Genomic DNA, 72,089 nt, shown 5'->3' with positions numbered 1-72,089 from the left:
GGCTACAATCCTTGTCAATCTAGAAAATGTTGGGTTATGATCCTCGAGTCTTTTTGCTCGAGATCTTCTCTATTTAATGATTTTAGAGTTCTTGAAGTCCATTTTGCGAGAAGTTGAAAAATTTTTAAATTAAAGTCAGGATATCACATACAACTCAAACGATTACATACATATTGTTTCTTTAGTTTTGGTGCTATCAATTATTTGATGTTCAGTCTGCTTACTCTCAGTGGTGGTTTCTTGATTCATTGACTTCCTTCTATATTAGCTCACATTGTTAGTAGCTTTATGCCTATCGTATTGTTACAGGTTCAGTCAGAATGGATGATGATCACCTATGTGATAATGTTGGCATAGGGGATATTAGACTACAATTTGGTGCTAGTGCTTTTTTTGTGCTACACAATGTATGTCATGTCCCAACTTTGATTAAAAGCCTTATATTAGCTAGATAGTTAGATGATAATAAGTATCATGTACCTTTTGGTAATTTTGTATTGAAGATTATATGTGGCAACCTTATTCTTACTAGAGGTACCAAGGTTGGCAATTTGTATCCCTTGCTTGTATCTAAATTTTTTGATCATGTTTTAGCTATGACCAATCTTCCACATGCATCTCTTTGGCATCACTAACTCGGACATATATCTCTTTAAGGAATGGAAGTCCTTACTCATTTGCAATACTTACCTCTTGAATACTCCTATTTTGATTCATTTGGTCATTGTTTGTATAGCATGCAAACTTATAACTCACATAAAAAGTTTGATTCTATGTGCATGGTGAGCCATTAGCTCTTGTGCATTCAAATGTTTGTGGTCCCATGTCTTGTGAGTTATTGGGTGGTGCAAAGTATTTCATTATATTCATTGATAATTATTTGCATAATGTTTGGGCCCATCCTATAAAGCAGAACTCCAAAGCCTTGCCTAAGTTTCAACACTTTATTTGCTATGTTGAGAACCAATGCTTATGATCTAATCATGGAATTGAATATGTATCTAAGATATTTGAGTAGTTTTGTGATGAGAGGGATATTAAGTGTCAATTGACCACCCTCTATACCCCATCCCAAAATGGTGTTGCAAAGGATATAAATAGGACTATTCAGAAAAAAGAGTCCACACTGTGCTTAATCAAGCAGACTTACCACGGCACTTTTAGGCTAAGGTAGTTACTACTGCAGTGGTAAGTCTACTTAGTCAAGCAGATTTACCACAGTGCTTTTGGGCTAAGGCAATTACTACTATAGTTCATCTGAATAAAAGATCCCCATGCACTCTGCTCTTGGTGATAGAGTTGTAGAGCTTGAGGTATGGTCTGGCAAACCTCTCTTATATGCACACTTGCGAGTCTTTGGATGTAAGGCTTTCTACGATATTTGTAAAGACAAATGCAATAAGTTGGACACATCAAATCTATCTTTCCTAGAGATGGTAATCCAAGTGAGATGAGCTATCACCTTTGGGATCCACATGCTTGGAAGATTAACTACAACCATGATATTTTATTTCATGAGAAAAAGATGCCTATGATACCAAAATAGGTGGTTGAGGTACATGTGGTGATCTTTCAAGAGGAGCCTCTTGTTATAGTATAAGTAGCCCTAGTTAAAATGAATGTAGCAACTACTAATGATGTAGTGGGCTAGGATCCACATGTTTTATAGGATCATGATGCTAGACAAACAAAATAGGTAGTATATGCCCCACAACCAATTTTGAGATACTCTACTAGAGCCTCACATCCTCCTTATCATATTGATCCCTCTATGCATTATGTCATGGTGACAAATTTTGGTTAGCACCTCACTTATGAGGAGTCTATGCACAAATATAATAGTTACTCTTGGAATAGGGCTATGTAGTCTAAGTTTAACTCATTGCAAAAAAATCATACATGGGATTTGGTTTTCTTAATAGATGATAAGCATGCATTACCATGCTGTGGGTATATAAGTTAAAGAGTATCCCTGGTTTTTCTAAGCTAGCGTACAATGAAGATTTGGTTGCTAAGTATTTCAAATAGGAAAAGGGAGGTGAGTTTGATGAAATATTATCCCCTATGGTCAATATGAAAACCCTTTGGTTGGTATTGGCCTTGGCTGCATACGTGGGTCTTGATTTGTACCAAATGGATATTAAGACGGCTTTCTTACATGGGGTTCTTCATGAGCATATCTATATGCAATAGTCTAAGGGCTTTCAAGAATAGGGCAAGTAACATCTAGTATGTAAGCTTAATAAGAGTATTTATGGACTTAAGTAGGTAGTTAGGGAATAGTACCATAAGTTTGATGCATTTACACATTCATAGGATTATTTCCACAATGATATGGATATGTCTCTTTATAGGAAGAAGACCCATGATGATAGCCTTATCATTTTGGTGCTATACATTGATGACATATTGGTTGTCAAAGTGCTCATGATGATTACACACAATCACTCTAAGGGACGACTCTACTTGTCATACAAGGAGTGCATTCATAAACTCCTTGAGTATTCCATATATAGGGTAGCAAGCCTATTGGCTAGCCATTACCTTCTCATATGAAGGTTGGTTGGGTAGATTAACCCCACTTAGATGATGAGAAAGTGAATATGGCCAAGATCCAATATGCATTCACAATGGGCAACTTGATGTACACCATGATAATCACTAGACCTAACATTGAATTTATAGTGGGAGTTATGGATCATTATATAGCAATGTCTAGTTGCCAATATTGAGATATCATGAGATATCTTAAGAGTACTATAGATATATGCATTTATTATGGTGGCCAAGATAGTAGAGTCATGGGCTACACTGACTCTAATATGCAAGACATGAAAATAGTAGGAAGTCCACCCCTAGCTATGTCTTCAGTTTTGCTGGAGAGGTGTTGTTTCTTGGCTGTTAAGGGTTTTGGAAATGCACAGTCTTGTCTATATTAAGGCTGATTACATTGCATCCATACTAAGTCTTGCAAGGAGGCCCTATGGTTAGGCCATCTTACCTCATTGATCTTGGTATGAATATGACTTCTACATTGCATTCGAACTCTATGAGTGCCATCTAGTTGGCACGTAATCTAGTCTTTCATACAAAGACCAAGCACATTGAGGTCTGCTAGGCTACACACACTCAACGTGATGGAACATTTGGACACATTCCTATTATTTCATGAGCTTTGAGTACTTAGTCTACAATTGCCTATCACATAGCCTCTTGCACATAAACAAAGATCCATTTATAGTGAATGTGCTAAGCATAACTCAATGATGAAGGATACTCGTTGCACACTTCACAACTAAGGTGTATCTCTCAGATTCTCAAACCCTCTATGGCCTTCATCACATTAGAAGAGAGCATGGTAAGGTATGAGAGAGTATGAAAAGAGATGGAGGCTTCACCATATTGGTCCCTCACCATGGCTCTCACTCTCTCGCTCCCAATTTACCTCTCTCTCTCTCTCTCTCTCTCTCTCTCTCTCTCTCTCTCTCTCTCTCTCTCTCTCTCTCTCTCTCTCTCTCTCTCTCTCTCTCTCTCTCAATGCAAAAGTAAGAAGGCAAGAACTAAAAGTTGGCACATTCATGAATAGACTTTTCTATTCTTTTCAACCATTTCATTTAAAAAAGTAGGGCTAGGGTTTTCCCAATGCACTTGGGCATCCTGCTCATCTTTTGGACCAAAGATAGTATTTTCCCCTTGCATCCACTTAAATTCATATTCATATGCTAAAGTGCTACCAATTTTGTATTGAGATATCGAGCTCCACTCGTGATACGCCAGGGTGACCGTTGTGTATTTATGTCACCGACTTGTCAGTTTGCAGATGCGGTTGGTACACCGCCCATGAATAATAGCTACATGATAGCTATCCTTATCTACTCTAGTTCGTGGCTCAGTTAGTATGCCACCTTAGTTAGTTGAGTTTGGTTTTGAGACCCATATATAGGGTTCTTCTATTTCTATGTATGAGAGTTCTTTTGGCTTAAACAACTAAGAGAAGAGGAAATTTGTTTTCAGCTTCCATCTCTGTGTGTATTCCCCCATTGTGCAAGCAAGAAAGCTACAAGTGAGACTCCTTCCTTCTCTCCCACAATCTTGACATGGTATCAGAGCCTTGTTCGTGGTAAGGACCTCAAGAAAGCAAGCCAAGCTCGCGGTGTTCTGGTAAGAGGAGCAGTGTTGCTTTCATTTTCTGTTTTGGGAGCAGATCTCTGCAGGTAGCACAGCCGGAAATTGCAAGAGTGCATTGTCTCAAGTTGAGACACCCTTCGCGGTAAAGCAAGAGGGCAGTATATGCTGCGGGAAAGGCCTTTAGCCCTTGGCGACCCTATTTTTTTGATTTAAGGCCATTTCGGGGCCTGTTTTGGAGGCGGAAGTTTTCTGCACGTACTCAGGAAAAAGCCATGTTTTATGCTGTGCGACCACTGTTCTACATGTCGGTGAAAAGTTACCACAGATATTGCATCGTATGCTCGTGTGCAAAGACATTGGGAGTTACAGAATCATCCTTGGTTCCTGTATATGCAAAATCATCACTAGGAAGTGACTGTGTGGTCAAATACCACTTTCGCCAGTTTTGCAGATTTGCCCTTGTGAGGCTGAAGCTGTATTCTTTGCAGTGACAGAATTTTTTGCAGTGTTCTGTAATGGCGTCTGATTCTCTTTCACAGATTGTCACTGAAAAGCTTGACAAGAACAACTTCCAAGCATGGAAGTTTAGAATGACGAATTTCCTTATGGGAAAAGGATATTGGAAATTTGTTGCAGGAAATGAAGAAGAACCAGTTCTTCCTGATGTTCCCAATCAACAGCAAATGCAGGCATTTAAAGCATGGTATGAGAGAGCCAGGAAAGTTATGTACTGGCTATCTATCAGCATTTCAGGCTCTATGATTGTGCATATTCAAGATGCAAGTACGCCAAAGGAGGCATGGGATACTTTATCAAAAATGTATAGCACAAATACACAAGCCAGGAAAATGCAGCTCAAGCAAGAGTTGCACAATGTGCAAAGAGAAAATATGAGCATCAATGACTACCACATGAAGGTGAAGAAGATTGCAGATGCACTTGCTTCCATTGGGTCACCAGTGGAAGATGATGATTTAGTTTCTGTGACCTTGAATGGTCTAGGAAAGGATTATGCACAGTTTCGAACATCCATTTCCGTCCGTGAAAGATTTCCTGATTTTGAGAAGTTGATTGCTCTTCTAATTTCTGAGGAGCAGAGAAATGGTGGTGCATCTTCTTCAAGAGGAACTTCAAAATAAGCTGTCTTCTACTCAAATGCTGGAAGAGGTAGAGGCAGAGGTAGAGGAGGCCGAGTTGCATGTCAACTGTCTTTTGATCCCATGCTTAGTCAAGTACCTATCAAACTCCTTTGACACATATTCACCACCACCATCAGAGCATAGGCATGAGACCTAACAGTTGAACTTTTTCTCTGCATGATGCTTAAAATACATAAAGCTTTCAAGAACTTCATCTTTGTGTTTCAGAATGTATACCCAAGTATACGTGCTATTGAAATCGTGCACAAAGGTCACATAGTACCTAGACAAGATACATTATGAGCGAGTCCCCATACATCCAAGTGAACAAGTTGTAAAGGTCTACTGTTGTTCCACATATGTCAAGCAAATGGAAATAGGGCTTTTTTCCTAAATTGACAAGCTAAACACACATGTCGCAAATTAGCATATTTGAATTTTGGCAATCCTGAAACAATAACCTTTTGCTACATATTTTTCAAACTTTGTACATTTATGTGTCCAATGTGTTTATGCCAGATATCTATGTCTCTAACACTTGCATCATCATGAGCAAATATACAACTTTTAGCTCATGAATATTTGCATCCAAAGTAAACATTTTTCCATATCTTTTGCCCTTTGCAATCAACTTGTAACCTCTTCCATATTCATCTATAAAATAGCCATCTTCGTTAAATCGTATCTACAGATTTTATTTAGCCATTTGACCAATAGATAATAAATTTTTTCATGATTGATAGAACATGCAAAACATCATACAATTTCTTCTTCTTCTTATCAAACATAACCAATGGCATAACTCCTGTATGAGCTATGTCATGATGAGTGTCATCTCCTATGCATACATAGCCATTTGTTACTACTTTCATTTCATCAAACCACTCCCCATGTGGTGTCATATGGTTTGATGCTCCTAAATTAATATACCATATGACATCTGACCTTTCCTTGTGAGTAGCCTTGTTCCATACATAAGTCATAGTAAATAGCCTATCACAAATCTCATGCTCTACATGATTAAATGAGACATAATGACTCTATTTCCTACCTCTTTGATTTGCTTGCTTCTGCCAATATTCTTTAGCAATATTTTTGTACTTCCCACAGTAGTGAGATAGTCCTTATCCTTGTTTGCATTGTCATGCATAGTCTACAACAACTGCCAAGATCTTCTACCTCTAGAATTGGATCTCCCCCTTGCTTAGGATTATCCACCACCTCTAGCATCATGACCTTACTAATTTTTCATATTCTAAGATACATTTTGTTGAGACCCTTCACCACAAAAGGACCCCCTACCATAGCTACCATGGCCTCTTTGATTTAAGGAAAATATTGCATCTTTGCCTTTCGAGCTACTTGAGCTAGAAGCTAAACCCAACTTAACTTCTTCATGTATAAGCAATGAGACTAGCTCATTGAAGTTGGGCATCTCAAATCTCACTAACATAGACATGTCAAATGACTTGTATTCAGGTCCAAGGCTCTTTAGCGTTGCTACAACCAAATCATCATCCTTAAATTCAATTCCAATAGTTGCCAACTAACCAACAATGGTTTTTATCTCTGTTACATACTCCTGAATGAAGCATCCTTTCCTTTCCATAGTACTAAACTTCTATTTCAAATGTATTTTCCTTGGACTAGTAGTAGTACCATAATATCTCATCAAGTCAGTCCATGCATATTGAGCTTTCTTGCAATTCATAATCTACTTACCATGGCATCTGAGAGACATAGTGAGAACCAATGCAGCACTCTATGAGCTCTTTCCATCCAAGCAAGATGTGCTCTCAGTTGTCTAGCAATTGGACTCTTTTCTAGAAGCTTGGGTTCCACTTCAACACCTATGACAAGGTCCCAATACCCTTTGCCAATTAGGAAATTCTCCATACAGAATTTCCACCTTGCATAGTTATTATTGTCCAACTTCTCACCCACTATCTATGTAATATTGTTAGATCTATCTACATTTGCCATAGTTACAACTCTATGTATGTGTTGTAGTACTTAAACAATCAATGCCTAACTCTCTGTAAACCAAGTTGATCTCTTAATGATCAAGATCCTTGTATAACATCCAAGTACCATATGTACATCTATTAGTACCCTGCAACTAGTTCAGCCCAGCTCATCTAAACACGTTGCAAACATTAGTTTTGAGTGTTGTACATAGTATAATTCATTATTCATCCTGTATCACCCTTACACACTACAATAGAGATCAAAACCACACTCCTAACCAAAGTTAGGTCCCGACTCATTTATTGAGCACACATATCATCTACCTAACCTACAGCTAGACAAGGAGGAGATGAGCTTGATTCTTCACACATATAGTTGGTGAATTTCTTCACAAAGTGTACAAAATAGGGATGAGGTCAGAGGGCTCAAATAGGTAGATCTTCTTCTTCTCAAGGGCCCTTATATTTAGAATCTTTGGGAAGTTGTATGTTCCATGATCTTTTTTGTCATAGTCACTATGATATTAGCAAGGATAAGGACATAAAAGGGGATTTTCTCATTCGAGCTGACTGGAATAAATCAAACTCATTGATCTTAAAATCAAAAATTATTGCTTTGCTCGATTCTTCCTATGCCTTGTACCTCTAAATTTTTTCCTTGGGCTTCTCTTCTGTATTTCCCTCCTCTTCATTCTCTAAAAGCTCAAGTCGAATGGGGTGATTTGACACCTTTTTGGGGTTGTGCCTTAAGCTCTTGTACCATAACATTGTAGGCCTCCTATTGTTTGGCAATCTACATTGCAGTGGGCCCTACTACTGTGAAGTTATAAAAAGGTGGTAGATCAAGAAGATTTATCAGAAGTGTCATTATAGTAGGTGGTTCCAAAGCAATAAGGAACCTAAGCAAGGAAGACTCATCTTCTAGAAGCCCCATTGCTTCTAACTCATGATCTTCATACCCGTTCCATTGTAGATGTCGTATGAGGTATTACTTGGTTGGCTTGGTTGGCTTAGTTATCATTAAATTAAATTCCTTAATTTATTACATGCTCTCTAAGATGCTACGCATGGTTCCAAGCTATGCCTTGATCTCATTAGGGTCTTCTTTCTAGGGTGTGCAAGCTCTCTGAGGGTTACTTCTTTGTAGATTTCCTATTGCTTAGTGAGGATGTACTTATAAGTATCCAATTGAATCTTATACTAGGATTTCCCATGCAAAGAAATGCTTAGATCATTGGATAGCTTCAAGAGTGTCTCCCTACACAATCGCTATGTTTTTGGCTCCACAGAGTTCACAACTTGGGCCAACTGGTTAGTTAATGTATGTTGTTGCTAGGTATCAAATGTGATCTTCCACTTTTCTCCCTCTTGCAGATGCTACTTGTATTCTCTCTTTATGCTTCACTTTAGCCTTCTCCTAAGAAATCTCAAGGTTGTTTTGTGTCAACAAGCACTTCAATCCAATTTTTTGCTTGTTGTATATCATCGTCCATTTTGTATTCCTTCATCATGTCTATCCTAGCTTCTTGAAGCTCAATGATGATTTCCCTTAGGACAATCTCCTTCCCTCTTTGAGTCCTTTCTATAGCTCTTTTATCATTGTTGCATCTTTTATACTACTGGTATCTTGGATTTCATACCATAAAGATTTCTCCTTTTTTTGAAGTTCCTCTCTTGAGACACTCTCTTTTCCCTAAAATGCCCTTTGAAATTCTCCTTGTAGAGAGTTCTTCTTGTCTTGTACTGTCTTCTAAATTCTTCTCTTGTCCTACTTTAGATGCTACATAGAGCTTTGGATTTATGTAGTCAAGCTTGAGATTACTTTTTCCGAGATCGTGGAGCATTACTTACTTTGTATATATGCTCTCTTGTATGTATTAGATGCAATTACCCTACTGTGGGCTGATTTGATCCCTTACTTTGGACCTGGCACTTATGTCTACCAGTGTGTTGTCATTTATATTTGTATTCTTTTGGGTTATGTATGGAGCCTTTCTCAATGGGTTATGCATTTGGTAGCTCTCCTCTCTTTATCTTGAGATCTCCTATGTGCATGATGTCTATGCCTACCACATGATGGTTACTGACACATTGTAGTTGTGATAGCCTTTAATGCTAATTGTTCCTCATCCTTCTTTCTTGGTTGCTCACACTTGCTTGTTAGCATATTACTTCAATGTATTACAATAGCTTATCATTTCAATTTTATGCATTCTATCGCAGAGCAATCGCTTGGATTTGATAGCTAGTTGATTACAATTTGGACAACTCATCCTTCTAGCAATTTCTCTTGACTTGGCTATGATTTTGGGGCTATTTTGTTGTCATGTATAGCAATCCATTTATCCTAAATTGTGCTTTCATCTCTTATATTATGGTGGTTGGTGGGTTGAATGACTGTGTTATCTTTAACATTAAGAAGTTGGATGGCAAAAATTACAACTATTGGAAGGCACAAATCTCTCAAGTTCTAGTACAAAAATTGTAGATTAAGCCATTGAGATATGACGGTGTAAAGCCCAAACACTTTGATGTAGAGGATTGGGTTGAACTAGATGAGTTATATAAATCTATAATCATTTTGTCACTCTCTTAGAGCAGGCCTACTATAATAATGTCTCTTGACGGGCAAATGGCATGGGAGTTATAGGACAAAATTTATAATGTCTATGACAAGGAGAGCCCTATCTCTCAGATGTATTGACTACTGAAGCAACTCATGGACCTTCGTATGAAAGAGGGGATCTCCATGTCTACCCACTTGAATGAGCTTCTGTCTATTTTCAACCACTTGGATTCATAGGAAATTGAATTTAAGGACAATCTTCCTCCCTTATTCTTATTGGTTATATTGTTGAGACATGAGACACATTCTATACTACTTTGTATACAAATATGCCTATTGATAGGTTGAAATTATAGGATATAGAGGATGCACTCTTGAATGGAGAGGTTAAAAAAAAGAGTGTCAATGTTTCTTGCATATCTCATGCTTTGATAGATAATGATAGGAGCAAGAATGACTGTTGTGGAAGAGACTCTCAGAAGTCTCATTCTCACTCACATGGATAGTCTCGCACTAAGCCTCCTAGTCGTAAGTCTGCATTGACTTATCACTATTGTGGAAAGAATGGTCATTTTTAGCCACAATTTCATAAAATGCGTAACAACAAGTGCAAAGAAAAGAGAAAGGATAAATTCAATATAGGATAAAAATGGCGATCGCAACATTATCCCTAGTAAGTCCAGTGTTAAGATTGAAGAGATTAATGTCATGTTGATTGATTCTAATTATGACTACATACTTGTAGCTTCTTCTCTTGATTCTTCACAATTGAATGATGCCCCATCTACCTATGATAAATGTTGGTTGCTTGATTCAAGGGCTTCATTTCATGTCACCCCTCATCGAAAGTGATTTCACTCCTATCACAACATGACAGGATCTATCAAATTGGGCAATGACTTGTCCTTCGATATCATTGGTATTGGAGATTTCCAACTATAGTTTTCTTTAAGAACCATGTCTACTTTGCATGATGTACACCATGTTTTGGCTTTGATATAAAAACCTGCTTTCAGTCGGACAATTGGATGATGCAAGTTATGCTATCTCTTTTGGTGATTCTTCATGAAAGCTTACCGATGGGAATCTTGTCTTGGCATGAGGCACCAAGTCTAGAACCCTTTTTGGTTGAAATATCAGAGTGAGAGTATGAGAGAATGCACAAGGGAGAGATAGAGCTCAAGAGTGAGAGCATGAATGTGTGTACAAGAGGGAGAGAGAGAGAGCTCAAGTACAAGAAGAATATCTTGATTAGTGAGTTGTTCACAAGTACAACTAATACACTCTCCTCTACATTGAGAGTTGCCTTTAGGTTGTTTATATAGCATCTAGATGGCTAGGGTTAGGGTTTCCCCTACCCTCGAGTTCATTCACACCCAGATACTCTTATCCACCCTTGCATACATAGGGTTCACATGCCTATCTCTTCAACACGTCCCCTCAATGCCAGAGTGGCATTGGACTACAAGACATGTTAATGGCTCCCCCCCCAACCCCCTCAAAAAAGTGGGATGCCTTTATAAATTAAGCTACAAGAGTGCTTATAGGTAGAGAACTTATAGATTTAGAAAAGTCAATCATCAGGTGGATTGGAGACAAAATCAGCCTCCAATGCTTTTGGTACTTCAGGAATTGTAGGACATCTACTAGTAATATGCCATGTCTTCTTACATTTGTTTCCTTCATTTTGTTAAGATATTTTTTCCAATAGTTACTGACAAGATGTCCCTTTTTGTGGGAGAATGAGCATTTAGTGGATACAATATGAACCAGGACTTGGTCACGGGCTGTCAAAGTGGATGCCTGACTAGTGCTCCATTCTTTTTTATTTATTTTCTCCTTATCTAAACAAGATTGGATGGTTCTTTCCAAAAATGGATTAGGGATATTGGTAAGCATAGTTACAAGGGATGAAAATACCTTCTTTACAGCCTCCAAGAGAACTGCAATGGCATCTTCATCATGAATTGGAGCTTGAACTCATGCTAGTTGTGCCATGAGTCCCTTCATGTGAGAAATGAACTTACCTAGGTCTTCTCCTTGTTTATGTGAAAACTCGAATCTAGGACATGGCTATGACAAAAGTTATGGAGGATGAAATATGAAGAATGAACTCGTGAAGACATTGACACTAACAAGTCAAATTGCCACACAAGTGAATTAGGTTCCAAGATTGAGGCTTGGACTCATAAACACAATCTTGTGTATTGACAGTGACAAGGACACTTTACTAGAAAGAAAAGAGTACTATCATTGCATTAGAAAAGAGGGCAAGTACAATGATTTATAGGAATTGAATGGTAGCACTTCTCCTACTGTGGATATGGGATTTTGGTCCTCCTGATCCCTCACTGCTCCTTACAAAGGGACTGAAGTAGGTATGATTGCAAATATCTCAACACCCCTCCTCAATAACAACCAGAAGTACCAAGTGTATAGAGACTTTAGTGAGAGTGCCTCCTACAAAGTGTGGGCACACCATAAACATGGCAAAACACTAGAGGCTATCACAGAAAAAGGCTAAGTGTGGATACCACAAAACATGATGGACATTTAGAGGCTGGCAGGGGCCTCACAAAGTGTACAGAGGCTGTAGGACAAGGCTATATGAGGAGTTTATAAGTTTATATCTGAAGTATTAGGGCTAGGAAATACACAGCTAAAAAATTCTATCTGAATAGAAGGACTGATGAGGTTTGTCCTTCTCCTAGTGGTCTTCTTCTTCCTTTGCTCCATTTTCTTCTTCTTCTTTGACTACAACTAGATAGGCCTTTTGGGACCTCTTTCTGGTGTCGCAAAACTTCTTAGTGTGTCTGGTCCTTTTGCAGAAGTCATAGAAGAGATGATCCCTCTTGCCTTTGTACTTGTTGCCAAAATATAATGCATGTTCATCTCTAGAGGTGCTTGGTTCTTCCTCAGTTTTTAGCTTCTTTTCCTCCTCTAACAATGATGCATGGATATCAACAAGTTTGGGGTTTGGCATGTTGATTCCTGCAAGTTGGGTTAAAATTCCTTCCATGTAATTTAGATGTGTGGCAAGTGATGTGTTGGACTTCATTTCAAGCCTGAAAAACTCAATCAAGAGACCATACTTTGATGATTTAGACTATGCGCCAAACAAAGTGTCAAGTCTCTTCCATGTATCCTATGAAGTATCACAGTTATCCACATGGTGGATATAGTTGTTGTCTAGCTCCAATTTGATAATGGCTTGAGCCTTATCATTGTCCTTTTTCCAAGTGACTGCAAGGTCTGCATCACAAGGTTTCTTTTCTTTTCCAGTGGTAATGGCCCCCCAGAGACCCTTCTTCATCAAGATGAGTTTGATGCGTGTTTGCCAGGTGTAAAACCTGACTCCTTTGAAGCGAGTAGTTGGAGAGTCTTTGCCCATGTTAGATGATTGAAGCAGCAACAAAAAACTTCAAATTCTCAAATTTTATCAGTGGAAGAGTTGAGCATAGGTGCCAAAAAGCACTAGGTGAGTATCAATGGACACTATGTCTATAGCTTTTTCCTTGAATCTTCAAACCTTCAAAATATTTCAAACCTAAGTCTTCGTAGTTTCCATTAAGAATAGATATTGAAACTCTAAAACTTTTCAGCAATAGAGTTGAAATTTAACGTGTCAAAAAACACAAACAATGATAGTGTGAAAACACACTCTGTAGGTACTATGTTTGAATTAGATGTTAAGCTCAAATGTCTTGTTGCTTGCTTCAAGTCTGCAAGATCTCTCCTCCTCACTAATTTATTGGTCTAGTTAGGCAGTAGACTTGAGTGGCAGGAGCTTTAATGAGCTTGAGAAAGTGTAAAGGATAAAATTTGGAGCTTTGTCTATGGAGCCTGAACTAGGGTTTCTGACCTAGGCCTAATTTTCTCTTCTATGTGCACTGTAGACTAAACTATTTCAAGAGCCTTTTATATGGTAAGGAAGCTAGGTGATAGGCTACCAAAACCCTATCATGGAGGCTAGCATCGTGTCATGTAGAGAGAGCAGGAAGTGCATAATCGAAATGCGCCATTTTTCTGACAGCAATCTCGTTTTTGTGCAATGCTGAGCTGAAATGATGCCAATGTTGGGACACGATGTGCCACGAAGATGCATCTGAAGTTAGGAAAGATTCTCCTAGAAGAAATCAAGATGAATAGTGGCTTGTAGTGTGAGATCCAAGGGCTCCAAAGTAACTAGGTGCTGCTAAGCTATAGAGGCCACAAGATAGAACCAGCGAAAATTGACAATGCTGAGTAGTAGATAGGGCAATGTCAAGTTCTGAGATGATACAGAGAAGAAACTTCAGTAGAAGAACAAACTCCTAGAAGAGAGCTCCTAATGATGCGGCCTGTAAAGAGAGATATGGAAGCTCCAAGTAGGCAAGGTCCTGCAAGGTATGGCTACCATGAAGGTCAAAGTGAGATGGAAGTGAAATTGGAGCTGGAGATAAAGTCATGAACTCAAGCTAAGCTAGGAAAAGACAAAGAGAAGCTGGAAGAGCAGAGAGAGACTAGGCCATGCCCAAACTGGGCTTTGATACCATGTGAAAACTCGAATCTAGGACATGGTTATGACAAAAGCTATGGAGGATGAAATATGAAGAATGAACTCATGAAGGCATTGACATTGACAAGTCAAATTGTCACCAATTGAATTAGGTTCCAAGATTGAGACTTGGACTCATAAGCACAATCTTGTGTATTGACAGTGACAAGGACACTTTACTGGAAAGAAAAGAGTACTATCATTGCATTAGAAAAGAGTGCAAGTGCAATGCTTTATAGGAATTGAATGGTAGCACTTCTCCTATTGTGCATATGGGATTTTGGTCCTGAGCCCTCACTGCTCCTTATAAAGGGACTAAAGTAGGTGTGATTGCAAATATCTCAACTCTTTATACTCCAAACTAAAAAATTCAATCTTAAGGAAGATTTTATAATTCTTTCCTATAGCACCATAAAGCTTTTTAAGCTCATCCCATTTCTCCTTGGCAGTGGAGAGTTTATTAGTATGATAGATTAGGGACTCATCTAGATGAAGCATGATGATGGCTTGGGCTCTTTCATCATCTTCTACATCAAGTGGGTTTCATGGATCAATAACCTTGATTCCTTTGACGAAGGGCCAATTGCCCCATTCCATCATTTTATACTTCTCTAGTAGCTATCATGGATTCCATCAAACCTATTGATTTGAGGTCTAACATCGACATAAGCCATGGCCATGATAGGAAGGTCGTACCGATTGCTCTAGGCAATGGTAGTGTCTAGTCCTTTACACAGTGGCAAATAAGTGCAAACCAAATAAAGGAAATGATCTATGTGTTCATAGATACCACATAGCCTTACAACTGTGTAGACTTAAAACTACAAGGGTGAGAAAGGTTGAAAGTCATACATGGGAGTACTTCAAAATAAGACTTTGGTGGTCCTTTCCTTTGGACAACCCTTTGTTTAGGTTAGATTTTCTTTCTATGCTTTAATGAAGTGAACTTGGATTGAAATTCCAACTCCTCCCAATCTTGTGGTCTAGTGGATGAGTATTTGGTTAACTTCAATACTTATAGAAGAGTCCGAGAGATTTCAATTAGATCCATATTTTTGTTTCATCATAAAACAACAATAACTAATGACAACTAAATGCATTTTAGTGCTAAGAAGCACTCATCCCAAAGTTGAGACCACTTGAGATGTTAAGTATCCATCTTGGCAAGCTTAGTAATGCTCACCAAATAAGGAATCATCATTGAAATGAAGACCATAGAACATTAATTAACTCTAGAGCTAGTGACTCGGTGATTAAAATTATTGTTGATGATAGTAAAAGATGAAAATTTTAAGAAAGTCAAGCTTTCAAGCTTGTGGCCATGTTTGCCATTGTGACCCACAGTTAGGGCTTTGCCTACAGCAGTAGCAGCCAGTAGGAAGGAAATTAACCCAATCCCTTTAGGATAGGATAGCTCACTTATAGAGCTACAAAAGCCCCATGAATCCCTCAAACATTGCACCTTTCATAATGCGTGGCAGACTATGAATCGTCACACTATCAAAAAATGGCTCCTTTTTTGCGTCTACTGCAATGCCGACCTCCTCGTGCCAACCAATGTCAGTGTCTAATGCACCATGCCAAAGTGCCCTGAGCTGGGGATGAAGTCTCCAAAAGAAATCACGAGCTAATATGGCCTCCTTTGCACACTCTAGCTCCTCCAAGGTCAGGGGATCAAGCTGGCTATGGTGGAGGAAGAAGGTAAAGTGAGAAAAATGAGATCTTCTTATGCACTTAGATCAGGATGTAGCTAGAGGAAGCTTGTTGGATTAGAGAGATGGCTCTGATACCATGTTGAAATATCATAATGAGAGCATGAGAGTGTGCAAAAGATGGAAAGAAATCTCTCAAGTATAAGAATAAGATCTTGCTTAGTGAGTTGTTCACAAGTACAACTAATACACTCTCCTCTACATTGAGAGTGACCTTTAGGTTGTTTATATAGCCTCTAGATGGCTAGGGTTAGGGATTTCCCTTGCCCTCCAGTTCATTCACACCCAGTTACCCTTATCCACCCTTGCATACATAAGGTTCACATGCCTATCTCTCAACATTTATCCCTTACTTATATTTGGGTCTATCGACCACATTTTGGCAGCGGCTGTAGTACTGCATGTATCATTATGGCATAGATGCCTTGGGTATATGTCATTAAAGGGGATGAAAATGCTTAGCCATTTGTAGTATTTTTCACCCCTTGATTATAAGTGTTTTGATTCTTACGATCATTATATTTATGTCAAGTATACTTGTAAATCACATACGAATTTTGGAATTATGTACATGGGTGAGCCTATGGCTCTTGTCAATTCTAATATTTGTGGACATATGCCCTATAAGCCTTTAGGTGGTGTGAAATATTTTGTTACTTTCATTTATGATTACTCGCATAAGGTTTAGACATACCCCATAAAGTAGAAATTAGAAGTCTTGGCAACATTTTAACATTGGGTTGGTTTTGTTGAGAACCAGTTTGGGTATATGATGAAATGTCTATGTTTTGACAACAAGGGAGAGTATGTCTCTAAAGCATTTGAGCAATTTTGTGATGAGAGGGATATTAAGCATTAGTTGATTGCCCCATATACGCCACCCTAGAATGGTATGGTGGAGCACATTAATAGAACAATCCAGCTATGAGTTTGTAAGCACGCTTAGCCACCAAGCATGCTTACTGCAACACTTTTGGGCTAAGACAATTACTACTACCATAAACTTGATTAATCAATCCCTATGCATTACTCTTGACTATTAGGTTGCAAAGGAGGTATGGCTTGAAAGATCTCCATCATATGCTCATTTATGTATCTTTGATTGTGAGGCTTTCTACCATGTTCCCAAGGACAAGCACAATAAGTTGGATAGGTCTGTAAAATGCATCTTGTTAGAGGTAAAGGCATATGTGTCTAGTTGCATGTGTATTACTACACTAATAGTTCCACATACTTGCACATTGCAGGTGGCGGGCATCCATCATTCTCACTTCATTCCTTATTCTTTCAATGACATTTGAATAAAGGAAAGTCCAATCACACATTGTGACTATTGGAGTTCTCCATCCTCTCTCTCTCTCTCTCTCTCTCTCTCTCTCTCTCTCTCTCTCTCTCTCTCTCTCTCTCTCTCTCTCTCTCTCTCTCTCTCTCTCTCTCTCTCTCTCATCGTAGCTCTTGTTTTTGTTCACATGCTTCCACTCCTAGCTCACTCCCTTCAACTAGTATCAAAGTCATCTTCTCCAAGAGCTTGAGCCTAACTACTTCCATTCAAATACCTACAACAAGGTTCCCCCATTGGCAACCATAGCTTTACCTCCTAAGGTTCATATTGGTCTTCCATTGCTTCAACATTCATCAAGACCTTTTGAGACTTGATCTAGGGCCTTATTAGAGACCATTCAGTATTGCCACAAGGCCTATTGAGGCTAGCATTTGAAGCAACCCCTCCATCAGTACTCCATGTGTTTGTGCCTATTTAGGAAATCCTCCCGATGTCAACTTTGACACCTCTCCCACCTTTCATGTAGCCTTGAGAATTTGGGTAATCATCTTGGGCACGCTTTGCATTGGCATTGTGTATTGGATTTGAGCTCATACACTTCAATTCCCTATTGAATACAGTAGTAGACCTTCTGCTTACACATATATAAGGCTTTATTTCATTGTTCAGAGCTTGTACATGCTTCCTGGGATGCCTATATACACATGTAATACTGTTGGAACACCATATTGGGGAATATGGGAATTTTCCATAAGTTTGGGACAAGTGGTAAAATCTTTGGATTTGTCATAACTTGAACACTGTAACTCCAAATCGAGCACTCTATAGCTCAATAGATTCCATTTTTCAAGTGCTTTCCAATTATAGGTCATATCATATACTTTTGAGAAACTTATGGGCATGTTATCTGTGTGCCACCTTTTTAGCATTCAAAAAATGGGAATTGGGAGATTCCCTAACTCACTAATATTGTGTTTTGGATACTTGTGGGATGATATGGCATTGATGTGAGATGCTATTTTGCTAAATTGAGCACACATTTGGCTCAATTTTCTCATAGATTTCATTTGTTATAATAACAAGGATGAATGTCATTTATCTAGAAAAAGCATATGCCTCTTGTCATTTGATGCTTTTGGGACTTGGTATTAATGCTCAAATGTTACCTTGACACTTGCGGATGCTTGATAAATGTCTTGGAATTCTTTTGGACTTTGATTGAGGTTGCGTTGGCTCACTTTTAAGAGAGATTTCACTACTGTAATATAGTGGACATCAAGCTTTTCTTAGGGAACACTAAATGTCTATTGCTATTGAATGTCATTCACGTATTGCATATATATGTATTGATTCTTAGCATTGCTCTATGCACTTGAATAAGCTATGGGATGCTCTTGAGCTTCAATTTTGACCTTGACAATATTCATCTTGCTATGGTTCAAGCCTTGGTTGCTTCAGTGGCTTATGTAGTTACATGCTTAAAGGATACATATTGAGTTTGTACTTTTTCGAATGTATGCTCTATGGAACTTGGATGTGTGGATGTCATCGCCATGATGTTCTAATCTTTCTTGTTCATTTGGCATTAGACTTTTGATTCAATGGAAGCTATTCAGCTTTATGTATTGAGCCACTTTGACACTTGGATGTACTACAGAGCATTTGGTTTATGTAATTGAGCTTGAGCTTATTACACTGAGACAATGGGACTCATTGTGATCTATACATGCTCTCTTGATCTTTATTAGATGTAGTTACCCTATCAAGGGTTAATTTGATCTCTTGGCTTAGACTTGGTACTTATGTCTATTAGGGTATTGTCAATTGTATTTTTTTGCTTATGGGTTATGTATTGAGCTTTTGCTCAGTGGGTTATGCATCCAACAGTTCTCTTCATTTACCATTGAGACCTACCCTATGCATGATGTATATACCTATTGTATATATGATTTGTAACACATTGCAATTGTGACAATCTTCAATGAATATTGTTCCTCGGTTCTCTCTTCTTGGTTGCTCACAGTTGATTGTTGTCATATTGTTGCAATTTATTACACCAACCTATCGTTTCAGTTTTATGCATTCTGTTTGAGGGGAACCACCTTGACTTGATAGTATTTTGCTTACAGGTTGTGGATAGCTCATTACTTTGCATTGTCTCCTATCTCCTGCTTGATTTAGCAGTGGTTTTGGGGCTAATTTGCAAGGTATTCCAATAGCCCATATTGCTTGTTTGTGTACTTGCTTGGTCTCATCATGGCTAGTTCTTCTCACAACAATGCTATCTTTAATATTGAGAAACTGGATAGAAACAATTATAGGTATTGGAAGACCTAGATATGGCAAGTTTTAGTGTAAAAATTTGCAAGTTGTTAGACCACTCAAAATGGGAGTGCCAAACCCAAAAACATTGCAACTAAGGATTGGGATGAACTAGATGAGCTATGCAAGTCCACAATCATTTTATCACTCTCCAAGCAAGTTCACTACAATGTTGTAACTGGAAATGAGACTGCATATGAGCTTTAGATGTAGATTAAGAATCTTTATGACAACCAAAGTCTTGCATCTCAAATGTATTGGTTGAAATAGTTGATGGACCTTCACATGAAGGAAGGGACTTTTATGTCTGCACACTTGGATGAGTTTCTAGCCATTTATCTTCGTAGGAGTTTGAGTTCAAGGATACTTTACATCCTTTATTTCTACTTGGTACTCTGCCTGAGTCATGGGATACTTTTTGTATGGCTCTTTGTGCTAAGAATGGGCTGAAATTACAGGATGTTGAGAGTGCCCTCTTGATAGAAGATGTGAATAGAAGGAATGTGGATGCTTCCCATATGTCACATGCATTGACTATGAGAGGCCAACAAGATAGTAATTGCCATGGAAGAGACTCTAACAAGTCTCAGGCTAGGACGCATGGGCAATCTCGTAGTAAGTTCCCTGGTCGTAAATCCTATCTTGCTTGGTCATTATTGTGGGAAAGAAGGTCACATTTTGCCACAATGCCATAAAATGCATGAATACAAGCCCCAAGAAGAGAGAAAGGGTAAAGTGCACAATAAAAATGATGATTGCAACATTGTGCTTAGCAAGTCTAGTATCAAGATTGAGGAGATTGAGGAGATTGAGGAGATTAATGTAGTGCAATGTGATACATTTTATGATCTTAACTTGGAAGCTTCTTCTTTGGATGCTTCACAACTAACTAATGCTTTGTCATGCTACTATACTCAATGTTGGTTGATAGATTCACGGGCTTCCTTTTGTGTGACCCCTTACAGAGAGTGGTTTCACTCCTATGCAGTATGACTAGATCTATTTGTTTGGGTAATGACCTAGCATTGAAGATAGTTAGTATTAGTGATGTCCAACTATATTTTGATTCAGGAAACATGTTCACTCTTCATGATGTGTTTCAAGTACCAGCTCTCATGCAAAAATATACTTTTGCTAGCACCTTGGACGATTCAAGTTTTGTTGTCTCTTTTGGTGATTCCTCATAGAAAATTACTCATGGGAATCTTGTTATTGCATGTGGCACTCACTAAGTCTAGTACCTATATCATTTTCTTATATCTAAGTCAATTGACCATATTTTGACTATGGATGTAATTTCACATGTATCTCTTTGGCATCGTCGCCTTGGGCACATGTCTTTGAAAAGAATGAAAATACTTACCAGCTTGCAATATCTTCCACTACTAAATGATAAGTGTTTTGAGTCTTGTGATCGTTGTTTATATGGCAGGAAAACATGTAGTTCATATAAGAAGTCTGACATTAAGCACATGGATAAGCCTTTACCTTTTATTCATCCGGATGTATGTGGTCCCATGTCCTATCAGTCACTAGGTGATGCAAAGTACTTTGTCACATCCATTGATTATTACTCGCATAAGGTTTGGCTTACCCTATTAAGTAGAAATCGGATATCTTCTCTACCTTTCAGCATTGGCTTGCTCTTGTTGAGAACTAGTATGGGTATATTCTGAAATGCCTAAGGTCAAATAATGAGGGTTGAGTATGTCTCAAAAGCTTTTGATTAGTTTTGTGATGAAGAGGGTATTAATTGTTAATTGACCACCATCCCCTGCATCCCTCATGAGAATGGTATTTCCAAATTCATGAACAAGACTATTCAAGAGAAAGTCCATGGTATACTCAGTCGGGCAAGCTTACCACAACACTTTTGGGCTAAGATAGTTACTATTGTTGTACACTTGATTAACCAGTCCCCTTACACTACTATTGATTGCCAAGTTATAGAGGAGATATGGACTAGAAAATCTCCATCATATGCTCATTTACAAATCTTTGGTTGTTGATGGACCAAGAACTAAGTCAAAAACAAACCATAATATTATTTGTCTACATCAACTAAAACCCTCCAAATCACTATGTTTTTAATCTAAAAATTGCACAATTATGTAATCGGCACACAATTATAAAGTCATGTTTTGAGGATGTATTAGGGATTTAAATGTTTAGCCCTTACTCATGTATTACTTTGATTTTAAGGAATAAAAAGGTGTGCACAATGGGTTGTGTGTCGTATGATGATGGAGGGGGTTACACCTTTTCATCTCTCTCCTCTGACACAGCTTGCACATGTGGCTAACTTAGATCTCTCTATATAGCTCTCTCTCATATGAAAGACGAGGATTCTTGTAATGAAAGTGATGATCTTTTTCTCTTATCGATGAAGAAATACAGCATAGATTTTGCTCCAAGCTTCTCCTTGGTCGATTACGGTGGGGTTCTTCAATTGTGAGGCATTCTACCATGTTCTCAAGGACAAGCACAATAAACTAGACCCTAAATCTGTAAAATGCATATTTCTTAGTTATGGGGATGCATGTATTATGAGCTATCACATATGGGATCCGTAGGCTCGCAAGGTTATCTGCAGCCATGATGTCATTTTCTATGAGGAAAAGATGCATAAGCAGCTTGAGCAAGTGGTTGAGGTATGCATGGTGATCTTTCAAGAGGAGCCTCCTACTCCCATGCAGTTGCAACATAGTCGATACTCTAATGGCCTCTAGACCCAACCTGTTGTGCATGACTATCCTACTTTGAGATGCTCTACTAGAGCTAGACATCAATCTCTAAGCGCTTTATGCTCTCCATGGATTATGTTATGTCAACAAATATAGGTGAGCCTCTCTCTCATGATGAGGCCATGCACAGATATGATAGTCACTCATGGGACAAGGCTATGTAGCTAGAGTTTGACTCCTTATAGACTAACCATATGTGGGATTTGGTTCCTTTGCCTAGTGGCAAGAAGGCATTGCCATGCAAGTAGGTATACAAGCTGAAAAGTATCCTTGGATACTCCAAGCCCACTTATAAAGTTAGATTGGTAGCTAAGGGTTTCAAGCAGGAATATGGCATTAACCTCGATGCACTCTTTTCTCCTATGGCCAAAATGAAGACCTTATGCTTGGTACTAGCATTGGTTGCTAATTGGACCTTTATTAGATGGATGTAAAGATGGCTTTTCTACATGGGGACTTGCATGATTAGATCTATATGTAGCAACCTAAGGGCTTTGAAGAAAAAGATAGGGAACACCTAATATGCAAGTTGAGATGGCCAAGATCCTTTATGCCTCTATCATGGATAGTATGATGTATTCCATGATCGCCACTCATTCTGACACAGTATTTATAATGGGAATTGTGGCATGCTATATGGCTACACCTTGCAAATGGCATTGGGATGCCATCAAGGGTACCATGAGATACGTGAAGGGTATAGCAGCTATGTGCATATAATATGGTGGCTGGGACATAAGAATCATGGGGTACACTAACTTTGATTATGCACGAATGCGCACAATAGGAAGTTCGCCTCTAGCTATTATCTTCATCTTTGCTAGAGGTGTTGTTTCTTGGATGTCGGGGGTGCAGAAATGCATGACCTTCTCTACTACCAAGGCCGAGTATGTTGTAGCTATTGAGGATTGCAAGGAGGCTCTCTATTTAGGCCATCAGACCTTGGTATTACTCATGTGGTCCCTACACTACATTTAGGTGTGTTACCACTTCATCAAAGAGGTCATTGAGGCCAAGTCTATTCACCTTCTCAAGATCTCAACTAATCAAAATCATGCAAATATGCTCACAAAAATTCTCTCAATGGAGTGTTTTACCTGCCTTCTTAGGAAGTTGATGAGCATTGGATGAGATGATGTCTTTACTCATCTTGTTGTACTTATATACATTTGTACTTTGTCACTTTTTTCTTGTTCGCTCCTCACTAGGGACACATTCATCTTTAAGTGGGAGGTTGTTGGGGATAAAGGCATATGTGCCTAGCCACCCATGTATTACTACACTGACAATACCCACACACATGTACACTACAGGTGGTGAGCACCCATCATTGTCACTTCATTCTTTATTCTTTCAGTGACATTTGAATAAAGGGAAGGCCAATCACACATTGTGACTGTTGGAGTTCCCACATCTTGTGTCTCTCTCTTTCTCTTGCTCTTACTCCTTCCACCATAGCTCTAGCTTTTGCTCATGTGCTTCCACTCCGGGCTCACTCACTTCAACTATACACTGTAGGTGGTAGGCGCCCATCACTGTCACTTCATTCTTTATTCTTTCAGTGACATTTTAATAAAGGAAAGGTTAGTCACACATTGTGACTATTGAAGTTTACACATCTCTCTCTCTCTCTCTTACTCCTTCCACCATAGCTCTTGCTTCCACTCATGTGCTTCGACTCCAAGCTCACTCCTTCACATCTTTCTTAGTTATGGGGATGCAAGCGAGATAGTCTATGGCCTTTGGAGTCCATATGCTTGGAAGGTCATCTGCATCCACCATGATGTTATAATAGCTGGCACTATGTTGATTCATTTATTGCTCAGAGGCTTCGAAATCATTGTCCCAAGGTCAAAGAGAGAGATGAGATCACTAAAGAGCAAGAAGAAGGTCCCTTGGAAACCACAATGAAAGGTTCATTCAAAGGCTTGAGAGAGAGAGGAAAGAGAAAGCCTAACTTAAAAATTAATTGGACTTTTAACCAAAACTAATTCTATTCTCCCTTCCTTTAGCCATTTCACCTCCAAAATGGCATGTCATGAAAGCACAACTTGCTATAATATGAGAAAGGAATGATTTGAGAGTCTTTGGACTACAATGGATTGATTCTCATAGAGATTGTAGGGAGTTCAAATTGAGATCTAGTACATGAGTGCACTCAAGGGTTCCAATTCTTGACCACCCTTGGGCAGTACAATGGAATTGTAGAAAAAACAAGATCTTCTATGAGCTACTTGGGCATACACCCCTCAAAGAGTAATAGATCAATTTCTATGTGGTAGCATTTGAAAGCACATGTAAAACTCTCAACATTTTGAGGGAAGAGACTACTAAAAGCATTGAGGATAGTATTGAAGCGACTAGTATCAACTTCTAAGTTTGCTCATATTTGGATACAAAAGAACCTTCAAAGGCCAATTAAGAGTTTGCTCCTTTAAACTAATTGTAATCTTCAAGTTTAATATATTAGATACATTTGTAGGAAAAAATTAAATTTATATTTAAACTAAAACCTAGAATAAGGGAGAGAGAATGTATACCACTAGGAGAATGAAATCATGTATGATGTTCTTGATAAGTACTTGAGGGTAAAACCCATTTTCCTATTCATGTGTTCTACCACACCGTTTTGCGGTGGATTACTAGGTGCATTGAGCTCCCACTTGATGCCATGTGCTTCACAAAGTTTTGAATTCATGAGAGATATACTTTTTACCATTATCAATCCTAAGGCACTTTAATATCTTTCCATACTAATTTTCTATGAGTGCCAAAAATTTATGGAAGCAAGAAAATGTACCATCTTTCCTAGCCATAGGAAAAGCCCACACTTTTCTAGTCACATCATCAATAAATGTGATAAAATAGGAGGCCCTCCTTAAAGACCTTATTAGCATAGGCCCACATATATCACTATGTACCAAGTTAAGTGGTTCACTCTTTTTCTTGTTTCAGTAATTTTTAAGGGATGAATGAGCATGTTTACCATATATGAAATGCTCACAAATAGAAAAATTAGTAAAATCAAAAAGTGGCAAGTAATCCAAACAAGAAAGCATTTTCATTCCTTTCTTAAACATGTGACCCAATCAACAATGCCACAAAGATACACTTGGTTGCTTAGTATTGCAATTACATGATCTTTTACAATGGATATATGAACAGGATACAAGGTTCCACATTTGGCTCCTCTCTTATGGTCTTATCAAGTGATTGCAAATTAAGCATAGATAAAAAGTTACAAAAATCCAAACTTTAAGAGAAGACAAACAAGAGGAGGAAATATTAATTACTTCAACACATGGACAAGGCCAAGAGGGAAAAAGATCTAGTGTACTTCTGCAAATAGCTCAAGAAGGAACTCAGGAGCCATACCATACCCTCTTCGAGTAAACAAACTTTGACTTGTACCTCACCAATAATGACCTTTCCAAAGAGAAGCTACAACTCATTTCAACAACAACAAAATCTATTTAATGATACATCCACATACCTAAGTTCTTCATTAAAAATGACCCCATCAATATTAAGGCATTGCACTTGGCCCTCAACTTTTGCATGTATGCACTTATGTGCATGTATTTGATCTATAGAGCCAAGTATATTGTTTTCAATTAGCCTTTATATTCCAATCCTTATACATGCAAGGCTACAAGCTCAATGTATGATGACTATATGACACCACCAAAGAAAAAAGAGAGAGAAAAATAAAAGTAAATAAGCACCCACAAGCATTGCACAACACCTAAGAATTCTCAAGGTAGAGATGCTTGATGGTCTTGAACAATCGGCTCCTTCTCTAATCCCCTAGCCTATTTTTTCAACTCCCCCCACTTTCACTCAAGGCACATCCAAAATAGGGCATAGTCTCACTTATGGTTAGATCTATCTCCCTCAATCACCTACACCACCTTTTTTCCCTCTAACCCATTCAGCACAGAAGTACCAAAGCATTGAACGTGTGAATAGTAAGGTAACCAACAATGGAGATCTATTCCTCCATGTCTTGTATGTTTCTCATCGTAGAGGATGGATTTTTCTTATCCCTCAACTAGAAAGCTTCATCAACAATAGCAATCACCAATAATAAGAATTACAAATAGAAGAGTCGTCTAACTAAGTACTACTTATGTAAGCATGTGTACTTGTATAATATTTGCACCATGACATATACACAAATTGGATTCACAAGTGAGGGACAACACTCTAGGCTCACCTTGAGTTCAACCCATCTCCCACATCAATAAAATGTGTCCCATACAAAAAAAGAAAATAAGACTAGCACTCCCCTTAGGAAGAGAATGCATATGAGATCTTAATTCCAAATATTGCAATTCATGGAGGATCCTAACCCATCACTTGTACTTCTACAATGAGCATTCAACCTTCTAAACCTCACAACCCATCCTCCCTAACCCTTCAGTTTCCACCCAATAAGGAAGGATGTGATCAGACTACAATGAGTGTGGAGGACTACAGTAATGCTTGCTACATCCGTTCTCAAATTAATTAGCTTTTTTCATTTTGTGGGATTGAGAGGAGAGAAGTAGCATGTTTGGAGCAAGAGCACTAGCCAACTAGGTGAGAGATCTGGAGAAAGAGAGAGACTCCTTGTAGAGCCCAACAACCATACTTGATACAATAGCTTATAACCTCCTCCCAACTCTCCAATGAGCAACCTTATCTGGACCACTTGATTCTTGCTTAGAATATAAGGCAGCAATGTTTACCATATCCCTATATACGATGAGTTTTTATCACATTAGCATGGGGTTTGCTACTAGTGGCCACATTGCCTAACCTGCTCCTCATGTCTACATGAACAAGAATTGCAAACAAGATTGCCACACTTATCATTCCAATTAACAATGGTTTATTTAAGGATTACAATCAGAAGCACAAACATTGTTGAGATCTCTCTAACATACCCTATGTTGGCTCTTTCATGATAGGAGAGCCAAGGGCTCTAGTATATGCACATATGTCTATCAAAGACATATAAGGATGTTAGAAGTTGCAGCATATTTTGCAAGTCCATGCTTCACAAACTTCCAAAAGATTGATCATTTACACCTTAGACTCCATAGCAAATAAATATATGCGTTATCACATATTTATTACCTTTTTGCTCACTAAAAGAACTTCCTTAAGAAAGAAACAATGATGAAAAACAAAACAAATTTTAACATAAGAACGAAATATCTATAGATAGGGTAGAACTAATATAATCCATGAAATAGCAATCTACCAAAAATACAAAGTGGATGAACACTATAAAATAGTGCAACGTAGAAAGTTTAAAACACTCATAAAATAGAGTAACCCACAAAAAACCCCACAAACACAAGAGGACAAAATAGTGGAGGGATGTAAGAAAATTCAAAATTATTTATTCTCAACTGTTGAATTTTTAGATCCTTTGTTCTTAGTTTTCAACTTCTGAACTATTCATATTTTGAAACAAAATAGAGACAAGTACTCACAATAAGAGCCAATTCTAATGTCCTTAGTTGCTTACCAAGAGAATACAACTAGTAAGACATGTCCAAGCAGGTGGAGTCATTGTTGTAGGGACAAATGAGGTCAACTTTAACATAGAAGAAGTTTGGCCCATGGATTGTATGATAGTTCCACGACCTCAACACAAAGAATCCTTTCTATATCATCTATCCATAATCTAGCAACATAGGAATGACATGTACATTATGGTCTTTGTGTACAAGAAGATTCACATTTCTTAGTGATATTTACTTTGTGTTGCTAGCTAACTATAATAAGGACAATCCTTGGAAAAGCTTTCGAAAACTTTCAACGGTTCCATAGACCCAATGTTTTTTAATGGAAGCTCATTGTCAATTATCCTTGCATATTCTAGTATCCAAGGCGATCCAAAAATGAGTATCAAAGTAGCTATGCAAACCCATAGTTGTCCATATCTAACAAATGAATGGACTAGTTCGATCCATCTTGTCAAATATGACTTGTTTGATGGCATGTAATGGCCTCCAATCCAAATTGACTAACCCTTTTAAAGTGTCCATTTGTGAACACCTATCCCACGATACATGTACACACCTCCAATATATTGCTCTCTCTCTCTCTCTCTCTCTCTCTCTCATATCAATAGCAAGAACGTCTAAATATCTAGGAGCAGCAGGTCAGCACGACTGCTACTACATCCCAAGATAGTATATCTCCCTGCATCTGTTACATATACACATCGCACCACTTTATCACAGCCGACAGTTGTTCCCCTATCACAGCCGACATTTGTTCCCCTTTTGTAGCCATTATCTGGAGTACCAGAGCTACATACGCACATACACGTACACGACACTTATCACACTCACAGCACCGTATTTTCAGTTTCCAGTTTTTAGCTTTTCATTCAACACTTTTATTTTGGATAGCTGGACCTCATCAGTTGTATCACAGTTTGTCTCATAAGCCAGTTTTGGTCTTTAGAAGACGTTAATATAACTTTCTCTCTCTCTCTCTCTCTCTCTCTCTCTCTCTCTCTCTCTCTCTCTCTCTCTCTCTCTCTCTCTCTCTCTCTCTCTCTCTCTCTCTCTCTCTCTCTCTCTCTCTCTCTCTCTCTCTCTCTCTCTCTCTCTCTCTCTCAATAAATTCTCTATTCCCCTCTCATTTCAAGTTTTGACTTTCAAGCTCTTGGCCCCAAACTCAAGCTCTCCGCCCTTCCTTATCCTCAAGCTCTCTACCTCCCTACACTCAAGCTCTATCCTCTCCACCCTCCAACCCTCAAGCTCTCCATCCTCTCTATCCTCAAGCTCTCTATATGTAAACTCCAATTGTAGAGACTCTAAAAGTTTGACATGTATTGTTTGAAGTTCCAACATTAAGTATAAGTCTCAAAATCATATGTACGAATTATTTGCATCAACCATTTTAGTAACACTTTCCTCGAAGTTGTAGCTTTTCTCTTCATGTAAGATATTAGTAAGGCTTTTGGAGTTACTTGTTATAAACTCATTATACTAATATGTTTTCTCTACATTCTTAGAACTTGTCTTAAATGTTTCAACAAATTTTAGTTTTTCCTATACTTGAAGATAACCAACCCACATTAAATTTGGGTTTTCCAAGGTGTATATAAGTTGATGAGTATTTGCAACCAAATAAAGCTGGCAAATTTCATGTGCATTTCTCACAAATGTCTTCCTGGCGAATAATACCCTACATTAGGTAAATCAGCAACTCAAGTCTTCACAAAAATATATTTGATTTTTTTATTTGACATAAGCCATCATACTGCAATTTTCTAGGACTGCAATAGCAATTATTAGCACACAACCATGCTATATAAGTATCTTGGTGAAGAGTTAGCACGTCTCTATTTTTTCATAATCATAAGGAAAAGTGACATCCAACCACATCCATTTGGAAAGAGTATATTGTTATGCAAGGTTTTGTACTAGATATTGGATGAGAAAGTACTAAAGTTATAGTTTTGGAAACACTTTCTAGGCTTCAACAAATATCAAATTTATGAAGATTGTTTGTGTTTTGGGTGTGTCAAGCCTATGAACATGACAATGAGCTAAAAAACACACATAAGACAGCATAAAAGTTATTATACACATGATTAGTTTTAAACAAGAACTACAAACTTTACTTATGTATTATATGTTATATTTCATAGACAAAAATGGAATAGGGATAGGCCATGGTAAACCATTACAAAGTTTATTGACGTGCATGTATTATATGATTAATTTTGTGAAGTTAATTGATATGCATATGTGATGCATGCATGAGCAATCTTCCTGTCATTGGAGAAAACATCTCAATGAAAAGTTGCGCATAATTCCATTTGACAATATCAACAAAGGATAAATAAGTTAACAATAATTAACCATGTGATGTATGCATAAGCAAGTTTCTTGCCACTTTGAAAAAATAGTAGCATCAGTCCACCTAGCCGTATCATCAAAAACAAAATAAGCTTACAATATTCAAAACAACTGAAGAAATAAGCGAGTAAGCGACGACAACTGAATAAGTTGTCATCACTAAAGTTCTCAATGGTTATGTTTATTATACAAGTGAACAAGGAAAGCCACCAATGGAGTTCTCAATAGTTAGATTAATTGTATGGCAACAATACCTTTATTTTTATGACCTATGCAAGTACAACCTGAAGATTAAGCAAGAAGATACACATCAAAGATAAAGTCAGAATGGAAGCAATGCAGCATACATGTACTTTTCGTGAAGTGCTCCACTGCAAGAAAACAAAAGGTAAATAATAAGTCTTCATAAGATCTTAGAGAAAATGTGTACATTGAGCAGAGGAATAACAAAGAACATTTTCCTCCTTGTGCTTTAGAGTTGGAGCATTTTAGCCCATAAGATCAGTTTCAAAGATTTCAATGGAATAGCATAAAAACTAGACATGGAATAGCATAGTATGAAAGAGATCTTCTATTGAGGCTACATTACAAGTACATCCGATTGAAGTATTATCAATCTGCACAGATCGAAGGTAGTATGCAACTGTGTAAAGTATCTAATCATCCCCTTGTAAGGAGTGATTACTGAAAACCTTCCAAAATTTACAAATGATCTGATGAAAGAATAATTGATCAGTTGAAGGCAGATAAAAATGATGAGAAAATTTATGCATAAAAATAATAAAGGCTTACCTTATTCAGTGCATCATTATAACATCATCGACCAACAGAGCACCATGGTAGCTTCTCCTCACTCTGTTTTCCTGGGGGTCAAGCATAGAGACAGAGATGGAGAGGAGACAGTTATCCCCCAAGCCCCCCCCCCCCCAAAAAAATCATGTTGGTATGACAACTCGGTGCTCGATCATGTTGTGGATGAATGACTTTCTTTTTTGGGGGGTGCGGTGGGTGGTGTGCGTGCATATCATAGACATGGCAGGGCTCACAACTGATGTAATACCCGGGCTCAGGGCTGCTGACAAATGCCATTCTACAACAGGCTCACAGTCGACAATGACATTGCTGTCCATGTCACAGACACGCCAGAGCTCATAGCTGACACCATCACAGCTGATGCACATTTATGTAGTATGGCTAAACAGTACACCAGCGAGCATGCACTACTGACAATGTTGATGCTGCATGGGCACACTACTGACCCTTCGAACAGTCTGCAAATCACGCTTCAAACAGTCTGCATTGGAGCAAGCCACCTCCATACAAAATTATGGTATACTCTCCTGTAGCTTAAACATGTGCAAAAAAAGTAGTAAAAGCTGCAAAGCAAAGCTTTATCACTACCTATGCACTAATAAAACCGTTAATTGAATGTTGAAAAGAAGAAATTTAGAAATTTTCGAGAAAAAACAAGAACATTTTTAGCAAAACAGCAATCATTAGGTGCACATGTAAAAGATACAAACCATTTCATATCAATCCTCCAACTTGACCATATGGAGTTCAACAATCACTTCAATTACTTCAACACTTTACCTGACTATCTACATTCACTCAATTAACTCAATTTTCTAATAAGCGAGAGTTTTTGAAAGAATCCATTGAAGGCCTTCATCAAAACCATACATAGACATTGGCTTTATCCCATTTTTGGAATCACAGAGGTCTGGAACTGAAGGACCATACTTTCATATTCACATGTTTCAGCCAAAGCTTCAACAATTTAAGACCTCTTATCATAAGGTCTACCCTTGTCTTCATCTACCTTCTGTGACTTCCTCCTGTCTCTGGCTGACCGGTCATCATCACTATCATCAGAATACGACCGTTTCTTGCTTTCTGCACCATGCCTTTCCTTGTACCTGCCATTGTGCTCCTCCCGCCTATCATCATCCCTCTTCTTCCATTCTCTGTCAGGATCTTTTGCATGCTTGTCCTTTCTTATATCCTCATCATCCCTCTTTCTTTCATAATCCTTCAAAGATCCTCTAATATCACCCCTCTTTTCTTTGTCCAATTTCCGTTCCAATTCTAGCTTCTCTTCTCTACTATCTTTATCTTTCTTGTCTGTCCTACTTTCCCTCTCTCTCCGGTCATTTCTTTCACTATCCCTTCTTTCCCTGTCCCCATTATAATCCTGTCTTCGGTCATTCCTTTCACTGTCCCTCCTTCCCCTGTCTCCATCATGCTCGTGTCTCTTACTTTCCTTTCGGTCTCTATCTTCCTTTCTTTCATCACGTTTTTCCTTTTCCCTACCATCTTTTCTTTCATCACGTCTTTCCTTTTCCCTACTATCAATTTCTTTCTTAGCATTCTCTCTTCTCTCCTGTCTGTGACCATGATCTTCCTTGTGATGCCTTTCATCCTCCTTCCTTTTCTCAGCTTTTTTGCGTTCTGCCTCCTTTGCCAATTCCTCACGCTCTCGCTCTTCTCGTCGCTTCTGTTTCCGCTCTTCTTTTTCTTTCTTTTTCCTCTCCTCCTCTTTCTGCTCCATTTCTTGCTCCAATTCCAACTGCTTTTGTCGTTTTTCTCTCTCCCTCTCTTCACGGGCCAGAATTCTTTCCTGCTTTCGTTGTTCTTGAAGCTCTCTGTCAAAAGCCTCTCCTTCCTTGACATCACCCAAACCAAAAGCAGACTTGAATTTCTCCATTTCCCGCTCTTTCTTGGCAGCAATCTGATGTGTATGGGTCTCAGAAACCCTGAAACATAACATTCATAGATATTGAGAAGACATGATATTGCAAATGAATAAAAATTTCATGGTGCAACATCCCTTTCAGAGAACATACACATACAAACCTCGCATTTGTTAAATGTATGGTCCTGCAAAAAAATTAAACATTTTCATGATGTACCATCCCTTTCAGAGAAAGGCTCACATTTGTTCAATGATTGAGCTGTGTTGATAAACTAGCTATGTTGTATGTTGAAAGGCTTTGATTTTGAGGCGACCCTATAGGAGCAGGATGGTATGCAAGGTCCTTAAACAGAAGGCTGACAGCTTGTAAGTGTGATGATGATAGGACAGTCACACGAGAAAACACAAATCCCTTAAACAAGTCAAACAGTATTGGACTCTACAAACCCAGTCAGCTGAGAACTTGCATGTATTTATTGTTTGTGAGGTGCAAGTACATCAATGTTAACAATAGCTACAAAGATTCTACAGTGCACACAATACAGAAGCAAAAAAAGAACACAGAGAGAAGGAAAAAAGCAGATTATGAATGACACAAAGAAAAACTGATCTCAACGAAACAGGAAGAAAGCTGATACAACAGCCCCTGCATGTGCCTACAGCCACATCAGTGCAGGCACCAGAGCTGCTGATGACAGGAGAGAGGAATCTGACTGAGGGAGATGAGGAGAGAAAAGATGATCTGTGGAAGGTGACTGATTGCAACAGCAGGGGAAGAGGAATCTGACCAGGAGCAGAAAAGCTGACCCTATAAATAGTGAGATACCAGCTGAATGGTCTGACCTGCAACCTGGGAAAACAGCCGACAGCATAAGAAGACATAGGAATACACATCTGCTAGCAGATACCACAAAGACAAGTGTAAAAGATGTTCGCAGTGAAACCCCTTAGCTGCCCTAAGAGTATAATTAGAACAAAGAAAAGTAAACTTTGAAGGTTCGGCTAGTCCTCTGTTTATCCTGGCACAATGCAAACATCTCTATTGTTGATAACAGCAAAACTGCAAATACGAGACTTTTACAATTAAGCTAGCAGCTACAATCATCCTACAAAGACACTTTAAAAATTGAAACAATTATGAGAAATAGAGCTACAGAATGCATGCTCCAAAGCCATAGTTGCACAAGTACCATGTATAAAAGGGTTCATACTATACCGTACTTTACATACCATACCTGACGTATTAGTACCATAAGGTACCAACCTAATGGATACTTATTTTCCTGTCTGAACTGCACTTTGGGATGAGCTAGCTAAGTGCTCCTTACACTAATACAATTCTCCCATGGGATTAGGTTATTTGAGATTCAAACAATTACTCTACCTTATTTTTTCAAAAAGAATTGGATTTTAAGTTGCATTTAGGATAGAGTAATGCACTCTTATCATACCATACCTTTAAAAATCTTAAGGAACCATTTAGTATTGTATTTTGTTGTATTGTATTGTATCGTACTTTTCGTACTTAGCAACCATGTCCAAAGCTTGTTTCAATTAAGTATTGTCATTGGAAGAGCATAAATAAAATAAAACTAAGCTATCTGAATGCTAGTCGGTCGAAGTTCCTCCTCATCCTCGGTGTAACCACATTAATAATCCTCAGCCATATCCTGAAGCTCTCACCTCCATAGATTGTGAAGCATCTATGAGCATGGGCTATTGGTACTGCAAGGAGTAAATGTCTCTCTTTTGAGGGCTGTCTAACATCCCTTGCACTTCCCAATGTCCACCTTGTCAGATAACTTGGCAAGAATATATCAGTTGTGTTATCATTCAATGTGTTTTCTACCATCATCTCCCGATTGTGAGCTCTGTCAGAGCCTAACAAAGACATTGGAGGTCATTGCGTTCTCAGCTCAGCATTTCCAGCAGACTGAAGTGCATTTCCATGTCCCAACTAAGCAGCACATTCTCCTACAAGTCAGCCACTCGTAGAGACAGAGAACGCCTGTTCCGGCACATAGGAACGGATTAACGTGTTCCGGGAGGTCTGAGCCCAAGAAACGCTAGCAGAACGTTCCAGCCCGTACCATGTCCCATTCCAGGCCGTTCCCTATTTGGAACGGCCGTTCTAACAGCAAACTTTTTTGTTAAATCATTTGGTTGCGCCTGTTCAGGGTCGCGATTCGCTGGCCCAACGACGCCCGTTCTCTTGCTTGCCTCTCGCCTCTCCCGCCTCTCTCGCTTGCCTCGCCTCTCCCACTTGCTACCCTCATCTGCCCCACCTGCCTCACCTGCTGCTCCTACCTGCCCCGCCTACTTCTCCCACCTGCCTGGCCCGACTCTCGCCCGCGATTAGGTGAGGAATCTCCTGTAAAACACCAACCAATGTTGTCTATCAGTACTGATTTTTGTTCAGTGGGACCATTATCTCCCCCAAATTTGGGGCATTTTGAATCAGTTGTTGGCAATTGCCCCAAAATTTGGGGCTTTCTCAAGGATTGGGGCCCAAATTTGGCTACAATGTCCCCAAATTTGGGGCATTGTGATCCATCATCCCAAGATCTAAAAGAGCCCCAAAATTTGGGGCATTTTGAATCAATCACTGCCCCAAATTTGGGAGCTGAAAATGCACCAAATTTTGGGGTATTTTCAGCAAGGGAATGCAAGCTGGAATACCCCAAATTTGGGGCATTTTGAATCAGTCATTGCCCCAAATTTGGGAATTAGGGCATTTTCAGCAAGGGAATGCAAGCTCGAAAGCCCCAAATTTGTAGCACTTTCAGTAAAAGGAATGCAGGCTGAAGTAGCACCAAAGTTCGGGCATTTTTAGCAAACACTTAACACATGCACGTTGAAAGTTTGGCTGCAAATTTCTGCAATTTCATTGAACTGTACTGACTATTTGTCACTTTTGTATACATGGCAGCATTGGCATCTATGGGATCTTCATCATCCTCAACAGGTACTTCGTCAACAACTAGATGAAATCGAAGCACTTGGTCATGGTGGGATGAGCTAGATGCAGGGGTGCCGTTGAGAGGTGGAGGGGCTCGCCCTTGGAAATGCAAACTTTGCTCTTATGCTCGCACTAGTGGAGCTGATAAAGTGAGAGCCCATCTTCTACATGAGGAGGGGAAAGAGGTGCCTTTTTGCACCAATGTACCAATTGAGAAAAGGCAGGAGTTACTTGACCGCATAGCCACTTCTATGGGGAATTCACATGCCAGGAAAACGCCAAATATAGCAGTGGATCCAACAACATGGACTCCAAGGCCAATAGGGCATGGTGCTTCATGCAAAAGACCACCAGGATTAGTGGCTACACAACCTTCTTGTGGGCCATCAGTGGCAGCACGTCGTGGTGTTAGACACAGTTCATTGCACACTTCATGGGAACCAAAGAAAAAAGAGGAAACAGATGCAGCAGTGGCACACTTTTTTTACCATGACCATATTGCATTCAAATCAGCCAGGTCACCTTATTTTTTAAATATGGTGACAAAGATTGCAGAGTATGGACCCACATATAAGCCCCCTTCATCAGAAACTATCAAGACTACATTGCTTCAGAAGGAGAAAGCAGCCATAGAGATTGCAATAGCAAATATTCGCAATCAATGGGCAAGAAATGGAGTGACATTGATAGTAGATGGATGGAGTGATACATACCATAGGTCCATACATGGTGTTGTCGCATATTCTCCATGTATACTTCATTGATAGTCATGATGCTTCAGAGACTGGAAAGAGTGCAGATGTATTGGCATCCGAGTGGTGCGAGGCAGTGCAAGCTGTTGGGGCAAAAAATGTAGTGCAATTTGTGGCAGATGGTGAACCTACAAACAGGGCAGCAAGAAACATTTTAATGGCAATGTATCCACATATCACCTTTAGTCCATGCATGGCACATTGCTTGAATAGCTTGTTGAAGGATATTGGGGACTTGCCATGGATTGCATCTCTTGTTGCAGAAGGCAACAAGATTATCACATTTATATGTAATCATTAGTACTTACATGCTGAGTTTCGCAAGAGAAGTGACAAAAAACTTCTCAAATACTTGGATACACAATTTGCATATAACTTTCTTATTCTTGGTCGATTGCACTATTGCAAAGATGCAATTAGGGAGCTATTTACTAATAATGAGAATGAAAATTAGACTGGGGCTGGCGCTACTACTGTTGTGTTATGTAATGCATATGTCTCTGATAGAGATTTTTGGGATGAGGTGAATCGCACCAACCAAATGGTTTATCCTATTATGCACATGTTGAGGCTTGCAGATAGCATGGATCCATACATTGGGAAGACCTATGAAGGTATGGATCACATGATTGAGAGGTTGGAGAGTTTGCAATCAAATGCAGACAGGTATGAGCAGATCAAGGAGTTATGCATCAGCAGATGGAATGAGTATAACTCTCCTATGCATGTTGCAACATATGTACTTAATCCTGAGTTTCAAGAAAAGATGCAAGAAAGAGACCTGGTGGTCAAGGCTTGGAAGTTGGAACACATTGCTTGCAAGGCTTTATCCTAGCCGTGAAATGCAACACAAAATTAAAAATCAGCTCTATGTGTATCGGCAAACATTAGGGATATTTGGTACAAAGGATACACTAGAGGACAGGACAAATATTCGAGCTGCTTTATGGTGGGAGAACTACGAGGCAAAAGCTCCAGAGTTGCAGAGTTTGGCTATTCATATTCTTAGCCAAACAATTAGTTCTTCTTGTTCGGCTATTCATATTCTTAGCCAAACAATTAGCTCTTCCTGTTTAGAGCAACTGTGAAGCTCATTCAATCACATTTACTCAAAGAAGAGAAATCGTCTTAGTACAATGAAGATGAATGACCTAGTTTATGTGAGCTCCAATCTTCACTTGCTAGCTCGTACATCAGTTGCAAAGGCTGATTCTTTTATACATTGGGAAAAATATGACAATGATGGAGTTGATGGTGATGGTGAGGATGTTGTTCAACAGAACGAGCATTCAGACGTAGTGGAGCCATCTTCCATGAATCAAAGTACTTAGCGGCTAGTCTTTTGGAACTGTAGGGTATTGCCTTGAAAATTGAAGCTCTTGTAACTTGGGTCTTTAGACTTAAAAGTTTAATACATATTTTATGTCTTTCCAATGCACACTTGTTGGACTTATGCAACATTATTGATTACAATTTTGAATCATGAATGCGACAATCCATTGTTGATTACAATGTTTTGAATCTTTATTATTGTTGAAACTTGATTATTATGTCTCTAATTTCATGAATTATGGTTGATATGACCGACTTAAGTGTTGATTCTGTGTGTGTGTGTGTGTGTGTGTGTGTGTGTGTGTGTGTGTGTGTGTGCCGTTTTATCCATTCCCGGTTCCTAACTTTGGGCATTCCCCCCGCTCCAAAAGGTCTCGTTCCCCGTTCCTAGTAACTATGCAGCCACTTAATGGCACTCACGACACATTGATTATTGGGGCAATCGGCAACAGATCAGCCATATCCACTACCACCATCTATTTAGATGGTTGTCATACATGTGTTAGATACTAAAATTTTAAGGTACCATTTAGTATTGTACAATATCGTATCATACCTTTTGTCCTAACAACTATCCCACCATGGGAGTTTGGACAACAAGCGGTGCCTAGTCCTAGTCTATTCTTAGATGGGGGGGACACTTTGACAATGTGATTGAAGGACGGGAATCCATGGTCATGATGTCCTACTATAGGGCAATAGTGACAAGCATTGCAATTTGACTACTTTCACTTTTTGTATTAGGGATCAACTATAATCAATATCGACATCAATGTCTTTCTAAGGCACATTGGTGGAGGCATGATCACCCACCGTTTTGGTATCCATAGTCCTAGCTACTTGTCATTGTTTATATGTATTATGTCATAGATCCTGGCACATCACTCCTGTGGTATGGGACATGGTAGTGGACCCTAGGGACTTGTATGTTCCCCATCATTGAATGTTTCATTGTATTTATCACCCATGATCCTAGAGAAGATGATACTTTAGTATGTATCATAGGCCTTTAGATGTTGTGTTTAGCCTTCAATTGGGTGCCAAACGAAGGCATTTGGCTATAGGGCAGCCCATTTTAGGGTTTCTTCAATTGTCTCATGTCTCATCCCAAGGCTTCTAAATATGCTCCACTCCAATCTCAATTGTTATATTGCATCATCTTGCATCCTTGAAGAGAGAAAAACTCAAGGCACTGCTATTGATAGTGTCTCTTGTAGCACCCAAATCACATTTTTGTATTCTCAGCTAGCTATTGGATCTGTACAGTGGTGCTCCTAACAATAGCCAAAGCTTTAAATCAGTTATTCACACATGGTCAACTAGATCACCAATGGAAGGTTCATGCCGAACATGTTAGTCACATCCACAAAGTGAGATGCCACACTAGCTTGGTGAAGTCATCAACTTTCTATTTCAAATGTCATCAGTCATATGGAAAAGCTGGTAAGAGGAAATCACAATTACAATCATATGAGAAAGAAAGGGAAGGTGAATGATGAACTCTTACATAAGTACTCCAATACCATGAAGACAATTAAGAAGGGAAGAGAGAGGGAGGGAGACACGAGGAAATACTAAGCACCAAAATTTAGTGCCCTGCAAAATGAATAATGTAAGACTATTGCAATGTCTAGAATATGGGTACAAGTTGAAGTGAGCTACACCTGCAAAGCATAGGCAATCAGTCGAGACCTGGACCCTAGAATTAAAGACAAATCAAAGACTAACATCACTTTTGCATGAAGATTTGGACTAAAGAGAGAGTGATTCTCCAAGCAAGCACAATTTTCCTTTCATTTCTTGAAGGAAACCTATTTCAGCAACATTTAAAGGCACCACTTTCAAAGCTTGAGCCACCATTTTTGCTTGCTAACATGGATTCTAGACTACCGGATATTCTTGGGAAAACAAGATTTTAGACTAATAAGACAGTATTGATCTCTTATTTTGCATTGGCTGAGGTAGATGCACAATGACAAGGAATAATCTGTGTAACAAGGGTGAACCCTAGTCAGCCTGGTGATGTGTATCTCTACTAGCTAGATCTCCTCCCTCTCACCTATTCTAGTTACAATAATTGAGAGTAACCGAAATTATTGCAGCACATGTCATGTAACCACTAGCCAAATTATTAGTTGTGCCTCTAGATAATGATATGTGTTATCTTGTATACTTCCAAACATAATGCATTATCCCCTTTTTGAGGCATCCTCTAATTATCCATATGAGCACATCTTTCATACGACTCTTTGACAAGACTTAAGATCACTACACGTGCCTCCTATTAGCACTATGAAATGACAATGCTTGCTTGAGCTTCTAAGCCACCTTAGTATGACAACCATAATGACAAGGAATACACCACGATGCAGAGCTAAATTCCAACCTGCTCCAAGCTTTTACTTCCTCTAACGAGATGAAAAGTATAAGCACGCCTCGCAACTTCAGCCTGCTCAAACAAGAGTCTACCACAACATATTGTTCTAACCTTAGCAAAACAAACATGGTGTTCCACACCATTCAAGGGCTCCCCTCTCATCTCTGGCAACATTTCAGATGTTCCCCTTGGGTGATGCTAAGTCACTTGCCTCTAGATCCTGGTCACTCGCCACCATGATATATGCTCTGCTGGCATTGAAACTTTTAGACTCAGGGAGGTCACCATAGTTGATCCGACCAACTAGAAACCACAGAAAGCATTGCAGAAGTCAATAACAAGAGATATAGTAACAGTTCTACATGACAGTATACAATTGTACAGTCTGATAGATTACAAAACAGTAGGCAGGAAATCTGAAGCCGTTCAAACAAAACCAAACGAAACCCTAATAATGAACAAGAATACATCTCAGAGAATTCAGTGAAACACGCACTTAGAGTTATCAACAATGGCACTCTCATCCTCGCCATCTGCGGCCGCTTCCAAGACCAGACGGGTCTCTTCTACCTTCTCCATGATCTCTGCATCTGTGTAGCCCTGCTCCACCAGGGTATCCTGCAGCAGGACCAGCTTAAGCTCTATCTGGCGTTTTCTGTCATGCTCCAGGATCTCCTTATTCGCCTTCCTGGTGATGCCACCGGTGCCCTGGCCGCTTTGAAACTCCTTTGGTTCGACCTTAACAGGGCGAGCCCTAACGAAGAACTTGTTGGTCTGTATGTAGCCGTTGGTGCCAGACCCGCGAGGGGTCTGCAGGCCGATTCCATTGTACATGGTTCCTCTGTATGGCAAATGGAACCAGAAACCGCAGACGAAGCGATGATACAGTCAGTAAGGCGCTGCAGACGACGAAGCAGAATGAGAGAGAGAGAGAGAGAGAGAGAGAGAGGATGAATATCGGAGAGAAGAAAGAGTGGCTGTAATCCGATTTTTAAAAAAAGAGATCATATCACGAATCCGACTTCTAATTAACACAATTGGTAAAATTATAATTATAATTATAATTAGTTTTATTATGTTCTAATGTTATTACATTATGTAAATAATATACAACGTATGTATTATGATTATGCAATCTTGTAAATATTCTAAAAAACTATGGAGATTTCTAGAATAGGTTGTCATGTAAAAAAAGCAAATGGCTTTTCCTGTTTGCTTTGGAGATTTAATACAAAAAAAGAAGGATCGGTGAAATCACACATCCCGCAATCGCAATTTACAAGCAATAAACAACATTTCTAACAGGGAAAAGAATGAGTGATTTGCAAGATTTATAATCAAGAGTCTTGGATGTTTTATCCCCCTTTCAAATCCAACGGAACTATCAGAATTGTGATTTGAGTATCAGATTGCTGACTTTTCCAAGATCCCCTCCATAAAGAGCTCTTCCTCTCAGCGACAACCTTCCTTCTCTTGTTTAGTTATAAGTATGAAGCAGAGGGAGTAGTTAGAGAGGCACAAGGAGACCTCGAGAGGCTGCGAGAAAGGTAGAGAGAAGGAGATAGAAGGATACTCATCCAAGAGACTGCGAGAAAAAGCTTGAGAGAGAGAGAGAGAGAGAGAGGAGTTACCCCGAAAGGCTACGAAGGAGAGAGTTAGCTCGATTCCCCCTATCTCCATCTTTGACTAAGCCATATTCTAAAAGAAATTGGGAGAAAATAATGTTTACATTAATTATCGCAACATGTTTCAAGATAATGAGTGTACTAGGAAAATTTTGTTCATCGCATTCATCTTAGATGATCAATTAAATTTACACTTAGAAGTTGTTAAATTGCATATAAATTGCATGGAAATTTCATACTAATTAAGCCAGATAGATTTTATGCATCCGCATCTGTTTGCTTAGTTGAAATAATAGGAAATCCTATTACATCTCACAAAACATAGATTGAACTTGTGATAGAATACGTAAGGTTCCTAGGAAGTTGAAAGAATTTCAAACCCTAAAGAGTTGAAGGATTATTCTCAAGGCCCATCTTGCTTGAAGCTTAAAGGAATTCAATGTCCTTAAGTAACTATATGAATTACACGACAAACCCTAGTTCAAATGAATATGTAGGGTTTCGTTGAAGGGAAGTTAATGTCTCAAATTGCAATCAACATTGCAAGGATACTCCTTCATTTAAAAGAATGAGGAAATTAAATTAGGTTATCTTTGGAAATATTAGATGATAACGGGGATAAAGCCAAGACTAGATGCTATTGCATCAAATCAGAATTTCCTTCGATAGAGAACAAAGAATTGTCTAGTACATATTATCCACTTCTGCTTGTGTTTGTACTTAGGATTACTTGTTTGGAAAAGGATTCATCTAACAAAGGAATTGATAAGAAGAAAACCTTTCAAATTGGATCCAGGTTGAAACACCTAGGAAAGGCGTGTTGAGCACCCCCAGCTAGCTGCCAATCCTATCAAAATGGGGTTTTTGATAGCCATGTCGGGAATGTGGACCGAACCGGTTATGAGAGGTCCCTCCGTAGTAGAAACATCTGTTCGTAGGAGGATGCTTGGGTGCCAGGGGGCTCTGGCTGTAAATCCCCTACCTCTGGATCCTACTCAAATGGTCTATGTGACTCGAAAGGAATCTTGAGGCCCTATTACTAGTGCAAGGGCAGAAACTTGGAGAAAAATAAGACACATCCTTACAAATAGCGGGAATCGTTCCACGGATGGGATTTGTATCTCAGTGAAATTATAATATAAAGTTTACTTTCAAGGAATTTTTCTGATCTGTTTTCACACAAAGGAACATGTGACTAACGGATTAATTAAGAAAGCTGCTTGTTTGTGTTACCACTAATGTGCCCTCAGGTAAGTAGGAAACTAAAGCTATTAAGGGAAGTGGGTGGGTGGAACCCTCGACGGGTCCGTCCTACGGTAGGGTGGTCCTAGAGAACTGGGAGGCTTCTCAACATTCAAATCGCAATGACTTATTGACCTTAGATAATGTAGGGTAGAACCCTGGCTCATATCGTTTTAGGAGACCGGAATGTACCCTATGGGTAGAGAGGTCGAGAAATGCATCCCTCTCGTTTCCCATTCTCTTTGAACCAAGTGCGATATGAGTCCACCTCGGTTTAGATGCTCTATGCAAAGTAGATCGTCTGCTAGAAGGCTGTAGAATGACTTGACCGTTAGAAATCCAAAAAGATTCAAGTCGATCCTAACAGGGTTGGCCGATACGTTTCGTTGCGGAGTAGACTCGGGACAAACCCTGTGACATTCTGTGGAGTGCCAGGGAGCGTCTTTTAGATCAGACTCCTGATGGACTACTAAAACGTGTCGCAACTGAGGCACATTACATGATCAACTCCTATAGTTCTAACAAACTTCTTCCACACGTCCTTGTAACATTAGTGATCAACTCCTATCCTTCTCCTCCAATCCTATCTTGCTATGTCACTACTTGTGCCACCTCCCCTTTAAAAAAGAAAAGTGGATCAGCGAGCATGCACCATTCTTCTACTTGAGAATATTGGGCTACTATTCCTACAACAAGCTCGTGTGGGTTTTTTGTGATTTCATTTTGTTCTTATATAGTTGTTGTATGCATGCGCTTCTCTTGTGATGTTGCTAATGTTCTATTCGTGCTATAGGCCTAATTTTGGAAAGGGACTTGAGCTATATTCTTCAGCCCCTCCGTGGGCCATTATCTTCCAGTTTGATGTTGTTTTTCCTATGCTGCTATAGGCCTGATTTTGGGAAGGGACTTGAGTTGTATTCTTTTGCCTTCTATGGGACATTGCCTTCCTATCTAATGTTGTTGTTTTTCTCATGTGTTGTTGTCTAACCAAGTTGTATTGTTGTTGCATTGCTTTGTCTATGTAGATGCCGAAGGTTGTTGCTGAAGGGTGCGAGTGCTTGGAGTTGACCGCATATATTCTGTGGGTTGTTGATGCAAAGTGGGATTGTTCAAATGTTGTTGTGATATGCTATCTTGCACAGAAGGTGAGGAAAAAGGGTTTTATTCGTTGAACATGTGCCATGATTGTTGTTCCTTTATGCATATGTTGCAGCTTGTAAGTATATACTCTAATTTTTTCTTAGATTTTATATGGTCTCAACCATTTATTGATGAAGGATTTTGAGAGTCCTAATTAGCTAACATGAAAATACATGCTTACTAAATCACGTATGATGTATTCCTTATGCTTGTGTGAAAGATCAGGTCATATTGTTCCTTGTGCTTCATTTGTACTTGTTGCATGTTCAATGAGACCATTTGTCAGGGACTTGTATGGAGAGGTAATAAACTTGCTTCAAATCCATTGTTTTGGCTATGATTTCCATGACTTCACTCTTAAATTGTTTTCCCTAGTCTGATAGGATTCTTTTTGGGTAGGAGTGCTGGAGGATGATCTTTTTTAGCATAAAGTTTGTCACGCTTAAAGTTGTGCTATTCGGTAATGATGTTGTTTCGCACCATCATGTCAAGTAGTCTATTGCCACCATGATGTATCTATTTCCTATTTTGGTGTTTCTAGAAACGAGCCTATTAGGTCCTAGTCCACTAATTCAAATGGTGTTAATGCTATAATTGGTTGTAGTGTCCCTATATTTATTGGCATTGATTTGTCACATTTATGTTGGGGGTAAAGGTGCCTCTGCCTAGCCGCTCGTGTATTACTACATTGACAGTCACCGCCACTGCACACTGCAGGTGGCGGGTGCCTGTCACCGTTACTTTATTCTTTTAGTGATAGTTTGAATAAAGGAAGGCCCAGTCACGCATTGTGATTGTTGGAGTTCCCATTTCTAGTCTCTCCCTTTCTTCCTCTTACTCTCCCGCCATAGCTCTCAAGTCCAACCTTCGATTCATCGCTCCCTTTCAACTGGTATTGGAGCTTTGCTTTCCGACTCTTGAGCTTGGTTCGTGGCATTCTCAGCATCCCATCGACTCCCTACTTGCATTGGGTCTCCTTCCCGACAGCCATATCCGACTCCTTAGAGCTCCCACCACTCCTCGGCTTAACGAGCACCTTCCCAGCATTGTTGGGCACCTTCAGGGCATTACATAAGAGGTATTTGATCATTTTCTTCAGGGTTTACTTTAGTTCTCAGGTCTCATAGGTTGTAAACAAGTTGTGGGCAGCCATAGCTCACACCTCTTGGAGCTTCCTTCACCTGGATCTTGCTTCCTATCAAGGCTTGTTGAGACTTGGTGTAGGACTTCTTTAGCCCTCATTTGTGCCCCCTTTGGGCCCCATTGTTGACACATGGAACAGCATACCCCCTCAGCCAGCTCACTGGACACGATGGTGATGTCGGATTTGCCAAATTCTGATGATAGAATATTCTACAACAAATTTCAGGTCTAAGACAGCATGTATTTCTATGCCTATGCTTGTTTATGTTAGATATGATCAATGCCCCACCCTCATTAGGTGCTACCAATGATCCATGGTGCTCAAAGTTGTAAGGCCCCCATTATGAGGAGAAGCCAAATGTGAGCCCGGACATTGGTTGAGTCCTGACTTGTATATCAGATGAGGTCTATGTGACCGGATGGCAAAAAGGTGACTGTTGTGGGTCTAATCTTTGGGTTAGACGGAGTGGTTAAGCTGGTAGCAACTCGAGGCACATTGCATTGAGTTGCGTGGTAAGGGAGTTAAAAGGGGCCCCTATTGTGGGGTCCGGGGGCCGCGGAAGCGGCCCCTGGCTGGGGGGTCCCAGGGGGGCCAGCGGCCCCCCTGGCGGGGGTCCGGGGGCAGCGCCCCCGGCCCGATGGTAAAGGGAATATTCCCTGGAATATTCCCTGGCCGACTAGTGGAGGCTCATATGGTAGGTCGGTCAGCAGGCCGACCTAACGACCTTCGCGGGCTATAAAAGCTAAACCCCTTCGCAGCCATCTTACACTCATCTTTCACCCAGTCAGAGTTGTTGTTCCAGCTAGCCTTAAGCTCTTCACCTATCTTCTGTCTAGATCGCCATCTAAGCTTCACTCAGTGGAAGCGCACGGGTGGACAGAGCCATCTTTGTATCAGTTGTTTGGAGTTAAAGAATTTACTGATTCTCCTCTTCTCTGTTGTGTACTCTCTATCTCTTTCTCAGATTCTGTTCGCTGCGCCGTGTAATATTTTACATGGTATCAGAGCCCAGGGGGCTCTAGAGATCGGAGAGCGTGCAAGAGGCAAAGGCTTCAACAGCAAAGAGAAACGATGTCGACTCCGGGAAGCAGTTCTGGCGCATCAGGAAGCGGTGCAGGAGGTGGTGCTGCTGTACCGGCTATTCAAACACTGAGGATTCGTCCACCAACCTTCAGCGAAGGCAAGTTAGATGGTACAAACTACACCTTGTGGAAGTTCAAAATTACAACTATCCTTGATTCTTATGAGCTTCTGGAGACTGTGCTGGGGACTGACGCAGAACCACAGCCTACCCCCGACCCATCAAATCCTAGTGTGATGATTCCTCCGAATGCAGATCTTCTACGAGCTTGGAAACGAAGGAATGCAGATGCATTGTGTGCCTTAGTTACAAGCTGTTCTGACAATGTTTTGACTCTGATTCAGCATACAACCAAAGCGTCAGAGGCTTGGAATGTACTAAGGAGTCAGTATGAAACACGAAACCAAACAAGGATTCAAAACTTGGAGAATCAACTAGCAGCGGAGAAGTTTGCTGAAGGAGAGACGGTTGAAGCATTCATCACTCGGATTAAGAATCTGCGCGACCAGATGGCTGGCGCTGGGATACAAAAGACTAGCGAAGAGCTAGCTCGGAGGTGTCTTCGGATTTGTCCACAAAAGTTTGATGGACTAGTAACTGCCCTTAATACTCAGGTGAGACCTCAAGCTTTGACTTTTGAGGAGTTTTGTGCATTATTAATGGAGGAGGAGTTGAGGCTGAAAGCCCGAGAAGGAAGCAACAATGGAGATGCTGCATTCTCTGCCAATGCAAAAGGCAAAGGTGTTTCCTCCACCAAAAATGATGGTGACAAAAAGAAAAAGGGCGGCAAGAAGAAGTTTCAAGGAGAGTGCTTCTACTGTAAGAAGAAAGGACATGCAATTGCAGATTGTCGTGTCAAGAAGGCAGATGAAAAGAATGGTACCCTTAAAACTAAAGGGAAAGAGACAGCCAATACGGCTGAAGCAGAGTTGGAATTATTCATGGCGACCATTGAGGAAGTGTGCTCCTCGGCGCAAGAAGAATCTACCACTGACTCTTGGGTGTTGGATAGTGGGGCCTCCCGTCACATGACCAACAAGAAAGGTCTATACAGTTCTATGCAGCCTCTACAAGAATCCATCACTGTGACGGTTGGAAATGATGCTAAATGCCCTGCTGCGGGCACAGGTACTATTTCTTTTGTTGCTGCAAATGGTGAAGTCAAAAAGCTTTCAAATGTGTTGTATGTTCCCGAAATCAGAAGAAATCTCTTATCAGTTGCTGCCATAACTGATCTTGGTCATGAAGTGAGGTTCAAGAAGACAGGTGCAGAAATTATTGATAGTGCTGGCACAATTGTTGGCAAAGGAGAAAGGAGGAACAACCTGTATGAGCTAAGTGCTCTTACAGCCACCGCTGGAGTGGGCACAAGTAAGCTTTGGCATGAAAGGTTTGGACACATCGGATTTGCAGTATTGAAGGAGATGCAAAAGCAAGGTATGGTTGCTCACCTACCTACAATAACTGAATTGAAGGAACCATGTGAAGCTTGTATGATGGGCAAGCAACAGAGAAAGGCATTTCCACAAGAAAGCAAGAATAGAGCACATGCTCCTCTAGAGTTGGTGCATGCTGACTTGTGTGGTAAGATGCCTACACAGGCCTTGGGGGGATCTTCTTATTTTATGTTGATTGTCGACGACTACAGTAGGAAGATGTGGGTGTACTTCCTTCGTGATAAGGCTCAAGCTTTTGGTAAGTTTAAAGAATGGCTAATACTTGTTGAGAATGAAACAGGGAAAAGTGTGAAGAAATTTAGAACAGATGGTGGTGGTGAGTTCAACTCAAAGGAGTTTGAAGGCTTTTGCAAGAGCAAAGGGATCAAGCGTCAATTGACGACGCCTCACACACCTCAGCAGAATGGTGTTGTGGAACGCAGGAATCGTACCATTGTGGAGATGGCAAGATGCATGCTAAAGGGCAAGGGATTGCCTAACCATTTTTGGGCTGAAGCTGTTAATACTGCAGTCTACATTCTAAATCGGAGCTACACAAAGGCTCTCAAGGGAAAAACACCTCATGAGGCTTACACTGGTAAGAAACCATCTGTTTCACATTTCAGAATTTTTGGATGTGAATGTTATGCACATGTTCCAGATGAGAAGAGAAACAAGTTACAACCAAAAAGCAGAAAATGTATCTTCTTGGGTTATAGTGATGAGCAGAAGGCTTACAAGTTATATGACCAAGAGGCAAAGAAGATCATCGCGAGCCGTGATGTGGTGTTCAAGGAGGAGCCGCATACAGTGGAGGAGGAGAAGGCAAGGTCTTCCACTTTATCATCAAGCGAAGAAGTAGTCCACTATGAACCTGTCCCGAGAGCTATCCCTATCCTTAAGGAGGAGGAAGCATCATCTTCAGATGATGAGGAAAAAGTTCACCAACCTGACATCACCCCACCGGAAAAGCCATTGCCGCGCTGGGTGAAGCAGCTCTATGACCACAATAATCCTATGCCTGCATCTGTTGAGGAGAAGGCAGACGGACCAAGGAGGTCTCAGAGAATAGAGGAGCAAAGGAGGGCTTCTGCTCACATAGTCAACATGGCCTTGATGGTTGAGATTATGAGAGAAGTAAAGGAGCCAACTGACTTAGAAGAAGCACTTGCAGATCCATCATGGAAGGCTGCTATGCAGGCGGAGTATGACAGCATAATGAAGAATGACACTTGGGAGCTAGTGGATCGGCCAGCAAAGCGGAAGATTATTGGCACCAAGTGGATCTGGAAGGTAAAGTACAAGGCTGATGGTACCTTAGAAAAGTACAAAGCTAGACTGGTTGCCCAAGGATTTTCACAAGTTGAAGGGTTTGATTTTCAAGAGTCATTTGCCCCAACTGCCAGAATGACCACTATTCGCACGGTACTTGCAGTGGCTGCCCACAAGAAGTGGCCAGTGTACCAAATGGATGTTAAGTCAGCGTTCTTAAATGGTGACCTCAAGGAGGAGGTATACGTGGCTCAGCCACCAGGGTTTGAGGCCCCCCATTCTGAGAACAAAGTGTGTAAACTGAAGAAGGCATTGTATGGGCTGAAACAAGCCCCCAGAGCATGGTACCAGCGGATAGATAGGTTCTTTTTAAACCTAAACTTCAAAAGATGTGCCTCAGATGCTAACTTGTATGTTTACAGGGATGGTAAAAAGTCTGTAGTGATTGTCCTATATGTGGACGACCTTCTTATTACAGGTGACTATGAAGATATGATCAACCAAACTCGAAAGGCTTTGAGTTTTGAGTTTGAAATGACAGACTTGGGCTTGCTGCACTATTGTTTGGGGATTGAAGTCTGGCAAGAGCCAGGAAAGATCTTCATCTCTCAGAAGAAGTATGCATGGGAGATCTTGAAGGCATTTGGCATGACCGAGTGCAAGGAGATAGCTACACCTATGGAGGTGAATGTAAAGTTATCCGTTGAGGATACATCAGCACTAGCAGACATTGGGAGGTATAGGAGGTTGGTCGGCAGTCTAATCTACTTGTGTAACACCAGACCAGATATCAGTTTTGCTGTTGGTGTTTTGAGCAGGTTCTCAAACAAACCTCATGAGAGTCATTGGAAGGCTGGGATGCGGGTGCTCAGATACTTGAAGAAAACTCTTGACTATGGTATCACATACAGTTTCGGAACTTCTCTTGTGGGGAACTGTGACTCAGATTGGGCAGGAGACATTGATTCCAGGAAGTCAGTTTCTGGTTATTGTTTCTCTTTGGGTTCAGGAATTTTCTCTTGGATTAGTAAGAAGCAACCAACAGTGGCATTGTCTTCTACCGAAGCAGAGTACAAGGCAGCTTGTTTTGCTGCATGTGAGGCCGTATGGTTGAGAAGGATTCTATGGCATATGGGAGTGCAGGATGAAGAACCAACTGTGCTGAGATGTGACAATCAGAGTTGCATCGCCATTGCCAAAAATCCAGTGTTTCATGCACGCACCAAACATATAGAGATCCAGTATCACTATGTGCGTGATTTGATGGAGGATGGGATAGTGGAATTGGTCTACTGTCCAACAGAGGAGAATGGAGCAGATATCTTCACCAAAGCACTTACGAAGGATCTGCTTCAAGTTCATCTTCAGAGACTCGGCATTGGGCCGAGGAGATAGTTCACCTATGGGTGGACATTGAGGGGGGGTGTTAGATATGATCAATGCCCCACCCTCATTAGGTGCTACCAATGATCCATGGTGCTCAAAGTTGTAAGGCCCCCATTATGAGGAGAAGCCAAATGTGAGCCCGGACATTGGTTGAGTCCTGACTTGTATATCAGATGAGGTCTATGTGACCGGATGGCAAAAAGGTGACTGTTGTGGGTCTAATCTTTGGGTTAGACGGAGTGGTTAAGCTGGTAGCAACTCGAGGCACATTGCATTGAGTTGCGTGGTAAGGGAGTTAAAAGGGGCCCCTATTGTGGGGTCCGGGGGCCGCGGAAGCGGCCCCTGGCTGGGGGGTCCCAGGGGGGCCAGCGGCCCCCCTGGCGGGGGTCCGGGGGCAGCGCCCCCGGCCCGATGGTAAAGGGAATATTCCCTGGAATATTCCCTGGCCGACTAGTGGAGGCTCATATGGTAGGTCGGTCAGCAGGCCGACCTAACGACCTTCGCGGGCTATAAAAGCTAAACCCCTTCGCAGCCATCTTACACTCATCTTTCACCCAGTCAGAGTTGTTGTTCCAGCTAGCCTTAAGCTCTTCACCTATCTTCTGTCTAGATCGCCATCTAAGCTTCACTCAGTGGAAGCGCACGGGTGGACAGAGCCATCTTTGTATCAGTTGTTTGGAGTTAAAGAATTTACTGATTCTCCTCTTCTCTGTTGTGTACTCTCTATCTCTTTCTCAGATTCTGTTCGCTGCGCCGTGTAATATTTTACAGTTTAGGCACGACTACATAACAGGTTTGATGCCTATTGCATCCCGATTGATTGGGGATTGAAGCTACATGTAATGCTATGATTTTGGCTTGATTTTGGGGCTGAAAATACACAGTTTATAATAGTAAATGCATGCTGAATACTCTTGGGCTGAAGCTATATTTCATGCTTTGACATATGCCTATTGGTTTCGGATGTATGTCTTGGGTTATGCTATGATGTATTGATCATCGAGGGATGACTTTGAGCTTGTCATTGAATCTGGATGCTTTTGGAAGCTTGAGCTTATTTCAGCCTGCACTTATTGACATTGGTATATGCTTTGATAGTGATGCTTCTTGGGTTTATGCATACCCGTTGCCTACGGCTTGATGCTCATGTCACGGTTGATTACCCTATGCATACGTTGAGCTTGAGTGCTCATTGAAGCTCCACCTTAGATGCATTTTTGATTATCTGGAGTAGTTTTGGATGTTACTTGGCTTGTCAGAGTTTGGATTGGGATGTATTTGATATCTTACATGCTTACGGATGCTACATACGGATGCTCTACCACCTACATGTTCGGGAAGTGTCCAGTGGGAGCATTCTTGAATGCTTATCAGACATTGAGCAAGCGGTACTTTTATGCATTGAGCAGTTACATGCCATTGAGCAGTTACAGACACTTGAGACTTTAGGACTTCTTAACCTTTTGGGATGATACATCATATGTCTTGGTTCATTGTATGCTTATGAGCTAAGTCTCAGTTTTGGATCTGTATCTTTGTGAACTGACACCTACTTGTGTCAAGTTTTGGTAGTGGCAGGAACACTTTGCCCCATTGCCTGGGGGGTGTGCTTACTCACTGGCAGATGTTTGTATGACATACTTGGGTGTTGGATTCATGCTTATCGACCATCATATGCTTATGGTATGCCCGCATGATGCCGGCTTTGGTCTTGGTAATATCTGATTGCCTTGGGATCCGATTTTGGCACTGTTAGCTCTCTTTTATTGAAATCTGAAATTTATTATAGCAAGCATATATGTATGGACTGACATGGATTTTTCATGCGGAAACACTCTGAAAGTATGTACTTTTACTAGTTCTTGGTGGGCAGCAGCTTTGGTTCCACTTTCCTTGCCATTTTCCCTTGATTTTGGTGATTTTTTGGTCATTTTTTGTAGTAAATAGCAAGCAATTTTGAATTGTCTACAGTCTTCCAACTTGCATTATGGCGAGTTCGTCCACTGATCATGCTATTTTCAACATCACTAAGCTTGATGGTACGAACTACTCTTATTGCGAGAGCCAAATTTGGCAGGTGTTGGTGCAGAAATCACAGATCAAACCTTTGAGGTTAAGTGGGCATCCGCTTGCAACTATGCCGGATGAGGAATGGCTTGAGATTGATGAGTTATGCAAGTCCACCATTGTATTGTCTCTCACAGAACAGGTTCACTACAATGTATTTGAGGAAGAACAGAGTGCATGGCAGTTGTGGGAAAAGATCAAAAATCTCTATGACAAGAAAAGTCCAGCGAGCCAGATGTATTGGTTGAAGCAGCTTATGGATCTACACATGAAGGAGAATGTGACTATCGCTGCTCACTGAGCTAGTTCCATGCTATACTCAAGAACTTGACTTCGTAGGACATCACTTTTGCAGAGGATGTCACTCCTCTTTTCTTGGTTGGTACTCTTAATAAGTCATGGGATGTATTCTGCACTGCATTATGTGCCTCTATTGCTACCTTGAAATTATCTGATGTTGAGAGTGCTCTTCTGCAGGAAGAGGTTAACCGTAAGAATTTGGATGCCTCTCGTGTGTCTCATGCTATGACAGTTAGAGGCAGGAATGATGGATATGGAAAGCATGGCAGTGGTAGTGGCCGTGGACGGGATTCTTAGAAATCTCGGTCCAAGTCTTGTGGGAAGTCACGTAGCAAATTCCGTGGCAAAAATGCTTATGTTACTTGTCACCATTGTGGGAAAAAGGGCCATATTAGGCCATAATGCCATGAATTGCGCAATGAAAGGCGCAAAGATAAGGGGAAAGTGCAGGATAAGTCTTCTGATCGCAGCATAGTACCTGCAAAGTCCAGTGTTAAAATTGAAGAGATCAATGTTGTGCAACCTGAGAATGTTGATGATGATGATTATATCCTAGCAGCTTCTTCTAGTGCTTCGTAGATGACAGAGATACACTCTATGTATGCACAGTGTTGGCTCTTGGACTCAGGTGCGTCTTTTCATGTGACACCTTGCCGAGAGTGGTTTCATTCATACCATACTGTTTCGGGTACTGTGCGCTTGGGTGATGACAGCTCTCTTGATATTGTGGGCATTGGTGATGTTAGGCTGCAGTTTCCTTCTGGCAACAATTTTGTTATGCAGGATGTATATCATGTACCTGCTTTGACACGTAGTCTCATGTCAGTTGGACAGCTTGATGACACAGGATATCATGTATGTTTTGGAGACTCTGTATGAAAGATCACTCATGGCAGACTTGTGATTACGAGAGGTACCAAGGCTGGCAGTCTCTACCCCTTGATTGTATTAGCTTCTTCCCTTGATCATGTTTTGTCTGTGGGTTCTATCCCACATGTATCTCTTTGGCATGACCGTTTGGGCCATATGTCTTTGAAGGAAATGAAAATGCTTTCTGGTTTGCAGTACTTACCGCCCCTTGATTATGCATGTTTTGATTCATGTGAGCATTGTCTTTATGGCAGGCAGACCAGGTCTATGCATAAGAAGACTGATAGGCCACACATGAGTGAGCCCTTGGCATTGGTACATTCGGATGTCTGTGGGCCCATGCCTTGTCAGTCTATGGGTGGTACAAAGTATTTTGTTACATTCATAGATGATTTTTCACGAAAAGTTTGGGCTTATCCCATTAAGCTAAAATCCGATGTCTTGGTTGTGTTTTAGAGATGGCTTGCATTGGTTGAGAACCAGTCTGGGTATAGGCTAAAATGCCTAAGGACAGATAATGGGGGTGAGTATATCTCATGTGCTTTTGAGCAGTTATGTGATGAGAGGGGTATTAAGCGTCAGTTGACCACCCCCTACACCCCCCCAAAATGGTTTGGCTGAGCCGATGAATAGAACCATCCAGGAGCGTGTACCCAGTATGCTTAGTCATGCAGGCCTACCACAGAGCTTTTGGGCTGAGGCAGTTAGTACAGCTGTGCATGTCATAAACAGATCACCTTCTAGTGGTTTGGATTTCCAGGTTGCAGAGGAGGTATGGATTGGAAAACCCCCCTCTTATGCGCATCTTCGTGTCTTTGGATGTGAGGCATTTTGCCATGTGCCCAGGGACAAGAGAAGTAAGCTGGATCCCAAGAGTGTCAAATGCATTTTCCTTGGTGATGGGGATGCAGGCGAGATGGGTTACCGTCTCTGGGATCCGCAGGCGCAGAAAGTCATCCGCAGTCATGATGTAGTCTTCCATGAAGACAAGATGCATAGGCAGCCTGAGAGAGTTGTTGAGATCCATAGGGTCATATTTCAGGAGGAGTTGAGAGCTCCTGCACAGCCAGTTGGACAGCCTACAACTGCAGCAGATGCTCATAGTCAGGGTATTGGACAGGCAGCTGGGTAGGCAGCAAAGCCTGCCGTGAGACGGTCTACTAGAGACAGACATCCACCAGATAGATTTCAGCCCTCGATGCATTATGTATTGGTTATAGATGTAGGAGAGCCTTTCACCTATGATGAGGCTATGTGTAGGGGTGATAGTCACTCCTGGGAGAGGGCTATGCAGTCTGAGATAGACTCCCTGTATAAGAATGACACTTGGGATTTGGTTTCCTTGCCTACGAGCAAGAATGCTTTGCCATGCAAGTGGGTGTACAAGCTGAAAAGTACCCCTGGACACCCCAAGCCAGCAGACAAGGCTAGATTGGTAGCAAAGGATTTTAAGTAGGAGCATGGTGTGGACTTTGATGAGGTCTTTTCTCCTGTGGTTAAGATGACCACCTTGCACTTAGTCTTGGCTTTGGTTGCTCAGCTTGACTTGGATTTATACCAGATGGATGTCAAGACGGCTTTCTTACATGGGGACTTGCATGATGAGATTTATATGGAGCAGCCTGAGGGCTTTGCAGAACCTGGCAAGGAGCACCTAGTGTGCAAATTGAGGAAAAGTCTTTAAGGCTTGAAACAGGCACCTAGGGAGTGGTATCGTAAGTTTGATGCCTTTATGCAGTCACAGGGTTACAGCCGGAGTGCTATGGATCCGTGTCCTTACACGAAGAAAGCTCGTGATGGTTCTTTATTGATTTTGGTACTCTATGTGGATGATATGTTGATAGCAGGGAAAGCTCATGATGAGTTAGATGCTCTTAAGGCTCAACTCAAGAAGAGCTTTGAGATGAAAGATTTGGGACAGGCCACTCACATACTTGGTATGCGCATTAGACGCGACATGCATCAGGGACTCCTCTACTTGTCACAAAGGGAGTACATTCATAAAGTCCTTGAGCGCTTCCGCATGCAGGACGTAAAGCCTATTGATTGTCCATTGCCTTCTTATGTGAAGGTATCACAGGCTGATTGTCCATAGATAGAAGAGCAAAAGGCCGAGATGGCCAAGATTTCCTATGCATCTGCAGTGGGCAGTCTTATGTATGCCATGATAGCCACTCGTCCAGATATTGCCTTTGCAGTTGGTGTTGTGGCGCACTGTATGACTACACCTGGCAAGAAGCATTGGGATGCTGTGAAGGGTATCATGAGGTACCTAAAGGGCACTGCAGATATGTGCATATGCTATGGCAGCAAGGATACATGAGTCGTGGGGTACACTGACTCTGATTATGTAGGACATGCAGATAGTAGGAAGTCCACTTTCGGCTATGTATTCACCTATGCTGGATGTGCTGTTTCTTGGATGTCCAGGGTGCAAAAATGCATGGCCCTTTCTACTACAAAGGCCGAGTATGTTGCAGCCACTGAGGCTTGCAAGGAGGCCATTTGGTTGGGTTGTTTGGTTGCTGACCTTGGTATTGATGCTATCCCTACACTGCATTCGGATTCTATGAGTGCTATTCAGTTAGCTAAGAATCCAGTCTTCCATGTGAAGATGAAACACATTGAGGTGAGGTATCACTTCATACGTGGGGTCATTGAGGATAAGTCTGTTGATCTTGTCAAGATCTCGACTGACCAGAATCCTGTAGATCTGCTCATGAAAAGCCTCTCTACAGAGCGCTTTGCCTTCCTCAGGAGGTTGATGGGCGTGGGATGAGATGACGTCTTTCCTCATCCTGTTGTACATGTGTACATGTTGTACTGTCTTTTTTCTTTTTCTTTTCACTCTCACTAGGGCAGATTCACCTTTAAGTGGGAGGTTGTTGCAGGTAAAGGTGCCTCTGCCTAGCTGCCCGTGTATTACTACACTAACAGTCACTGCCACTGCACACTGCAAGTGGCGGGCGCCCATCACCATCACTTTATTCTTTATTCTTTTAGTGACAGTTTGAATAAAGGATAGCCAGGTCACACATTGTGACTGTTGGAGTTCCCATTTCTAGTCTCTCCATTTCTTGCTCTTACTCTCCCACCATAGCTCTCGAGTCCAACCTTTGATCCATCGCTCCCTTTCAATTTACATGTTGGGAATTCTTTTGTATAGTTTGATATATACTTCCTCATTTGTAGCCAGTAATAGCATTTTCCAAGATTCTCTAGTAGCTTCTGGAATCCTAAATGACCAAACATTGGATTGGAATGGTAGTAATCCATGTATGTGAGTATCAGTGAAGATGGGACATTAAATCTTGGCTCACTTTTCTTTGGTATAAAATATGACAGATTGTTCTGTATTTGATAGTGCTTTGTCCATGGATGCTAAGGCTTCTTTCTTATTACTAAGATGATTTAGAGATATGTGTTTATCTTGTTGTTGTAGTGTTGCTAATGTATTTCTATTAGTTGGGATCTCACATACTTGTGCATTTTGTACCTCCAAAATGTGTGATAGGTTGTCTATAATGACATTGGTCTTGCCGTTTATGTATTTTATGGTGAAGCTATATTCTTGAAGTGCGAGTATCTGTTGGAGTAGTCTCCCAAGTGGGTGCTTTTTTTGCACCATTGACACAAGTGGTTGATGAACTATCTCAATGATGAATTTTTTTCCATGTGAATATGGATGCAGTTTGTTAATTGCCCTAACTATTGCTAGGAGTTCCTTTTTGATAGTGTTGTAGTTTTCTTTACCTTGTGTCATTGCACAACTGATGTAGGACATGGGTTGCCGCTTTTCATCTTTTTCTTGTCGTATAACCCCAAAACCTACATTTGGTGCATCTGCTTGAAGTTTAAATTCTTTGTTGAAGTCAGGGTAGCTCAACTAAATTTATGTTTGCATGGCTTTTTTAAGCTATTTGAAACTTTCTTCACACTATTGTGTCCATTCATATTTGTGGCCTTTCTTCTTCAAAAGATTTCTTGAGGGCTACATTGTTGTAGCTAAGATAGGGATAAACCTAGTTGAAAATGTGAATAGTCCCAATAAGCTTTGGAGCTTTTTAACGGTCGTGGGCCTTGGAAATTGTTGAACTACATTTATTTTTGTTGGGTCAATTGTAATGCATGCTGAGATAATGAACCCTAAGAATTTTAAGCATATTAACCCCCCATTTACACGTGCATATCTGTAGTAGCTACAGATTATATTTCTCTATCCTTTTCAACACATCTTCTAAGGCTTCTTTATGTTGCTCCCAAGTTTCTATGTGGATCAAAATATCATCCAAGTAGATTGCTAACACCTTCTTTTCAATTAGGACTCCAAAGATCTTGTTGCCCATGCACAAGAATGTATTCCTTGCATCATAAGGCCAAAGGGCATCCTTGTGAATTGATATAGGCCTCTAGTTGTGTGAAATGTTGTCTTGAGTGCATTAGCTCATGAGACAATGGTATCTACCAATACCCACATGCAAGATTGAGGGAGGTGAAGTATCTTGATTGGCTTGATGTATCCAAAAGGTCATCTAGTCAAGGTAAATGATAGACATCATGATGTATGACCTTGTTTAAGGGTTTGAAATCAATATAAAACCTATATGTTCCATCATCTTTCTTTATCAAATGTGGGTTGAATGTTTGATCACTCGATGAAGGGACTATCACTCATTTTTCTAGCATCTCTTTAACTGCATCATTGATGTATTGATTCTTCTTTAGTGATCTTCTTCTCATGGCCATCTTGATAGATCTTTCTACCTCTGTTCTTATTTCATGGCAAATATGCAAATTAAGTTTGTTAGTGGTGTTTTGTTTTTGAAATAATGTTTTGTATTTTTGCAATATTTCATGGATTTCTTTTGCACATATTTTTTGTGGCATCAATGGAGGTTCACTAATCGATTGCATACATGCTATTATCTTTGTTTTGCCTAATGGGTGGAGTGGTACGTGAATTCTATTTCCTATATTTATCATGCGCGTGTGAAAGTCAATGACGGCTTGTTTGGTAAGCAACAAATCTAATCCTAGAACTATCGAAAAGAGTTAAGTTTGTAAGATATATAATGCATATTTGTGCTTTGGTGTGTCCTACTTCTACTTGTATTTGTGTTTTGTGATTTGTGTAATATAAGTTTTTATTGTTGTTGCTAACCGCTTATTTTGAGCTATTTTTACACTATTTTTTATGCAAAGTAAAGGGCTTTGGTTTTATATTATGTAATTATTTTCATAAACATTTAACAAAAATAAGATTGTAAAGCCATATTTGATTATGTTGAGATGAAGCTAGAAGTAGATAGGTGGGATAATTTAGACATGGACTTTCAGAGAGCAGAAAAATAGTAAGTGATAGAAGGCGAATATGGGGAGAGAATTTTAGTGGAAGCAATGGATATTTTGGAGACGTGAAGAAATGCGGGTATAATTTAGTATGCATGCATAGAATTTGGGTCGAGAAGCTATGGGGGAGGTAAAAAATAGACCAAAGATGTGGAAGGGTGTCAAAAAGATTCGGTTCAAGTGGGAAAATATAAAAATTTGAAATGGGGATAATCAAGAAGTTGGAGGAGGATGTCATGGGAAGAAGGAGGTTGAGAAAGAAGAGAGAAAGTTATAAAAAAACTGGGCACGATATTCTAGTAGTGTGTTGATGTGAAGACTATTCTTTGGTGTAGGGAGAGAGAATTACAATAGGATTAAGATAGAATTAGAGGATATTAGTAAAAAATGACATAGATTATAAGACTTGGAGATTTCTTAGCATAAAGGGAGAGGAGGAACAAGCATTATCATCTTCAAATACGGCTCTTTCTTTTCTTCATTAATTGGGTATATCAATTTCTATTCAAAATTGAAAAAAAATACATAGTTTGAATGGATTTAGCATTGAATGTATTAAACTTATGATCTTTGAGTTTTAAATGGATGGAAAGGAATTGAATTCTTGCATTGTATGAATTGAAATGATAAGAAAATGATAAAAAATAGCCTTTAAACTGTATTTTTAGACCTTAATTAAGAAATATTCTTAGTATTAATGGAAAATGAGTTGAAATAGAGTAAAAACATAATAAATTGAATCTAAGGATGAAATCTTACTCTTTGAAAATGAATCCATTAAAAGATATAAGTATTTTAGTGACAAAAATTGTAATTTTTAATCGTAATTAGAGATAATTAAGAGTATTAATAAAGGATTAAAGGTAAGACATTAAAATAGAGTTGAATCACAATAAGATGGATCTCCTTAACAATTTTTAGCTATAATGGATCTCTAGATTTAGAGATACCTAATTTTTAAGGTTGAAAATGACAGTTTTATGCATTTTTATAAGGTAATTAGTGAATATTAGAAGTAAATAAGGATATTTACCAATTCAAAATGGTATATGGGCTACAATTATTGTGGAGAATATTTGGTTAAGAGGGTTTAGGTTTTATATCCAAACATAATTATTATGAATGATTCTATTTTTAAAGCAAAAATAAGAAAATTTTAATAAGTCTAGATAAGAAAGGAATTTGTGGAAAGAATAAAAAGAGACTATAGTTTATTTTTTGTTTAGAGTTTGTTGTTAAAATTTCATAGTTAATGAAATCCATTTACAAGTACTTCCTTTGTAAAATGGTGTTCAAGGTTGAAGTAATGATTAGTGTATATTAGTGGTTTTACTTGAGTATTAACAGATATTAGTGATGCATTTAGAGTTTTTGGATAATTATTTTCTCTTATTTAAATGTTGAATGAATTAGGTTTGATATCTTAGGGGTTTTAGTTCAAAATGAGAGTTAAATAGTAACATTTAAAAGATTGCAAGTAACTTGAATGAGACTGTTGGGTGAGATGCTAGTTGGACTACATAAGGGAAATTTAGGATGTCTTTTATACTATTAATTTGGGGTTAAAAAAAGTGTATGAAACCACTTCCAATCCTTAATAAATACAATGGCTTTACACAGTCATCTTGCCTACTAATATGTGGATCTCTTAGGGGGACCATAATTTTTGGTGCATTTGCCATGAGGGACAAGCTTGTTAATTAAGGAGAAGAGGGGGTGGTCTTGGGCATTTTGCTAACTTAAGAATACACTAAAATAAAATAAATTTAAAGGCGAAGATGACACATAAAAAATGAATAAAATGTGGAGGACACCATATTAGAGAATTTGGGAATCTCCCAAGTCCCACTTTCAAATAAGGGGCAAAGATTTGGCCATATAGCTAAATTTTAACCCATGCTTCAAAGTGGAACTTGGAAAGACAACCTATATAGTGATTGGGGTAGACTCCACTTTCAAGTAAGAGGACAAGATTTTACCATTGCTAATAAGTGAATTGGAGAGAGAGAAAGAGGAGAGAGAAGACTCTAGAAGAGATTGAAGAAAGAGTAGAGTAGTTTATTATTGTCCATCGAAGGCCAAATTATGACCCATGGGACCTTTTCAGATATACAATGATTCTCCTCTCCCATGTAGGAAAGGGTAGCTATGGTGAAAGAACGATCTATGTAGCATGGTTCTCCCGAAAGCATAATATGCGGGTGATGAGAGCCCCTAACTTCGATATAGGAGTAGTGGTCAGAAACTGGTGAAGTGGCCCCTATAAAGGGATATCAGAGTCAGCCCGTATATGTGTATATGTTAGGCATGTCATAATCATGTGCTTCTCTAAGTTTACACTCTGTAGTCCACATAGCTTGCATAACCTCATCTCTCCTGCCTGTCTACTCCATGCACTTGTCTTGATCAATAAAGTGTGTGATCGAGTTTGAAGTCGTGCAATACTCCGTCTAAATACCACTGAGAGTGGGTTGGCTATATATGGATGCATGTGTGCCTCTACCTGCATGTAGGATTCCCAACATGAAGGATAGATATGCATAATGTAATAAGCAAGTTTGCCATTTGCTCCCTTGCTTTGATGTTTTGCTTGATACGCTCGTAAGAGGTCTAATTGAAATGTGTCAATGCATATATCTTCGGATGCCATATCTAGATATCTATCCACTCCCCACCCTTTAAACCATTTTCGCATATCCAGCACCCATCCTGTTGAAAGCACTTTACTTTTCCACGTTTTCTGTAGGCGTGTGGTAGCATTCCATGCCAGTTTGGGGAGCCTACTGTCATCTATTTGATATACTCGGGTGGCATATCTCAGTACTTGAATCATAGCATGTACCTCAATTGGCCGACGACCAGTTTCCAAAAGCATAAGTACATATGGTGTGGTGCTTTTGATGCCCAAATGTCTACGAATAAAAGCTTTTTGCAACTTCTCAATGTCATTCCATGCAGATGAGGAGATGCTCCCTCCCCACACTTCCACTCCATATAATACCGTCTGTAGAACATATGCATAAAAAATCATACAACGTATTTTCCAGCATTTAGTATCTGTATGGTTGCAGTCGTTTTCAATGTGATAATACTTGCTTTTCCTTGCCGCTAATCGCCACTCCACACATGTATGCCATCTGTGGTCTGCAGGTATCTCAATCCCCAAGTATTTGAAAGTAGATACTACCTCTATACATTGTCCCATATAATGTACTTTTGGTGGGGTCTTTGATTGCTTGGTATGCACAGCTATTAGCTTTGTTTTTAATACATTCACCATCAAACCACTATCTTGACAAAACCGTTCAAGAATCCCCATGAATTGTTGCATATGTTCCCCACTATATGTAAAGAAGACCACATCATCTGCATAAAGCAAGAGCAAGATGGCAAACATACCAATATGCGGTCTTTTGGCTTCCTCTTCATTCATAGCCGTGAGAAGTATTTTCTCTAGCTTATCAATGCATAAACCAAATAATGTAGGGGAGAGCGGGCAACCTTGTTTGACTCCCATATTACTCCCAAATACTTGTGACAGCCCGTTGCGACCTCTGAGATGGCACACCACTCATTGATATATCCTGTAAATTCCCATGCATAGTGTTGAGATATCGAGCTCCACTCGTGATATGCCAGGGTGACCGTTGTGCATTTATGTCACCGACTTGTCAGTTGTAGATGCGGTTGGTACACCGCCCATGAATAATAGCTACATGACAGCTATCCTTATCTACTCTAGTTCGTGGCTCAGTTAGTATGCCACCTTAGTTAGTTGAGTTTGGTTTGAGACCCACATGTAGGGTTCTTCTATTTCTTTGTATGGGAGTTCTTTTTGGCTTACACAACTAAGAAGAGGAAAATTGTTTTCAGCCTCCACCTCTGTGTGTATTCCCCCATTGTGCAAGCAAGAAAGCTACAAGTGAGACTCCTTCCTTCTCTCCCACAATCTTGACATGGTATTAGAGCCTTGTTCGTGGTAAGGAGCTCAAAAAAGCAAGCCAAGCTCGCGGTGTTCTGTTCTGGTAAGAGGAGCAGTGTTGCTTTCATTTTCTGTTTTGGGAGTAGATCTCTGCACAGGTAGCAGCCGGAAAGTGCAGGAGTGCATTGTCTCAGTTTGAGACGCCCTTCGCGGTGAAGCAAGAGGGCAGTATATGCTGCGGGACGGGGCTTTAGCCCTCGGCGACCTTGTTTTTTTGATTTGAGGCCATTTCGGGGCCTGTTTTGGAGGCGGAAGTTTTCTGCACGCACTCAAGAAAAGGCCCAGTTTTATGCTGTGCAGCCGTTGTTCTACAGGTCGGTGAAAAGTTACTGTAGAAATTGCATCGTATGCTTGTGCGCTGAGACATTGGGAGTTATAGAATCATCCATGTTGCCTGTTGATGCAAAATCGTCACTAGGAAGTGATTGTGTGGTCAAATACCACTTTCATCAGTTTTGTAGATTTGCCTTTGTGAGGCTGAAGCTGTGTTCTTTGCAGTGATAGAATTTTTTGCAGTGTTCTGTAATGGCGTCTGATTCTCTCTCACAGATTGTCACTGAAAAGCTTGACAAGAACAACTTCCAAGCATGGAAGTTTAGAATGACGAATTTCCTTATGGGAAAAGGATATTGGGAATTTGTTGCAGGAAATGAAGAAGAACCAGTTCTTCCTGATGTTCCCAATCAACAGCAAATGCATGCATTTAAAGCATGGCATGAGAGAGCCAGGAAAGTTATGTACTGGCTGTCTATCAGCATTTCAGACTCTATGATTGTGCATATTCAAGATGCAAGTACGCCAAAGGAGGCATGGGATACTTTGTCAAAAATGTATAGCACAAATACGCAAGCCAGGAAAATGCAGCTCAAGCAAGAGTTACACAATGTGCAAAGAGAAAGTATGAGCATCAATGACTACCACATGAAGGTGAAGAAGATTGCAGATGCACTTGCTTCCATTGGGTCGCCAGTGGAAGATGATGATTTAGTCTCAGTTACCTTGAATGGTCTAGGAAAGGATTATGCACAGTTCCGAACATCCATTTCCGTCCGTGAAAGATTTTCTGATTTTGAGGGGTTGATTGCTCTTCTAATTTCTGAGGAGCAGAGAAATGGTGGTGCATCTTCTTCAGAAGGAACTTCAAAAGAAGCTGTCTTCTACTCAAATGCTGGAAGAGGTAGAGGCAGAGGTAGAGGAGGCCGATTTGGAGGCCGTGGTAGAAATCAGAATATGCAGCAAACTCAAGAAAACCAGTCCTATGGAGGAGGACGTGGTAACTCTAGAGGCAGGGGGAGCCAAAGAGGTCGTGGTGGATGGCAAAGAGGCCAAAATGCAAACAGTAATGTTGAATGCTACTACTATGGTAAAATGGGTCATATGGCTAAAGACTGCTATAAAAAGCAGAATGACATCATGAATGGAAAACTGCAACAAGGGAATTATGCATCTTCTAGTAGACAGGGTGATGACAGAAATGAGCATTTGTTTATGGTGCAGCACATGAATAATTCTATGACAAGTGCAGAAGAAAGCAACGATGTATGGTATGTTGACTCAGGTGCATCAAACCACATGATAGGTCATGCAGAATGGATGGAGGATGCAAGGAAAATGGAAAAACTAGGATTTGTGGAGACTGGTGATGATACTGCACATCCTATTGTGCAGATTGGAAAAATTCCTTTGTCTATGCAGGATGGGAAAAAGAAATACCTGTCCGATGTATTTCATGTCCCAAATATCACCAAGAATCTGGTTTCTGTTGGTCAAATGGTTGAGCAGGGCTTGCAGGTCAGATTTAATCCTCATGGATGCTTTGTTGAGGATATGAAAAATAAAGGTTGCTTGATAGCAAAAGGAAAGAAGAAGGGCAGAATGTTTACATTGGATGCAGACACGCCTGAATTGAGTGCAGCAATGTTTGCACATGGGACCGGTGTAGTTGCAGATATTGATATCTGGCATAAACGCATTGGTCATGTTAATGTACAACGACTTAAATCAATGCAGGCCCAAAACATTGTTGTAGGATTGCCCAAATTCAAGGTTGCAGAAATGAATAAGGTATGTGAAGCCTGTCAGTTTGGAAAACAAGCAAGGAAACCATTTCCTAGACATGTTCAAGAGAGTGAGAAGCCATTGGAATTAATCCACTCTGATGTGTGGACTACTAAAGCTGCATCTCTTGGAGGCTGTCATTATTTTGTCACTTTTATTGATGACTATAACAGAAAAGTTTGGGTGTATTTTATGAAAAAGAAAAGTGAAGTTTTTGGGCATTTCAAAACCCTTAAAGCTATGGTTGAAAAAGAAACAGGCATGCAAATAAAATGCCTAAGGTCAGATGGAGGGGGAGAGTACCTCTCAAATGAGTTTGCAAGGTTCCTGCAGGAGCATGGCATAAAGCAGCAATATTCATGCAGTCATACCCCACAACAAAATGGAATTGCAGAAAGGAAAAACATGAATATTGGAGAGGTATCTCGTGCCATGCTCAATGAAAAAGACTTGCCAGATTTTTATAGGGCTGAAGCAGTTGCTACAGTAGTCTACATAATGAACATGACTCCCACTGCAGCAATACATGGAATGACTCCAGAGGAGAGGTATACTGGTAGGAAACCAGATATTTCTCATTTGAAAATTTTTGGTTGCATTGCCTATGTACATGTGCCAGATGAGTTGAGATCCAAGTTGGATCCAAAAGCTGAGAAGTGCATCTTTATTGGTTACTCTCTGCAGCAAAAAGGGTATAGATGCTATAACCCTTCTACTCGTAAGTTTACAGTGAGCATAGATGTTGTTTTTGATGAGATGAGTAGCTGGTATAAACCAGTAAATGTGATTGATGATGTAGATGCACAAAATGGTAATGCTGCACAGAATTCACAACAGCAGTCACAAAATATTAGTGGACCTGGAGCGTCCTCTAGCAGTGGCTCACATCCTTCGCCATGGACAGGCAGATTGAGATCAGGAGAATCTTCTCAAAGCAATGCAGATAGTGGTATGCAGGTATCACGAAAAGGAAAAGAGAAGGTTGACCAGCCCATGTTTGATGTGAATGCAGGTCACTCTTATGTGGATGGTGAATCCAGTGACTCAGAACAGAGCATTGATGATGAGTTGGGTATTCCTTCTATTGTTACACCTAGAGTAAGGAAGACCAGGGATGTTTTGAGAGCACCTGGGAGTGAACCTACTTTGCGCAGGTCTACGAGAGCTAGGTATCCTGTGGATAGGCTGAAATATGATGGATTTACAGCCATTCACTACGCATATATGGTCAAAGTGATACAGGAACCAAAACCCACTTCTTTTGAGCAAGCCATGGGAAAAGAAAAATGGGAGAAAGCCATGGATGAAGAAATGGATGCCTTGGAAGCAAATGCTATATGGGAGTTGGTACCTTTGCCTAAAGGTAAGAATGCAATTGGCTGTAAGTGGGTTTATAAGGTGAAGCACAATGCAGATGGTTCTGTGAACAGATACAAGGCAAGATTAGTAGTCAAGGGGTATGCACAAACATATGGCATTGACTATGAAGAAACATTCAGTCCGATTGCAAGGATGGCAACCGTAAGAGCAGTCATTGCTATGGCTGCATCAAAGGAATGGTCTTTACATCAAATGGATGTAAAGAATGCCTTCTTGCATGGTGATTTGCAAGAAGAGGTCTATATGGAGCAGCCACCAGGTTATGTGCATGCTGTTCATCCTGAGTTTGTTTGTAGGTTGAAGAAAGCCTTGTATGGCTTGAAGCAAGCACCTAGAGCATGGTCTGACAAGATAGGGCAGTATCTTGTCACTATTGGCTTTCAGATTTCCAAGGCAGATTTCTCACTTTATGTGAGAAAAACAAAGAAAGGTATTATGCTGCTTGTCATTTATGTTGATGATTTGATTATGACAGGTGACAGTGATGAAGATATCCTTCATGTGAAAATGCTATTGAAGCAAAAGTTTAAGATGAAGGATTTGGGAGAGCTGCGTTATTTCTTGGGCATTGAGGTGATTAGATCACCAAGTGGGATACAGCTCTTGCAGAGGCAGTATGGATTGGACATGCTGTCCAAATATGGGATGACAGGCTGTAAGCCTATTTCAGTTCCTTTGGAGCAGAATGTGAAGCTGAGCGCAGATGCAGGTGAGCTTCTAGAAGACCCTACTATGTACAGACGCATAGTAGGAAGTTTGATTTATATGACTATTACCAGGCCAGATTTGAGCTATGCTGTTGGATTGGTAAGTCAGTTTATGCAGGCTCCAAGGAAACTGCATTTGGATGCGGCTAGGCTCATACTCAGGTATGTGAAGTCCACATTGCAGTATGGACTATTTTATGAGACTGGGGTTCAGATACAGTTGCATGGATACACTGATGCTGATTGAGCTGGTAGCATTTCTGATAGATGATCTACCAGTGGATATGTGTTCTCTTTTGGGAGTGCTGCAGTCACTTGGAGCAGCAAGAAATAGCCTACAGTTGCCTTATCCAGCACAGAGGCTGAGTACAGGGGCGCAGCAATGGCTGCATGTGAGGTAGCTTGGTTGCATAAGCTACTTTATGATATGCATCAGCCTACAGATGGGCCAGTTGTCATTTATTGTGACAACATGAGTAGTATACACTTGGCAAATAACCCAGTCTATCATGCTAGAACAAAGCACATTGAGGTGCATTATCACTATGTGCAGGAGAGGGTTTTACTAGGTCTTATTGATCTAGTTTATGTCAGCATAGAGGATCAGGTAGCTGACATATTTACGAAGGCATTGGGCGTAGAGAAGCTACGCAAGTTCAGAGACCTGCTTGGTGTACATGAATTGGAATTGAGCTCGAGGGGGAGTGTTGAGATATCGAGCTCCACTCGTGATATGCATGGGTGATCGTTGTGCATTTATGTCACCGACTTGTCAGTTGTAGATGCGGTTGGTACACTGCCCATGAATAATAGCTACATGACAGCTATCCTTATCTACTCTAGTTCATGGCTCAGTTAGTATGCCACCTTAGTTAGTTGAGTTTGGTTTGAGACCCATATATAGGATTCTTCTATTTCTTTGTATGGGAGTTCTTTTTGGCTTACACAACTAAGAAGAGGAAAATTGTTTTCAGCCTCCACCTCTGTGTGTATTCCCCCATTGTGCAAGCAAGAAAGCTACAAGTGAGACTCCTTCCTTCTCTCCCACAATCTTGACACATAGATCATTTGGGATCCCTAATTCTTACATTCCGTTGCCATAAGCCAACCCTTGGTACGATGTCAAAAGCCTTCTTAAAATCCACAAAACAACAATACAAGGTTGCTCCCTCAAGCCGACTCTCATCCATAAGCACATGTAAAGTAACCAAATGGTCTATGGTGTTATGACTAGGGTGAAAACCTATTTTTCCATAAGCTCATTTGTTATTACTTTCTGCCCATTTACTCAATTGCATTTCTAGGATAGTGCTGAATAGCTTTGCCATGGCTGAACTGACCATAATTGTGTGTAGTTTGTGAGAAAATTGCAATCTCCTCCCTTATACAATGGTTGTATCCAATTCTCCTACCATTCTTGGGGAAAACCATATGCAAAAGCATGATGTATCACATGCAACATAAATAGTCTCGTCTCCTTTGTTGTCGATTTCAACATCTCCGCATTCAACTGCAAAGTATCACATGCTTTTCCATTAGCCATCTTGTTGAGGGCTGCTTCCAATGTTTCTAAAGTGAACAGAGCACTAAATGGCTGGGTATGTACATCTCATTTGATGGGCTGTACCCCTTTATGCGTGTAAAGTTTTGTAACATACGATAGCATGTCAGCATCTGTAAAGTCCCCCATAACATTTGACCATTTGGTTTGCAATTTTCTCCATGCTTGCCTTGGACATTTCTCAAACTCCCTAGCATCTTCACTTTCTTTAGCCACTACATATCATTGTCACTTTTTATGTGCGAGAGCACTATATCGTTTTTCCATCTCACTTTGTTCTTGTCCCTTAGGAAGGAGTTTCAGCTTTCTACATGTAGCCTTACATTCATCATCAAACCATTTCTTGCATGGCAATCCTATGATATTTTTGTGACTACTCTTTGGTTTCCCAAAAACCTCTATAGCCGTATTTAACATTGCATCTCTCAGATCAACCCATGTGCTCCTAGTAAGATTTCTCATAAGACTATCCAGGTGACCAGCATATGCTTGTTTCTTGTCTACATCCATATGGAATGCACCAGTACCTATTGTGTCCCCTGCATGTCCTACATGGTGTGGCAGATATCAAGAGTCAAGCCCAAAGCTATATGATCTGATTCTGGATGTTTTCCACCTAGCCAGAACTCTCTAATCATGCATAAATCATTCATGTGTACCATTACATAGTCTACCACATTGGAACCTCCACTAGCTGAGTAGCACGTGTATCCTTCAGTATCGGGGAAACAATTCATACCATTCAATATCGGCATGTGCAAACCATTAACCATATCCATCAAAGCACGTCCGTGAGTGTTAAAGTCTGTATCCTCAGATTGTCTACACCAACGTGCATCTACATCCACAACCTCATCCTTATCTAGCTCATCATGCGCTATGGGCTGAAATTGCATACGTCCAATACGCACATTTAAGTCACCTAAGACCATCACATGTCCTTGTTGCATATATGTGCATGCATCCATACTCATATCTTCAAAAGGTTCTTGTGAATCCACTTCATGTTGTGCATAGAAGGGGGACTCCTTATGTGGAATGTAACATCTCACAATGTACATCGGTGTAGTGTGCTTGAGCATAATCCATATGTACCGCTTATGTTAGTCTACTTTACATACATCAATCATGCCTTCCAAATGACATTTGTATATGCATGCAACTCCTCCTTGCCCTCTTTTTCCTACATGTGGCTGATATGCGCTATGAATTATGTACTCTAGGATATCCGGAATTCTACATGTCTCCTACTCCCATGTCTCGACGAGGAACACAATGTGAGCATCACCAACCATAGCATTAATTCTTTCACCTTTATGCCATGGAAACTCTCTGCAATTCCAAAACAACACCTTCACAAGTGTGAAGCTCCCATGGGTCGCGTATCCTTATGCATCCTTTGAAGTGTTATCACTAGATTTCTTTCGCTTATTGTATTGCTTCCGACGTTCTATTGCATGGGGGTGTGATCCTCATTTACATAAAAATCTATTCCCTTGAGGTATACTCAACTACTATCTAAAAGTATAGTTTTCTTACGTGTATTTAATAGAGTGCATACAATGGCTCTTGCCTTCCCATTGTCTTTCTTCTTGCCCATACATCGAGCACCAAAGACAGGTACATCTGCCATGGCAAAATGCTTACCAAAAAACTATGTGACTTATGTAGTAAGAGACAGTGTAGTCTCATCATTTGTTTCGAGCAATCCCCAAATAACTAGGTTTTGGGCCCGCTTTTCTCTTTCTTTACGTTCACGTGCATCCACATCATCTACTACTGCATCACCACCCTTTGCATGAAGTACAGTCATGTCTCCATTTGGGAGGGTATGTGCTACTACTCCGGCCCATGTTTTTGGTGTTTCCATGCATGTGCGTGTCGCCATACTCATTTCCAAGTCTGTGTTTCTCTTGGCTTGTTCCTCCACAATATGTTCCAACTGTGTATTCTGCAGAGGAGAGAAATAGAGTGACGAGGAGAGAGAAATACTAGAATAGGAGAGAAAGACAAGAAAGAGAAAGAAGCCATTGAAGCTGAGAGGAAGGTCAAGAGAAGAAGGATAATAATGTATTAATGTGTCAAAAGATGAGAAACATTACATGTCCTCTTCTTTTATACAAATGTTAGTGTGACATGGCATCAATATTATTTACATACTAGATCCTTATTCCTCCTAGCTTCTTACAATCCATCCCATCCCAAAGGTTTTTTGCCCTAAAAAACAAACTTACAAAGACTGGAAAAGGATGGATAGAACAAAGTACTACTCTATTTTTTAGCTTTACAAATGGGAAAATAAATGAAAGATAACAGACATATGGGCTGAAATGAAAGAACAAAAGTAAGCCTCATCTATAGACATGATCAAGAATGCTTCAGAAGTATACAAAGCCATAAAGTCTTCAAAAACTAATGAGCTCAAAATGAAATAGACCAAACCTACCATAACTTCTTGTAGAAGTGTCCAAATGAGGCATGCCACATGTCAAAATATAGCTCTTGAAGATTACTTTGACCCTCTGTAAGTGGCTTAATTTTGAAAATTAGGCAGAACAACGTGTTGTGTCCCTGTTTGCACCATAACTAGCTCCATAGTCAGTAGGCTTCACCCCAAGCCAACCACCAATGTGTCCCTTAGGAAAGGAAACTCATCTAATATAGAATCAGGCCTCCAAGATGCTTCCTCAGGTGGTAAACCTCTCCATTTGATCAAATATTCAATGATGGAACGAGATCAAAGCTTCTTCTCACACTGACCTATGACAACCTCTAGGATGTACTAAATAAAACCTTCTTCATCAATAGGTTGCAGCTCATGAATTGTATCAATAGGATCACCATAGAAAGGCTTGAGCTGACTAACATGGAATACATTATGAATCTTAGTGAAAGAGGGTCGCTCCAATTTGTATGCCAAGTCTCCAATGCGCTTTAAGATCCAATAGGGGCCATAAAATCTATGAGCAAGTTTTGTTATTGGATTCATATTTCAAAATAGAGCACCTAGACTTGGGCACCTTCAAAAAAACCAATTCTCCTTCTTGGAACTCTAAATGTAACCTCTTCTCATCAGCATACATCTTCATTTGGTCTTGAACTTTCC

General features: G+C 40.2%; 1 protein-coding gene across 1 annotated transcript; it reads right to left on the bottom strand.

Moving 5' to 3' along the window:
* Positions 1-31,743: 31,743 nt before the first annotated feature.
* LOC148039432 (pre-mRNA-splicing factor) lies at positions 31,744-41,362 on the bottom strand. Its single transcript, XM_087690604.1, has 2 exons — positions 40,880-41,362; positions 31,744-33,024 (listed from the first exon to the last, which is right to left on the bottom strand). Exons 1-2 carry the CDS (start codon positions 41,215-41,217, stop codon positions 32,049-32,051), a joined length of 1,314 nt encoding a protein of 437 aa, XP_087546730.1. The 5' UTR covers positions 41,218-41,362; the 3' UTR covers positions 31,744-32,048.
* Positions 41,363-72,089: the final 30,727 nt, after the last annotated feature.

The sequence above is a fragment of the Lygodium microphyllum genome, chromosome 2 (genome assembly GCF_053477565.2).
Source record: "Lygodium microphyllum isolate KBCC chromosome 2, Lygodium_microphyllum_v1.1.10, whole genome shotgun sequence".
Lineage (NCBI taxonomy): Eukaryota > Viridiplantae > Streptophyta > Polypodiopsida > Schizaeales > Lygodiaceae > Lygodium > Lygodium microphyllum.
This window is presented reverse-complemented; position numbering and strand designations above follow the sequence as displayed.

What these genes read in the sequence shown, in the direction of transcription:
- LOC148039432 (XM_087690604.1), bottom strand. Translation starts at nt 41,217, where the DNA reads ATGTACAATGGAATCGGCCTGCAGACCCCTCGCGGGTCTGGCACCAAC. An exon ending in GCCATTGTTGATAACTCTAA is followed by an intron (nt 33,025 to 40,879) that starts GTGCGTGTTTCA and finishes GTTATGTTTCAG; the next exon opens with GGTTTCTGAGACCCATACAC.